This window comes from Impatiens glandulifera, chromosome 6 (assembly GCF_907164915.1).
Source record: "Impatiens glandulifera chromosome 6, dImpGla2.1, whole genome shotgun sequence".
NCBI classification, from domain to species: Eukaryota; Viridiplantae; Streptophyta; class Magnoliopsida; order Ericales; family Balsaminaceae; genus Impatiens; species Impatiens glandulifera.
In genome coordinates this window covers 23735478-23807566 of record NC_061867.1, presented here as the reverse complement: position 1 = coordinate 23807566, position 72089 = coordinate 23735478, and the positions used below count along the sequence as shown (strand labels likewise).

The 72089-nt window shown below is 35.0% G+C and overlaps 5 protein-coding genes and 1 long non-coding RNA gene across 8 annotated transcripts; 3 read left to right on the top strand and 3 right to left on the bottom strand.

The window, feature by feature from the left end:
• The first annotated feature begins 17734 nt into the window (after positions 1-17734).
• Positions 17735-20601, top strand: LOC124942867 (G-type lectin S-receptor-like serine/threonine-protein kinase SD2-5). 2 transcript variants are annotated; one of them, XM_047483436.1, is made up of 2 exons: positions 17735-17810; positions 17885-20601. In XM_047483436.1, exon 2 carries the CDS (start codon positions 17917-17919, stop codon positions 20485-20487), a length of 2571 nt encoding a protein of 856 aa, XP_047339392.1. In that variant the 5' UTR covers positions 17735-17810; positions 17885-17916; the 3' UTR covers positions 20488-20601. The 2 variants fall into 2 exon arrangements, with proteins under 2 accessions (XP_047339392.1, XP_047339393.1); XM_047483437.1 differs by having other exon boundaries at positions 17752-17886; positions 17918-20601.
• Positions 20602-36855: 16254 nt separating this feature from the next.
• LOC124943387 (secreted RxLR effector protein 161-like) lies at positions 36856-37323 on the bottom strand. The gene has a single exon (XM_047483899.1). It carries the CDS (start codon positions 37321-37323, stop codon positions 36856-36858), a length of 468 nt encoding a protein of 155 aa, XP_047339855.1.
• Positions 37324-52761: 15438 nt separating this feature from the next.
• On the top strand, positions 52762-55479 carry LOC124943386 (G-type lectin S-receptor-like serine/threonine-protein kinase SD2-5). The gene has a single exon (XM_047483897.1). It carries the CDS (start codon positions 52762-52764, stop codon positions 55321-55323), a length of 2562 nt encoding a protein of 853 aa, XP_047339853.1. The 3' UTR covers positions 55324-55479.
• Positions 55480-56275: 796 nt separating this feature from the next.
• Positions 56276-59124, top strand: LOC124941705 (G-type lectin S-receptor-like serine/threonine-protein kinase SD2-5). Its single transcript, XM_047482053.1, has one exon. The coding sequence runs from the start codon at positions 56426-56428 to the stop codon at positions 58943-58945; it is 2520 nt and encodes an 839-aa protein (XP_047338009.1). The 5' UTR covers positions 56276-56425; the 3' UTR covers positions 58946-59124.
• Positions 59125-59237: 113 nt separating this feature from the next.
• Positions 59238-63026, bottom strand: LOC124941706. Of its 2 annotated transcripts, none has more exons than XM_047482055.1 (8): positions 62605-62799; positions 62378-62504; positions 62236-62279; positions 62031-62141; positions 61850-61942; positions 61667-61773; positions 61533-61585; positions 59238-59348 (listed from the first exon to the last, which is right to left on the bottom strand). In XM_047482055.1, exons 1-8 carry the CDS (start codon positions 62706-62708, stop codon positions 59304-59306), a joined length of 684 nt encoding a protein of 227 aa, XP_047338011.1. In that variant the 5' UTR covers positions 62709-62799; the 3' UTR covers positions 59238-59303. The 2 variants fall into 2 exon arrangements, with proteins under 2 accessions (XP_047338011.1, XP_047338010.1); XM_047482054.1 differs by lacking the exon at positions 59238-59348 and adding an exon at positions 62912-63026 and having other exon boundaries at positions 61017-61585; positions 62605-62727.
• Positions 59781-60876, bottom strand: LOC124941707. The gene is made up of 2 exons (XR_007099643.1): positions 60341-60876; positions 59781-60249 (listed from the first exon to the last, which is right to left on the bottom strand). It is a non-coding gene; the product is annotated as an uncharacterized LOC124941707 (long non-coding RNA).
• Positions 63027-72089: the final 9063 nt, after the last annotated feature.

Sequence of the window (72089 nt, the reverse complement as noted above, 5' to 3'; positions counted from 1 at the left end):
CTCTTCAACCGACAATGAGGCACAAAGTGACTCAAAACCGGAAGAAGAAATCAAATATGTAAGTCCAACTGACTCGGAAAAATGGCTTCATCCTGAGAGAAGGAAAGCCAACCGGCCAAAAGGTAAACAAACCAATCCACGACCACATAGAATAAACCAAAAGCTACCACAAAATAATGCACTCTTAGGACAACAGAAAGATGTCAAGCCAAGCACAAGAAAACTAGTTAGAACCATAACCGGGAAAGTTATCCAACTTATTAAAGTCTGAATAACCAAGGGACTAATCAATTGTGGACCCAAGTAAATGTGGGTACGAAATAGTTGTAAATATGTGTATTTTATAGGTTATGAAGGAACGGTTAAGAAACTCTGAGTGATACCTGGACAGCGGTTGCTCTAGACACATGACTGGAAACAACAACCTTCTGACCGACATCAAAATAGAAACCAGTGCAATGATAGTCTTTGGTGACAACTCAAGAGGTAGAACTGTGGGCAAGGGTAAGATTGTCCATGGTAATTTAACAATTAACAATGTACTTTTAGTTGAAAATCTACATTTTAACCTGTTAAGTATCAGTCAGATGTGTGATGCTGGATATACTGTAGAATTTCTTAGACATGCATGATTAGTTAAAAACTCTTAGGGTAGCACACTACTAACCGGAAATAAGTTAGGAAATATATACAAGGTAGACTGAAAAAATGAAGTGGAGCATCATGTTTGCATGGTAGCTAAAACTGATCAAACCTGGCTATGGCATAAAATGTTAAATCATCTAAACCTTAAAACCTTAAACTATATCTGCAATAAAAAGTTAGTTGAAGGAATTCCTGATATAATATTTAATAGGGATAAGGTGTGCTCAGCATGTCAAATGGGTAAACAAACTAAATAAATCTTTAAGAGTAAGGGACACATTCAGTCTAACCGATGTTTAGATCTTCTTCACATGGATTTATTTGGACCGATTAAGGTCACCAGCCTAGGTGGTATGCATTACACTATGGTTGTTATTGATAATTATTCTAGATATACATGGGTCACATTTTTGGCATCTAAAATGAAACCGCATCCAATTTAATTACACTGCTTAAGCGTTTATAAAATGAAAAATCAACACGTATAAATAGCATTAGGAGTGATAGAGAAACCGAATTTACAAACAGTACTCTAAATGCATTTCTTGAGGAATCCGGCATTAAACACGAGTTGTCCAGTGCTAGAACTCCTCAACAGCACGGCTTGGCCGAGAGAAGAAACTGAACCCTCAAGGAAGCCGCAAGGTCTATGATAGCCGACTCAGGTGTTGCTCAAAAATTTTGGGCTGAAGCTATCAGTACTGCATGCTATACACAAAACAGGTCTTTGATTAACAAATTTCACAATAAAACACCGTACGAAGTATATTTTGATAGAATTCCTAACATTCGGTATCTTAAAATTTTCGGTTGTAAATGTTACATTCACATTAATGGCAAAAACTACTTATCCGCTTTTGATGCAAAATCTGATATTGGGAGAATGTTAGGATACTCAGCGGTTAGTAAAGCATATAAAGTATACAATACTAGAACTTTAACCGTGGAAGAATCTCTTCATGTTGTATTCGATGAATCGGTTGAAAGTAACACTGCATCATCCTTTGATCTACACAACATATTGGAAAACCATAATATCTATTCTGATAGTGAAGATGAGATTCCGGTTTACAGACGGTTTGTCCATGACCAAATGGGTGTTGTTGAAACCCATCCGGAACAAGCTGCCACACAGCAGGAAGCTGACACCTCGGTTCAAACTGAGGAAATCGGTCGGTCTAACACTATTATTCAGCCTACCAATATGTCTAGCCTTAATCAAACAAACGGTAATTTGGTAGACACTCATGACCGAATTTCAAAAGGAACACAAATCATCCTCTTGAGCTTATTATAGGTGACCCTTCAAAACCCATCCAAACTAGGCGACAAAAACTAGAGGAATACTTTAATTCCGCTTTCACATCCCAGATTGAGCTGAAAAAGGTGGATGAAGCATTGGTGAATCCGAATTGGATCTTAGCAATGCAAGAAGAGTTAAACCAGTTTGAGAGTAATAAAGTCTGGTATCTAGTTCCCAGACCGAAAGATCAACCGGTCATAGGAACAAGATGGGTATTCAGAAATAAAATCAATGAAGACGGTTTGGTTACGAGGAACAAAGCTAGATTAGTGGCACAAGGATACACACAGGAAGAAGGCATTGATTTTGAAGAATTATTTGCTCATGTAGCTAGAATTGAAGCGATTAGAATTTTTCTAGCCATTGATGCTTTCAAAAATTTTAAGGTTTTCCAAATGGATGTTAAAAGTGCATTTTTAAATGGTGACCTACGTAAAGAAGTATACGTTGAACAACCACCCGGTTTTAAAAATGCTGAACTGACTAATCATGTATATCATCTAAATAAAGCCCTTTACAGTTTAAAACAAGCTCCTAGAGCTTGGTATGATACATTAACCGCATTTCTGATACATCATGACTTCACCATAGGTATAGTAGATAAAACCCTATTTAAATTTGAGAAAAAGGGACACATTCTACTTGTTCAAATATATGTAGATGATATTATTTTTGGATCAACCGATCCTAAGCTGTGTGATAAATTCTCAACCCTGATGACTAACAAATTTGAAATGAATATGATGGGAGAATTAAGCTTCTTCCTAGGTCTTCATGTTAGACAATTCAAAGGAGGAACTTTCATCAATCATTCCAAGTATACAAAGGAACTTCTAAAGAAATTTGGGATGGACACATGTTCCTCTGCCGCCACTCCAATGAGCTCATCAATCAAGCTGGATAAAGATGATGACGGTCAGGGAGTAGACCTGACAGCCTATCGTGGAATCATCGGTTCACTTCTGTACCTCACAGCAAGTAGACCGAACATATTATTTGCGGTCGGAGTGTGTGGAAGATTCCAGGGAACCCCTGAAGTCTCATTATACAGCTGCTAAACGAATCCTGAAATATCTAAAGGGAACTCCTGAAGTCGAATTATGGTATCCAAAGGACTCAAGTTTTAACCTAACAAGCTATTCTGACGCAGACTATGCAGGATGTAAAGTTGATAGAAAAGTACCAGCGGAACATGCCAATTCTTAGGTGATCGGCTTGTTTCATGGCACAGAAAGAAGCAAACGTCGGTTGCTACATCAACCGCAGAGGCTAAATATCTGGCAGCCGGAAGTTGTTGTTCACAACTCCTATGGATTCAACAACAACTAAAGGACTTTGGTGTCACCGCTGAAGAGTCTCCAATTTTCTGCGACAACACAAGTGCCATAGCAATCACATACAATCCGATTTTACACTCTAGAACCAAGCACATCGACATAAGGCACCATTTCATCCGGGAACATGTCATGCAGAAGCACATCCGGTTGGAATACGTATCAACTGATCAACAAGTAGCCGATATCTTCACAAAGCCCTTTCAGGAAGCTAAGTTTTCTTTCTTCAGAAACATCCTCGGTCTAACCGATATAAATCAACTCATTTATTAAAACCTTTAACCTCTAAAAGGAAAAATCGTTTCGGACAGACAAAACCGACAGTTCTTTCTAAAATGTCGGAAACCGAATTTACCATCGTATTTATTGAAGAACCGCTTTATCTATCGGTTATAGTAAACCGACCAGTTACTTAGTACCTACACTAATTAACTACATTGGGACCAATGACTGAAAACCAACCGGTTTGATTATAATATATTTTGGAATATTTGGTTTTCCAACAAAAATGGAACAACTGTCTGTGTTTTGACGTATCTGTTCTAAAAAGATACCTTTTCAAAACAAAGCAGTCATGCCTCAAAAGACGTGAAGATATGATATCTTTTACTGTCCAGGCCTATGACACACATCCTTAGGCTGTAAACATACCTAATTCATGCAAGATGTTTTATCCTATGGTTAATACACTAAATTACCTGCTACCCCCTGGATAATACTATTCACCTATATCATCCTTCAATTAATATATAAGTTAGATGAATATCAAACAAATATTCACACCCTCAACCTATCATCTTACTAAGGCAAAAATGTCACAGTTCCAGAACATTCTTCAAGTTGATTTTGACTCAGCACAAGGGACAAAACACTACGAAATCTTCAAAATGATCAAGTCTTTGGAAAGTATCGGTCTTCGGTCTTTCCTAGATGAAAAACATATCATATTTCCTGAAACCGTGACCGAATTCTTTCACAATGCCAGAGTTTTTCGCGGCACTCCATTTTTCGAAAATCTTATCAAGTCAAAGATAAGAGGAAAAATTTTCGACTTCACCGAGCGAGACTTCGCTCGATGCTTCGACCTTCCCATGGAAGGTCTTACAGACTTGTCCGTTTCGGATGAACAAAAAGCCGAAATATCTTTGGAATTTTCCCGCTCCAACTCTTCGGTCGTGATCACGGTGCACGATCATCGTTGAAGGCCGAATATCAGCTCATCAACGACATCATTGGTAAGACCATCCTGGGAAAGGATGTCACCAACACCTACTATACCACGATCTTCGACATTATAACCGCCATAACAACCGATACTCCGGTAAACTGGTCTAGGTTGTTGTTTGACAACCTAATCTGGATGATGAATACCCGACACACCGGTTTTATTCCTCAAATAAGCTCTCTCCTCATTGAACTCGGGGTTCCACTCTATCTAGGAAAAGGGCTGAACCAATCCCAGGTTTTGACCAGGGATTCCGCGGATTCCTTCTATGAGCGGTTTGAGAAAGCATGGAGGAAAAAGCAGAGAAACATCACCTCCTCCGGCCATTAAAGAATCACTCCTTTGGACAACCGGAAATTTTGCTTCACGCACCGGTTGTATTTCTATCTTAATCGGTTATGTTTCCTTTTGGTCTACTGTAATCCACCTTTTTCTTAATGAAATTCTAGTACTTTTGAATTCTAACTGCATGGGAAATTACACAAACTTAGTTGGTTCTCAACTAGATTCTCATCCTCGGTCTCCGTAACCGGTCAAAAGTACCATTTCCCAAGACGTTTTGAAAACATAAATATTCTAAAGCATTAATGAGACAAAACAGAATCTTAACATTACATGCTCTTACGTTACCTCTCATTTCAAATCTATTTAAGATGCCTCTCATTCTCATTCTTATACACTCCAAGACAACATTCTACATCTCTAAGCAAATCTGAAAAATATCTCATCCCATCCTCCGAAACAATTTGTGTATCGACTTTGATTCAGCGCTATCCCTTGATTACGTTGAAATAAGGGAAGTACTCTTTGAATCTTCGATTGATACTGGCCTCCACGGATTCCGACAGGAATCTGGACCTATCTTTCTTCCAGAAGTACTGGAGTTTTTCTCCAATGCATTTTTATATAACAGTGCTATCGTCTCCACTGTAAAAACCAGTTTTATCGTTCTCCTGGAAAACTTATTCGCCGGGATGTTCAACCTCCCAATCGAGGGGTTTTCGGACTTTCCACCACGGGTGAGCAGTACATTTGATGATTACGCTGAAATGTTCTCCACCTCCGACACACCGGTTCAAAACCACGGCCTTAAAGCCCACTTTGCTCCCTACATTCAAACCTTGCATGAGATCGTCAACCGGTCGATCCTCTGCCAGACCCCCTATCAAAACTACTCCAGAAAATCCTTTGACATGATGACCTATATCGTCAGCTCAACCCCCATCAACTGGGCATCGGTCATCTTTAACAACCTGAAGACTATGGTCGAAACGAAGAAACGGTTCGGCTATGCTCCTCATTTAAGCCGGGTCATTCGAGCTTTCGTTCCAAACCTTGGACCGGGTACACCGGTGAATCCTTCAAATGTTCTCACCAAAGAAGCGGTGGAAGACAAAATTTTTAGGATGATTACTCTTTAATTTTCACTTTGTATGTGTATTTCAAAACGATCTTCATATCGGTTTCTATCATTATCATATCTGTTTCATCCTTAATCAAATATCGGTTTAAAATTACAAGGTTCAAATATCGGTTTAAATTCTTCACCGGTTAAATTGCTTACCGCTTCATTATTTATCGGTTAAAATCGCTTACCGCTTTAATCACTTCCCGCCAAAAGGCCTCCCGCCAAAAGGTTGCCGCCCAAAAGTCTACCGCCAACTCGTTTTGGAGGGAAACTTGGCGCCTTTTCTTGATGTGACGGCTCGCGTCGGTTCACATTCCAGGCCGCTGCCTATAAATAACATCATTCGCATTTTTACTTTCCTCTTCCGCGAATCTACATTCTCTCTCTAGCAATCAATTAATCTTCAAGCTTTCAATCTTTCCATTTTCAATCTTTCTATTCGAAATGGTTCATGATTCTGCACTCTTCAACCACATTTTCCAAGTGGACTTCGAAGAAATTCGAACCAACGGTTCGACGGAGGCTAAACAAGTGCTGGAACTCATATCTGCCTCGGGTCTGGAACATTTTCTAAATGGACCGTTTGTGATTTATCAAGACGCGGTCACGGAATTCTTCCAAACCGCCGTACTCAATGAAGAAACTATATTCGCAACGGTCGGTGTAAAACCGTTTAAGATTACAAAAGAATCGGTTGCTGAAGCTCTCCGCCTACCAACAGAAGGGAGTGACTTCACCGTGGACACGGACGATGACGAACTTCTTGCGGTTCGCTGTGCTATATCGGATACTGACCAACCGATTGTGGTGTCTGGTAAGAAAACAGACCTGAAACCGGAATACAGGCCACTTTGCGAGATTATCTCAAAGTCGGTCCAAGAAAAAGGAGGCAACTACGATAGCCTAACAAGTTCGAAGATTCAGATGTTGGCTGGTATAGTTAGAGGTATTCAAATCAACTAGGCCAATGTCGTTTTCTCCAACCTTTGTAAAATGGTGAATCCTACTTCAAAACGCTCTCAGGGATATGCCGTTCTGCTCGGCAAGCAGATGCGTCATTCAAATATCGAAACCGGCCCAGGTGTTCTTATACCTCAAAGCAAAATAATAAAGTCTACCCATTTTTTGGGCACAATGGTTCGACCGAACAGAGCGAAGGCCTCAACCGCTAAACCCACTTGTCCTAGGAAATCGCAGCCTAGGAAGAAGAAGGCTCCGGAGGTAGAACAATCCAGAAGCAATGCGGTTCCCCATACATCCGGATCAGCAGATATTCAAGCCGATATTCCTAATCCGGAGGACTCTGCATCTAGTTCTAGCCGTACCAACACCAACGACACCGAGAAGAATCGGTCAAACAAAGGAAAAGGGAAGGTCGTTGATGAGAAAAATCCGGCCACAAACCTTAATGATGAAACCGGTTCAGTCAGACAATCGGAGGTACACAAAACCGCAGACAACAACATCAAACAACTAGGAGATGGACTTGTCTCCCAAATAATAGAGAGATCTTCAAGTAGGCTCATGAAATATTTACTATCAGTGGGCTCTTCTACGAGAGGAAGTCAATTTTTCCGACATGTTACTGGAGTGTCCCGCTCCTCGGAAATGGGAAAAACTGTTGGAAATGGAGAGGTCGGTGTTCGAACTTACGAAACCAAGAGCGTTGTCACCGCTCTTAGAAGAGGAAGGATGGTTGAAACGCACGCCCGGTTAAAAGAACTCACTGACCACATCCTTCATCTCCATGAACAGAATGTCCCTCCAGAGGACAAAAACCAACTTGATGTAATAGTGCTGGAGGCATTAAAGGCTAAGGAACAAGAACTGACCGATGAGATGACGCGGTTGGAATCAGAAGACGATCATCAAGAAGCTTCGCATTTTTCAAGATCGCATCCTGAAGATGATGACAGATCCAAATCCAATGGTGGTCCTAATCTAGAAGAGGCCGAGAATGCCCCTCCTCCACCGGAATCCACGGTCAACAGAATTGAAACCGAAACGGGTAATCCGCTCACCGATCGGCCCAGGTCTCCACAAGCCGATAAATCGTCGGCGCCTGTATTGACTGAGGACCACGTCAAGTGATACATCGAGGAGTTTTGTCAAGATGCCATCATCCCGTGGCATACTAAAATGAAAGAAAGGGCGAAGAAATCACACTGGTTGGTTAAGTCTACCGGTGAAATGCTCAACTCTGCGATCCAACGGCTTACAACCGTTGATGAGAATTACGCCCTAACCGACCAGCTGATCAACTCCACGACACATATAACTACAACTCTGGAGGACGGTCCTTCTCAAACCGAACAACGGCTCGGTTCAACGGATCAAAGATTAACAACCCTTGAAGAGGGTCACAATCATACCGTTCAACAACTTACGTCAACTGATCAAAGGTTGGCATCTCTTGAAGAGGGTCATTATCAATCTGGTATCTAGGACGATTCAATACTCCAAAGAATGATAACGCTTGAAGAAAAGCATGCCCTGACCGAAGCATCACTTCAAGCGGTCTCCGAACAGCTTGCGGAAATGGTTGCGGCCAAGGTAGCGGCCGACGAATCGCTTGAGAAAGCAAATGAGACTGCGGCCCAACAACTTCAAGAAGTTGAAAACGAGAACATGCGGATACTGAAGGAAAGGGAACAGACGGATGCGAGCCTGGCCCAGCACGTTCAGGTAGTAGAAAATGCTGCACCGGAACAAGCGGTACAAGAAAATGAGGATGCGGCTCGGTTAATCCAACAACAGTTGATAGAAGAAGAAATAGAAGAAAGAAATCAACAATCAAATATGGCTGCTCTCTCAACCGGACCGGTAACTAGAAGGAGAAAGGCCACCAAGAAGACAGCGGCTAAACGGTCTCAACAGTTGTTGGCTGACATTGCTAAACCGACCAATGCTTCTCCAATCAACCCAGTTTCACCAGAAGTTATAGAGGTTGATCACGAAGCTTTACCGCTGAGGAAGAGAGTGCGGTGCATTAATGTGCTTCCACTCAGATCGGTCCCTTCACAAGCTTCACCAACAACCGATACCTCGGGCGGTCAAGCATCCACCTCTGGACTTGGCATCGATCCGTGCAATCAGGGAAAGGGAGTAATGGCTGAATATCTCAAGAGATATATGCCTAAGGACGACAAGAATATGGAATATACTTTCAATTATCTGTTCTTTATGTCAATTTTATAATATTTCTTATTTATATATATATATATATATAAAGTATTTTTGGAAACCAGCCTACATTTTATTCCTTACATGGTTTTGAATATTTTAAATAAAATAATCAAAAAGGGAGAAATTGATAAGATAAAATTTTTTCTTTAAAGACAATTTTTCTCAAATTTTTCCAAAATTAATTTTTTATAAAGACAATTTTTCTCAAAATTTTCCAAAATTTTTCTAATTTTTTTTCTCAAATTCGGCCAAACAAACTTTTAAAACAACCGTCCTACTTCTTACTTCTTACATGATTTTGAATATTTTAAATAAAATAATCAAAAAGGGAAAAATTGTTAGATAAATTAGACCGGTTAAAATAAGAACTTAATAAAAAAATTTCTTGTGCAGGAACGGTCAATAATCTGAACGGTCAAGAATCTAACCGGTCAAGAATCAAACCGGTTAGAAGAAGAAGCAAAGTATGTATCCAAAACCGGAAAGTTATCCGGTTAACCTGAAGCTATGAACAACCGGTAGACATCCTAAACCGAAATGCAGTATCCAACCGGAAAACCGATGAAGAAACTACTTAGAGAAAGAAGTCAAGATTATCAAACTAAGTACAATCTACAAATTGGTGCAAATGAACACTTTGAGTATCTGCGGAATATGATACCAAAGAAACAGACTGTGACATTGCCATATCCATACAAGTCTCATGATACTCTGAAGGCTGCAGAAGATTGCCTAAAGAAACAGTTACCATTTTGGTATAAGTCAAAGGTGCAGTCTTCTAGATACAGGCAACCGACAGTTGCCATATTAAGTAAAAGACAAATGAAGTCGGTCTGCTCCATGCCTTGGAAGCTTAAACCGCAATTAATGCAATGTTGAACCTCTACTCAACCAATCAGATTCAAGGATTACCCTAAAGGTATCCGTTGAAGAAATGTGACTGTTGGCACATTTCACCTATAAAAGAATGAGCTGAAGAGGAGTAAATGTAGTTCTAAGTTCTAACAATCAAGAGACACAACAATTAAGAGTTCCAACAACCAAGAAGTTACAAGTTGTGTTTATCTCTCTACAAGATTAAAAGTTTAAGTGTGCATTTGAAGTGTGATTACAATTTCTGTGAAAATTGTAAGAGTGTTTATAGAGCAGTAAATAAGACTCGATCGTGTATTGTGTTTGTGTATTCCTTAGTGAATATCCTTCTCGCGGTTTCGAGAAGAAGGGGTGACGTAGGAGTTTTATCTCCGAACATCCATAAAAACATGTGTCTTGTTCTTTACTTTCTGCCGGTTTTGCTTTCTAACCGACTCACACTATTATAACCGAATTACATTATTCTAACCGATTCACTAGATCTCAAACCGACCTCCTAATCTCCAAACCGATATTCTCCAAAACCTATCTCTATTCATCCTGTGTGTGTGTTGCTTCAGTCTGAAACAAACCACTTCTGCACTTGAACTCGGTTCAAGGGTTTGTGACAGCTTGTGTAATATTGAAACCCGGTGTTAATCTCTAACCGGATTAAACACCAACCGTTGAGTGTTGTCAGAAAGAGTAAACCAGCCAGACCCCGGTCCGCCATCGGCGATCTAGATCCTAACACACTCAACTCCATCAAACTCAAGAATATTTGGATACCAATGAACAGAAATCTGAAATGGAGTTGTGGATGGAGGCAGCAGGGAGTTCCAAGAGCGGGCATGTGTTTGAAATAGGCTATATGAGCCAAAAACAAGTATTTGAAAATGGACAATTCAACTCACAACTTTCTTTAGAGTTAAATACACTTAAAGAAACGGTTAGTACTTTATAAATTATAAATTCTGCGAAAGATAAAGAGAATACACTACAAAAAGAAGAAGTTAAGAGATGTAACGTAGAGTATATAGAACAACAAGAGAGAATTAAACTGTTAGAGTACAACTATATTGATCTAGTTCAAGACAAAGTTGTTTTTCAAATTCAAGTGTAGTGTTTAAATGAAAATTTTGACACTATCTTAGCATTATGGACTAAGTTAGGGAAACAAACGATCACAAACATTCTCACTCGGGATGGTTGATGAAGAAGGATATTAATTCAATCTTTAATTTGGTAAATATGCTTATAATTAAAATGCAATTCATATTCTATTATCATAATGCTATTAATGTTAGTTATAATAATAAAAATTTAAGTATGGTTAATTATATGTTTAATTAATTAATAGGTATATTTAAGTAGGTTGAATTATAGGTTAGTATTTTATGAAATTTATTTAGTAAGTTTTTAAGTGATTTAGTTTTATGTTCAATATATGATTTTTATAATGTTATCAAGTGATTTAGTTTCATTTTAATATTGTCTAATAAATAGGTTAGTGTTTTATGAATTTTATTTAATAAGTTACAAGTAATTTAGTTTTATGTTAAATATATGAGTTCTCTTAATGTTGTCAAGTGATTTAAATTCATGTTTGTCTTATCAAGTAATTTAGTTTTATGATCAATTATAAGTTGTATAATGTTGTCAAATGCTATTGGAGAATGCACCATGATAGGTGAGATGTATCTTGGGCTTCAAAAGTGGTAATAGAGAACATATTTCTCTAACAACAAATTATTTTTTATATTTATCATGATATACACAATTATTTTTGTGTTATAATCAATAAAAATATTTGCCCCCACATTCGTGTTGGTATCCTTTTTAAATCACACACATTTGTATGATTTAAATCAATGATTTTCTAATCAAGAAATTGTCACACAGTTCTTTTACAGATTTCTTTTGTTATACTTATCATACAATGAATAAGATAACTATATCATAAATATTTAATTGAATAAAATATCATTTCTATACAAGAGATTAGAATGTTTATTCATATATAAATCATTCTTCACATAATCTCTGCATAAGAAATTAAAAATATTTAATTAATTAAAATATTTATTTCAACACTTAATTTCTATAAAAGAAATTAGAATATTTAATCAAATAAATAATCACCATATCATATGATTTCTACAAAAGAAATCATAATGTTTCAAGCATATTTGACCGAAGTCGCTTAAACATTTATTTCCGGTTGCACGTTTGCATCCCGTAATATCGGCACGTTTGCCACATTATTCTCAAATTCAAACAAGACTTTGCTTGTAATTATTTGATTTCAAAATTATCAAATTAAGTAAGTCTTAATGATGCAATTGAACAATGTATATCAAATATAATATATTAAACCAAAATTAATATATCCATATATATGATATTATATATTATTGCTTCTTTCATTTTAGTCACCACAATGACAAAACAACTATAATATATATAGTCAATAACATAGAAACGTAATCAGATAAATAATATGTCATATATATTATTAAATAAATATATATACAACTTCATTTATCATTAAAAATACCGTTTAAAAAATACATGATAATTAATTAAAATATTAATTATTACACTTAATTAGAATGTTTCATTTATCTTTAATCAAATATAAAACTAACTAATTATATAAATAAATATGCATGTCATCAATTATTTGTTTCTTAATTAATTAGGTGACCTTTAATATTCTATAACAAATCTTTGTCAATCAAAGAACACATGTGACAAATTTTAAAATGATCTATTAAAATAAAAATAGATAGAAAATAAATCTTAATTTATATATATATATATATATAAATTTCTAGATAATCATACTTATTATGAAAGAACATGAATCATCATATTATTAGCTAATATGCATGATATATATATATAAATAATCACTTAGAAATATAATCAAATAAAACATAACTACAAATGTACCTCATGTCTTAATCGAAGTAATTACATTATCGTGTTATGAACAATAATCCACGTGACAAATCTAGGTAAATCATTCTCACCGAGATAATTCTTGCGAAAATATTTCGACTTACATAATTGTCTCTGTCAATGCATAATTTGAATAAGTTCTAACACAAACAACTTATTTAATCTTAAGAAATTAAAATTTCTATACTCAATTTATTTCATAATTTCTACATAAGAAATTATAATGATTTCAACATTCATAATTAATGTCATTTAGACAAATCATGTTTTTTTTTATATAAGAAATCATTATCGACCTCATTCATCTCCAACATATAGAGTCATTTTAAAAGTCTGATTTCTACCAAGAAATTATTGGCTATCCATTCATCTCATAATTTCTACACAAGAAATTCGAATGGTTTCAACATCAATGACTAAAGTCATTTTAACTAGTCTGATTTCTATCAAGAAATTATTGACTATCCATTTATCTCAAAATTTCTACACAAGAAATTGGAATGGTTTCAACATAAATGACTAGTGTCATTTTATAACACATCAGATTTCTTATGAAAGAAATCATTGGCTCCATTCATTTAATAATTTCTATAAAAGAAATTTGAATGGTTCCATCATAAATGACTAGTGTCATTTTATAACACATCAGATTTCTATACAAGAAATTTGAATGGTTCAATCAAAGAAATCATCGGCTAAATGGGATTCAAACTAGGGACCTTTCGCCTCCTCACACCCTTGCGTCTGAACTTTGAACCACTGTGTCAATGCGCCCTTTTATTGTTGTATTACTGTTTACGACCTTTTGTCTTCTCTTTAGAGAAACTTATTTTTCTCTTATTTTTGACTTAAACTCTGTCAAACAAAATTGATAACTTAGTATCATAATCAAACGGTAAATATATAAGACAATTTATATGTACATATATAAATAGACTATGTTTCGTTAATAATCAACATATCACATTCTTATTAATCATCACGCTTAATTAATTTAAGAATATATATATATTATAATTAATTATTTTAAAACTGAAACAATATGTTTCAATTATAATTAATTTTAACACCATAAATTTTATAAAAATTGAAAGCTAACATATTAGTTACTTTCTTATTTTCATTCATTATTATTAATAATTTTAATGACCAAACAAATCTGTAAATAAGACTAGAACAAATTAAATTATTGTGTTCTAGATTATTTTCTATATAACATTTGTATAATGAATATACAAATCAATATTTCTTGAGAAAATTTTTATATCAAAATATATTAGCTTATAAAAACTAAGCTTTAACAACATAAGAATATATATGTGTTAATAATCAAACATATTTATATGCAATAAAGACTTATCTTTATTTGTTGATTCCTTAAGATGAATCTTTTTCATTTTTTCAAAATGAACATCATCTCTTTCGCAACACCGCGACTCGTATTTCTGAAACATCAAAGACAAAAAAAATATATATTCGATGGCGCAAGCTCTTAAATAGCTTAGCACAAAGAAACTATTTTAAGATTGTTAGATATATTGTCTTGAAATAACAGAAAAATATATATACATACGATGTTACAAATAAATAAAATAAAATAAGATATACGAAGAACAATATCACCGTATTTGATGGTTGATTCGAAGCATGTGTTAGACACATTTCCCTTAAAACAGTTCCATCGTCTCCCCATGTGCTAGAGCTTATCACATATGGCTGTCTCCCAGGGTACAACGAATCTAGTAGTGATTCAGCACCGAAATCACTACACAACGAGCTTGATAAAGTACCTGAACTATCACCGGGTTTTAACGGAAAAATCGAACGAAGAACTCGAAGAACACTCACAAAACAAGAAGAAGACTCTTGGAATTCTAGAGTGAGAAAGAATGAAAAATGAAGAAGTTATTTTTTATTAGAGATGAGAGGTCTTATATTGTTGAAAGTTAAACCATTAAATAAAATCATCATTTGATCCAACGGTTGGCATTGTCTGCCTCTTCAATACCTTAACGTGTTTCTCTTCATTATAGAGTAATTGTTTGCCAAAACAATTAAGGCATTTACAATTCAATACTAACATTACATGGTTTTCCAATTTGTTAATAATAATATAAATTATCATAACAAATAATAATAATAATAACTAACTCATGTAAGTTACACTACAAATTAACAACATTTTGTTAATTGGTCATCAAGGCATTTTAGATCAATTAATTTAAATTAATTGATTTAAATTATACATTTGGATCAAATTTCACCTTTTAATTCACGTTTGAATTTCATGTGAATTTGATTTGATTTTATTATCCATATTCTAATTTCCATTCATTAATGGAATTTATAGAACTAGTTTAAAAATTCCAACATTTTGGACTAATATGTTTTGTTTATAAAATTGTGAAAATACAGTTAGACACTTAATAAGTTAGAGTTATTCCCTCTTTTAGTTTAGCGACAATAAGAGGTGAATATTAACCCTAAGTTTCTGGGTTTAAACCTGTCAGACAGCAAATTATGCGCTTGATTAAATGTGTTTGTGTACTACATACTTAATTCGTTCTCCTTTTTTTTTCTTCTAATAAGCTAGAGTTATATTTTAAACATTAAATTAGTTTGAGTTAAAATATGTATAGCTTTATATTTAGGAAAAGAAGGAATATCCCTTTACATAAATTTTCAGCTTAACTGTTTTGATAATCAATACAGCAACTCCTATTTTTTTTTATAGCAATCTATTGCTTAGGGTTAATTCTTTTTCATTTTTTTTTATTTCGTTTGAATCTCAATATTGTTAAAGCTCAGAAGTTGATTTCCAATAGTCACGCAAATATTATTAGAACAAATGAGAATAATCCCACAAATAATTCTCAAAAGTATATATATATATATATATATATATAATATATATTATGAACATATGCATTATTGGATAGTGTTACAATTTGTTCGATAAATTATTTTCTTATTACTTTTGTTTGGGAGAAATTTTTAGAGTTTAAATTCCAACAGCTTGGCTATTAATGGTGAAATTTTTTCAGACGACTGCATACCAAAATATGTATTATAGTTGTTGTGGAATGTGCCTGATGAATGTTAAATTGGCATCTCAACCTTTTTATATTGTCGGGTTAGTATATGGAGTATCTTGTAGACTAAGAAAAAGATTCATTAGATTATGCACTATCGATTGCACTTCAAAATTCAGAATTTTTGGTTGGACGGTATCAACGAAATTGAATCATAACTCTCACTTCTTTTCTTATTGAATTAATCGATCAACTTACTATCGAATATTTATTTTTGAATTTGATAATTTTCACAAAGAATTTTGCTAGATTTGACTTTATTTATTTAAGTCGTTGGACAGTTGCAGAAAATTTTGCGATTGTTGAGACAAATCTTAGCTTTTGGGTAACAATTCCGATTATTTTCTAATCTACTATCTAGCTGAAAATAAATCGTTGTACCTTCAATTATCGTAGTTATCTCATGCATGTCATTCATAATACTATTATTATATTATTATAAGAAAAGTTATATTCATTCTAAAAAATGAGTGGAGTCAGTCGAAAGTTTATCATCCTTTTCGAAAATTTATGCTCTATCATATGTATTAAGTGACATGTTTTGTTTTAATTTTCACATTTTGCAACATTTCTCTTATTTTATGCCTGTATTATTGCGTACTTAGACCATCTCCAACCCCAAAACCCATTTTCAAACTTAAAATGCAGAAAGTGTCCCATCAAACAGTAATTTATCTCCAACCCAAAAATTCATTTTCAAACTCAAAAGAATATTTTTGGAATATTCCTTTTTACACAATTTTTTTCAATACTACCTATATATTTATCAATTTTACAAATTAAACCCTAATATTTTTCAAACTCATAAAAATATGATAAAATTAATTATAAATTAATAATTTACACATAAAAAATAAATTAAACATCATTAAATAAACAAGCACAAATTACATTACACAAACAATAACATTATATCAAAACAAACAGTAATAAAAAAACAAACTAAATTTTATTAAATAAACTCAATTACACTGTACAAATATAAAAAAATTATATCAAAACAAACATTATTAAAAATTATTTTGTTATTTTTTAGTTTTTTTATCAATGTTATTCATTATTATAAATTTATGATATATAAAAAAAATATTAATAAAAAAAGAGAAGATAAAAATTAAAAAAAAAACATATCAATATCAATAAGGATATAAAATATTAAAATATATAAAATTAACTTATAAATATAGTTAGAGGGTTCATTTTGTATTTGTAAAAAAAAATTGAATATGTGAATAATGCATACGCAAATTTGCGTTTTCATGGGGGAGAGAAAATGAGTATAAACTCATTTTGAGTTTTGATTTGGGTGTGGTTTAGAGAATAAAAACTCATTTTAGGGGTCATCTTGCAGTTGAGTTGGAATTGCTCTTAAACATTTTCATTATTTAATAAAAACTATAGTCTACATGAACAATAAATAACTTCAAAATTTGGTACTTCAAGTAACTCCTCTAAAATCAAACATTTTTTTAAATGCTTTGATGGACAACTGCCCAACATTTTTTTACTTTGAAATTTTGTTATTATCTTATTAACTTAGTGGAAGGACTCTACAAGTGTATCACTAATGTGAATGGAGCTTTAAAGTAAGAGTAGCAATTATTGTCATCAAGAATCAACTTCAAATTCCCCACCACCCATTGTTATTATGGGGCCCATCCCAACTGCATGTATGAATTAGGATAAGCTCCAAGAGTTTCAGGACCTTTGAACAGTCAACTTTGATAAGAATAATGCACTTCTTCATTCCTTAATGGCTGGATGACTAGCTAGCTAACATTCTATCCAATTTGGTTGTAAGGTAAGGTACTGAAAGTTTTTATTTGATATTTAAGAATTGTTTATATTCTGTTGTCAATTTATCAACAAATTCAGGTATCCCTTCGGACCCTTCCTATATATATGTTATGAACATGGATCACAAGATTCACCAGCTACAACCAAGTACTATTTTCATGATTCTCTTCCTCTTATCTTCACCATCATATCTCATCTCTTTGAAGATTGATCAGCCACCATCTGAATATGTCTTTCCCTCCATAAATACAACTACTTCTACATCATGGATGATCAACCAGCTACCTTCAGTGTTGTTAAATAGTACAACATATGGATTCGACCTCTTTAAATCCATTCTTCTCAAAAACTCAAGTTCCAGTGGCTCGCAGTTCATTAGTGGTTTCACTTGTAACTTTTTCAACACTTCATGCTTCTTTGGTATAATAATCATCCTCCAAAACAACATCTTTAATGATGACTTTAGTGATAATGTTATATATAATGATCCAGTGATGATTTGGTCTGCAAATCGGAATGATCCATTGCAAGGGAATGCTACATTAAAGTTCACTTCAAAAGGTGATCTAATCTTGGCAAATGCAGACGACAAATTGGTTTGGTCCACAAACAACACAGGTAAATCTGTTTTAGGATTCAAGTTAACTGAAACAGGAAACCTTATACTCTTTGGAGATGACCATTCCATTGTTTGGCAATCTTTTGACCATCCCACTGACACCTTAGTTAGAGGCCAGATTTTGTTGCCAGGACAGAAGCTAATAGCCAGCCAATCTGAAGATAGTTTGAACCAAGGATTGTATTCGCTCACCCGTGACAAGCAGGGAAGTTTGGTCGCCTACATAGAGTCTAATCCTCCTCAGATTTACTTTAATTCATCCACCATTATTCTGGAAGGAGAAACTAACGACTGGTTTATGAGCATCCTAGAACAAAATGCTTCAACCAACCTCACTTATCAATTCTCGAAGCTAGAAGCCAACGGGCACTTCAACTTTTACAAGCTTGGACAGTATGAACCCAAGATATTGAATGATCCACTTAAAGATCAAATTCGTGATTGTGATCATCCTATGGCGTGCGGAAGATATGGCTTATGTTCAGGATCAAAACAGTGTAGCTGTCCAGAAAAGGTGAAAGATGGATCACTTATCTTAAGGCCAATAGACTATAGAAAACCAAACATTAGTTGCACCATTATCACCAACATATCATGTGCTGATTCTCAATATCATAGTCTTGTGGAGCTTAGGAATACAACTTATTTTAACTTCCTCCAACGCCAAAGAAATATGAATGTGAGCTTACAAGATTGCAAATTGGCTTGTTTGAGAAATTGCTCATGCAAAGCATTAGTGTATTCGCAATACTACTACTCCCACAACGGTGATTATGCTGATGATAATAAGTATTTGGGGAAAGTTTACCCATGTTTATTAATTAATGAAGTGTTCTCTCTTAAGGCCATAGATGTGGATTCCCAGAGCATACAAATCTCGTTGTTTCTTAAAGTACAGGAACAAGTTTCTTCCCCAAAAAAAAGTTCAAGGAGAGCAACAAGTATTACTGCATCTATTATTGCTGTAACTATCATTTCTATTTGTCTTCTCCTCGGTTTCTTCTTTCTCGTGTATAATAGAAGGAAAATGGTCAAAAGCGCAATTGAAAATCATCTTCCTCAACTATCAGGATTGCCAACTAGATTCTCATATGATCAACTCAAATCCATTACTTGCAACTTTAGTACAAAACTCGGAGAAGGAGGATTTGGCTCAGTATTTGAAGGGACTTTAAGTAATGGCGTCAAAGTGGCAGTGAAATTCCTAGATGGATTCGACAAACTAAAGAAGTCTTTCTTGGCAGAGGTCGAGACTATTGGAAACATTCATCATGTGAATTTGGTGAAGTTAATTGGATATTGTGCTGAAGAGTCTCATACACTTCTTATCTACGAGTACATGTCGAATAGATCTTTGGACAAATGGATTTTCTACAAGAACCAAGAAGTCAGACTTAGCTGGGAATTGAGGAAGAAGATTATCATCGACATAGCAAAAGGATTGGCATATCTTCATGAAGATTGTAGACAGAAAATACTGCACTTGGACATTAAGCCTCAGAACATACTTTTAGATGAGAACTTCAATGCGAAAATCTCTGATTTTGGATTGGCAAAACTTGTGGAGAAAGATCATAGCCAAATCATAACAACATTAAGAGGGACTCCGGGTTATATTGCTCCAGAATGGCTAAGCCTAAATATTACAGAAAAGGTAGATGTCTATAGCTTTGGTGTGGTGGTCATGGAAATCTTGTGTGGCAGACCAAACTTAGACAGATCTCAAATTGAGGACAATAAGCATCTCTTGGGCATGTTTAAACAGATGGGTGAAGAGGAGCGACTTCAAGATTTAATCGATAAAGATGATTTGGAAATGCAATCAAATATTGAGGAAGTTGTCAAGATAATAAAGTTAGCTGCATGGTGCTTGCAAAGTGACTTCTCTAGGAGGCCTTCAATGACAAATGTGGTTAAGGTCTTGGAATGCGTCATTGAAGTCGAAAACAACTTGGATTACAATTTCACAAATCCTCCCATTCGAAACGTGCCAACAAACCCTGATGTCAAGGTTAGTGTAACTACACCAATGTTTCCTTCCATCTTATCAGGACCAAGGTAAAAGAACTTATGTATTTTACCTTTCATATCCAAGAAGAACTTATGTATCACACTTATTACAAATATTTATGAACTAGATAAGGTAAAATGGTTGATGCAGTTTTGATTTTTGATTATTTTGTTTCATATATAAGCACATATTGAAAGGTATTAGCTTAATTAGTGAACTACTGCAATAAACAAACTCTCGCATGTCATTCCAGTCATATGCTCATTTAAAGTTTACTAGCACAAAAATGACACCACCATATCAAGGGATTTTTTATCTACTGTGAAAAAAATATTTTTCTAGCACTTCTATGGTGACTATTTAAACATTTGTCCCACAGATAATTAATATAATATACATTATCAAATTCAGGATTTAGTGGCATCTTTTAAATAATTTTAGTCTAGACTAGATGATAGGTAACTAACACATTTAATTATTTAGACATTTTCAATTCGATTAATGTTGTTTTTGGACTAACTAACAAAAAACAATTTATTAATTAGCTTCTTTAGTAACGAATGTGGGAATATGCATTATTATAAAATAAAATTCAAGCAACTAAGTGACATTATCCAAACTAAAATAAATTAGACATTGTATTTCCAAATAGAAAACAAGAAGGAAAAGCTTCAAATTCGTTATTGTTAGGTAGATTTTCTATCACCAAAGCAGATGTAAACAGCATCCACATATGATGCAGATATTCGTCGGGACTAGTAGCAGTGGCAGACCCAGAAATATTTGTTCGGGGGCCAAATATATAATAACGTAGCATTTTTTGGCTATCAAATAAATGCATTTTTTAATTAAAATTTTACTCGATAATTACATAAAAATACTAATAAGCACAATTACTAAATTATTCTTGTCCATGAGTCGGTACAAAAGAAGACAAATATCTTCATTACGTTGACAATACCAATCAATCAATTCAAGAAAATTTCCTTTATTTGATGAACTACTTGATTCATCATGTCCTCGAAAAGGTAATCCTTGCCTCAATAGAAAGCGTGTTACATCAAATATTGTCGTTAAACATGTGTGATAATTTATTTATATATTACGACCATGTGTACGTAAAACGTTTCTCACGTTATGTCTTTGATCTTAAAATGATTCAAATTGAATTCTAGCTTCATTATGTCAACTATTTGAAGTTCTCATATGACGATTGAATCTTTCTAATGCTCTTTTCCAATTTTTGTATTCATCTCCTATAAATGTATCATCTACGTTTTCTCTATTTAAAGGTTTGAAAAGATAACACCAAAAACAAAATGATGCATCTTTTGATATGCTATATTCTAACCATGTATATTTGATCAGTAACATTAGACTCATTAGTAGGCTCATTAATTGATTGAGAAGACTCATGTTGGTCATGTGATGTAGAAGTACAAATTCGTTTATAGAACATCTTCATTATTCTATATCCTACATAAAATAAATTATTAAAAATAAATATGTGTCACAACCACTAAATAAAATCAAACAAATACATTTATTTGTTGAAATAATTTAAAATTAATTTAAAATTAAGAAATATAAAATAATATTTTACCCTTATATTTATATAAATGGTTATTTTACCCTTATATTTATAAGTAATTTGTATTATTAATTATATTAAAATTAATAAAATATGTTAGATAAAATTAGACTGGTTCAAATAAAACTAACTTAAATAAACCTTCCATGCAGGAACAACGAACCGGACCGGACAAACAAAAGGACCGGCTAAGAAAACTAGCCGGTCAAGTTAGTAAACCGACCAAGAATACTTGGAACGTGACCGCACAAAGAAAGGATCAGTCAAAGCTTAAAACCGGAATCATCAAACAGCCGATCAGCCACAAGGCAGAGGAATAACCGGAAGAAGACCGGTTACATCACTCATACCGAAAGCCATTCGGTTAAGTCAAATGACCGACCAGTACAAGAAGACAATTCGGGTATCTGCTAAGAATGATACCAAAGGAACAGACTGAACACTTCCATATCCATACAAGTCTGAGGAAAGTCTACAGGCTGCAGAAGACAGTCCTGCCGGATCTTTCCACTTCGGGATAAGTCAGAAAGGAGATCTTCCAAGTACAGACAACTGTCCAACAGACAGTGCCTACATTGAGTAAAAGACAAACCCAGCAGGTCTGTCTTACATACCGGAAGAACAGACTGCCAGGTCTGAGGTTGACTGTCAGGTCTGGAAAGGCGACCGCAGATCTAAATCTCTGAATCACTGAACATCTGCAACCCTGCTCAACCAATCAGATTCAAGGCAGTGAAATATGACCGTTGGCATATTTCACCTATAAAGGGGGCAGTTGAAGAAGAGTAAATGCGGGACAAGTGTAACATAGCAAGCATTCAATTTACAAGTGAAAACAGTGTGCTCGTTCTAGAAAGCCTAGTGTGAAAGTTGAAGTGTTTAACTTACAATTCCGGTACAAATTGTAAGAGTGTTATCGAGCAGGAAATAAGTCTCGATCGGATTGTATTTATATTCCTTAGTGAATATCCTTCTCGCGGTTTCGAGAGGAAGGGGTGACGTAGGAGTTTTATCTCCGAACATCCATAACATCGGTCTTGTTATTTACTTTCTGTCGGCTCCACTGTCTAACCGACTTACATTAAACTTAACTACACCGCTCTAAACTGACTCTATATTATCCATACCAAACCACCAGGTTACCGAAAGAGACCCACCATTTTTCAAACCTCCATCATCCGAAACCGACCTTGTCCATTATACAAGTGTGCTGCTTCAACCTGAAAGCAAACCTCTTCCGCGCTTGAACCTAGTTCAAGGATTTGTGATAGGTTGTGTAGTATTGAAACCCCGGTGTTAATCTCTAACCGGATTAACCACCACCCTTCGAGTGAGAACCGCTAACCGATCTAACCCCCTGTCCTCCAGCGGCTACCTAGATCCTAACAATTGGTATCAGAGAGCCTGCGCCTTCCAACAACCGGCCAGGATGCAACGGGAGACATAGACATTAAGACTTTTGAGGCGGCTTGCCAGATACTCTCGGCAACTAAGGAGCCGATAAAAGTATCCGGCAGCAAATCAACGTTGAAACCGGAGTATATTCCAATTTTTGATATCTTCGCAACGGCGATTCTGGCAAGGGGAGGAAACTATAGCAGTCTAACAAGGGACAAAATCAGGATGCTGATCGGCCTGATAGAGGGAACAAAGGTTAACTGGGCAAAAGTAGTGTTCCACAACTTAATGGAAATGGTGAAAACGGATTCAAACCGGTCATGGGGATACGCCGTTCCTCTCGGTAAGATCTTCCTTCACCACAATCTCAACATCGGTCCCGGCGTCATCGTCGCAAATAGAAGCCTCGTCAGATCGAAACAATTCTTAGAAAGGAAGCAGCCGGCCCCCGGTTCCACAGGTGGCCGAAAGAAGAAAGCCGACAAGAAAGCGGCCCCGGCAAAAGAAAAGGCCGAAAGCAAAGGAAAAGAGAAAGTAACTTTCTCGGAACCACCGCAGCCAACGGAGGAGGAAGGGTCGGCTTCATCATCTGAAAGAACCGATACAGAAAAGACCGACGACGAAAGATCGGCCAACGAAGAAGAGCACTCGGGTCGATGTGCCGATGAAGCCGGTCCTAACGCAAACCCTGAGACCACAGAGGGTGGTGAAGATGTCGGTGATGAAGGCGGCGACAAAGATAATGAGGAGGCCGAAGAAGCAGAGGCCGATAGGATATCTCTGAAACTCCTTCAGGACGTCAAAAAGCGAGCCGAGTCGATTGAGGAGTTATACCTCGAATGGCACGAGCACCGGTTCGGCAAACCGTGTAGGCAAATCCTACCGGGCTACACAGACTTGGAATGCATCCAAAGACTGAAGGAAGTGGAGGACTTGATCATGAATCTCACAAAATCCAACACACTTGAAGAGGTATTACATCGAACCTACCTCTTAAAACCACAGGTACAACTACGGAAGCTAACCACACGCATCCGGAAGATCACGGAGGAGTTCGAAGAGGTGGGACCGGAAGACACCTTAACACCGCGGGTGTTAGAAAGGCTTGAAAAAGCCAAATGAGACCTCATTTAAGAAATTGACCTGATGGAGGCAATATACAGTCAAAGGGAAATACCGGTCTATACTGCTCCCCGGATCGAAACATGTCCGGATCACTGTCCAACACCTCCAAGGGAGAATGCGGAATCAAAAGAATCCGATGAAAGGGCGGATCCTAATCTCACCGGGCAATCCCCTCCTCCACTACCGGAAGTCTCCGAATCAGACTTCACAAAGGAATGGGTTGAGGGCCGTCTTCAAAGGTTTGAAGACTCAACAGCAGAACGGATTGATAGCCGTATTCAAGAGTTTGAAGACTCCGCGGTTCAGCCATTCAAGGAGAGATTCCAAAGAATCGTTTGCTCGGCACTCAAGCTCGCCGACACCACAAGGTATCTCTTGAACAAAAATCAATACCGACTCTCAGAAATCGACGAAGATCTACAGGAAGAGGCGGCTCTGCGCAGTAAATATTTTAAGCGAACCGTAATTTTGGAGGATACGACTTCCGAGTTAAAGGAAGACTTTGGCCGGCTTGAAAGAGAGGCCGATCAACGATTGGCGGAGGTGGCTGAGGACCTGGTCGGCACAACACTCGGACGGGTCTCCGAACTTGAGAAGAAAAATGAGGGTCTCGAGGCCGAACTCAAGGCGCTTTCCGAACAAGTTGCCGAACTACTGAGGGCTAAGATGAATGCGGATGCCGCGGCTGTAGCGGCTGATGCTCAAGCAGCTAAGAGGGTCCAGGATGAGCTGGACGCCGAAGCAAGTAAAGAAAAGGAGGTACCGCGACCGTCGCAACTTACCGAAGAAGAAGAGGAAGCCGAGCGGATTCGAAGGTCAGAGGCCAAGTTCCCGGGACTTACAAAGAAAGCAGTCGCTCAAGCTGCGAAGGATGCTGAGCGGTTGGAAAGGGAAAAACGGAGGCTGGAAGGCTTCGCAAAAGAAAACAAGAAGAAAAAGGCGGTTTCCTCCGTTTCAGCGCCGACAAAGCGAAAGAGGGAACCCTCGAAGAAAGTTCAAATAGCCGACCTGCTCAATGAGGTCACTGAAACGGTCATTACGAGTATACCGCAGCAGGCTGCTCAAGTCGAAGAGGAAGTTGAAGAACAACTGCAGCCCCGGTCTACAAGACAACGAGTTTCCGAACCGGCCAGTCGACCGCCACCGGAGAAGAAAAAGCGGAGCATATATGACTTCTCGGACTCGGAATAGGAGCTCTCTTTCCTTTACTTGTCTTAATATTTTTATATATATATTATGTTATTTTCGGTTATCTATCATATATATAAAGCTATTTTTGAAACCGGCCATCTTTTGCATCTTTACTTAGTTTTGATAATTTTAAATAAAATAATCAAAAAAGGGAGAAATTGATAAGATAAAAGATAAAGACTCTATCTTATATATAAAGCTATTTTTGAAACCGGCCATTTTTTGCATCTTTACTTAGTTTTGATCATTTTAAATAAAATAATCAAAAAGGGAGAAATTGATAAGATAAAAGATAAAGACTCTTCCAAAAATTTTCTCAAAATTTTTCGAAAAATTCTCCTAAGTCAGTTTCAAAAATCCGGACAAACAAAACAACCGGCCTACGGTTGCAAACTTACATAGTTTTGATAATTTTAAATAAAATAATCAAAAAGGGAGAAATTGTTAGATAAAATTAGACTGGTTCAAATAAACCTAACTTAAATAAACCTTCCATGCAGGAACAACGAACCGGACCGGACAAACAAAAGGACCGGCTAAGAAAACTAGCCGGTCAAGTTAGTAAACCGACCAAGAATACTTGGAACGTGACCGCACAAAGAAAGGATCGGCCAAAGCTTAAAACCGGAATCATCAAACACCTGATCAGCCACAAGGCAGAGGAATAACCGGAAGAAGACCGGTTACATCACTCATACCGAAAGCCATTCGGTTAAGTCAAATGACCGACCAGTACAAGAAGACAATTCGGGTATCTGCTGAGAATGATACCAAAGGAACAGACTGAACACTTCCATATCCATACAAGTTTGAGGAAAGTCTGCAGGCTGCAGAAGACAGTCCTGCCGGATCTTTCCACTTCGGGATAAGTCAGAAAGGAGATCTTCCAAATACAGACAACTGTCCAACAAACAGTGCCTACATTGAGTAAAAGACAAACCCAGCAGGTCTATCTTACATACCGGAAGAACAGACTGCCAGGTCTGAGGTTGACTGTCAGGTCTGGAAAGGCGACCGCAGATCTAAATCTCTGAATCACTGAACATCTGCAACCCTGCTCAACCAATCAGATTCAAGGCAGTGAAATATGACCGTTGGCATATTTCACCTATAAAAGGGGCAGTTGAAGAAGAGTAAATGCGGGACAAGTGTGACATAGCAAGCATTCAATTTACAAGTGAAAACAGTGTGCTCGTTCTAGAAAGCCTGGTGTGAAAGTTGAAGTGTTTAACTTACAATTCCGGTACAAATTGTAAAAGTGTTATCGAGCAGGAAATAAGTCTCGATCGGATTGAATTTATATTCCTTAGTGAATATCCTTCTCGCGGTTTCGAGAGGAAGGGGTGACGTAGGAGTTTTATCTCCGAACATCCATAACATCGGTCTTGTTATTTACTTTCTGCCGGCTCCACTGTCTAACCGACTTACATTAAACTTAACTACACCGCTCTAAACTGACTCTATATTATCCATACCAAACCACCAGGTTACCGAAACCGACCCACCATTTTTCAAACCTCCATCATCCGAAACCGACCTTGTCCATTATACAAGTGTGCTGCTTCAACCTGAAAGCAAACCTCTTCCGCGCTTGAACCTAGTTCAAGGATTTGTGACAGATTGTGTAGTATTGAAACCCCGGTGTTAATCTCTAACCGGATTAACCACCACCCTTCGAGTGAGAACCGCTAACCGGTCCAACCCCCGGTCCTCCAGCGGCTACCTAGATCCTAACAAAATATATATATATATATATATATATATATATATATATATATATAAATTATAATATAAATCTAGTTTTAAAATAAATAATAATATTATATGATTTTCATTATTTTATATATAATTCTTTATATTTTAACTTATATAAATAAATTTTATTTATATATTAACTAAAATTTATGTATTATTATAAATATTGTATTTTAGAAAATATTTTTTTGTATAAAATAAAATATTAATAATAATTACTTTAATAAAATTATATTTGAAATTAGAATACTATAATTATGAATTAGTTTTTTTATTAGTTTTTATAAAAGGAAGGGTTAATTTATTATAAATATTAGAAAATAGTGTTTGTATAAAATAAAAATTTTATAAAAAGAAGTGCGAAGTTATAATATAGTAGAGTCAGGTTTGATCACCTGACCTCTACTATATTTTTCAACTCCAAAACCACTCAGACAAAGCCTTATTTGATAAACATATATATATATAATATAATAAAAGTTTTACCCTGGTTGGGGGAGGCCCCCCCCCCCCCTTGTAGGTCCGCCACTGACTAGGAGTGCCATCGACTAGGCTGTGTTGTCGAGACCGACTCGAAACCGAGAACCACGAAGAAGACGACATCAATGAGGATATTCCAGCACATGTGTGTGAGGAGATCGCATCGAAGTCAAAATTCCATGGTCCACCCACAAAAAAAAAGCTATGAGAATTAATGGATCAATCACATAAAGAAAATGATTTATTTTATAAAAATACGATAAGATAACAAATGAAGCTCGAGGGTGAAACGATGAGCTTCATAGTGGAGTTAATTATGTTAGTCGAAATGGAACAATGTTCGCAAAGAGAGCTTCGATCCATTTTGATCTTGAGTCCTCTCACCGCGAGCTTTTGAGTCATAAGTCTCTTCTTTGTCACTTGAGATGGCAGATTTTGATTGTGTTTTTTTTCTAGTTCCCTTGACTAACAAATAATGTCCTAACTTAGTTTGTATTGTTTTTGATATGTGTTCCTTCATAACCTTAGTTAGATAGACCTAAATGGTAGGATCACAAATTATCCTCTTAAGCCTAAAATTTGTTGGTAACAAGAGGGAAAAATATATTTCTTCTTATTCATCTAAAGTGGATTTTTGCCGCTCTTTATAGGAAAACATAAACTCATAATATGTTTGACTCTTCAAATGATAAAATAAATTATTATGCATATTGAATAGGTCTCCCACCTGAATCTTTTTGTTATCTCACTCATCCCTAAATCATTATTATTACTTTAGGAATATTAAACATCAAAAACCAAAAAAATCTTATTAATTTAAGTTTATTCAACAAATTTCACCCTTAAACTTAAATATTCTTCTCATCATTCATTTCAATCATTCTTTTACAACTCTCCAGTTCAACCTTTCCTTCTCTAACTTGTCCTCGGATAAAATGAAATCGGACGTCGATATGCTTGCTCCTTCTGTGATTAATCAGGTTTTTGTCAACTCGATCGCCAACTTGTTATCAACTCCAATCATAGTCTTTTCATCTCTGATCACTCTCAAATGTCTTAATAAATTTAAAAGTCAGACTGCATGACACACGCTCCAAGAGGTCGCCACATACTCTGCCTCATAGGTCGATAGAGTTACAATAGGCTACTTCTTTGATAGCCAAGTAAAGTCGTATTTTTCGAGTAGGAATACATTACCCAAAGTATTTTTCCGGTCATCAACATCACCACACCAATCACTATCCGAGTAACCCACTAATCACTAGTCATCTGATTTTGAATAGAAAATACCAAGTGAAAGGGTTTCTCGAACATATCTCAAAATTCTCTTCAAGGCCTTCCAATGTGTATAGCTTGGATCCTTCATGAATCTACTTGCTATCACAACACTCAACATTAGGTCGGGTCTCTTGTTTGTAAGATACCTTATACTTTAATTAAGCTTCAATATTTCCCATCATCTGTTCGTTCTCCTCTATCAAACTTTTAGAGTTTAGTGCCTAGTTCCATTAGAGTAGAAATCGGTTTGCAATCTTTTATTTTAAACTTCTTTAAAATTTCAAGCACGTACCTCTCTTGGGATATAAAAATCACGTCATCTAGCTGATAGGCCAAGAAAATATTTCATCAGAGCTAAGTCTGTCATCTCGAACTCCTTCTTCATTACCTCCTTAAACTCTTTAATCTATTTTGTATTGTTTTCGGTGAATATGAGGTCGTCAACATAGAGAGCGACTATCATCATATCATTTTATGATTTCTTTGTGTATAAGGAATGCTCGTACTGACATTCTAGTACCCGTTTTTCTTAAAATACTCGTCAATTCTCTCATTCCAAGCACGAGGAGCCTACTTCAGCCCGTAAAGGGCTTTTCTCAATCTTAGCACCTTATTCTCATCACCTCTCTTCATATACCCGAGTGGTTGCTCAACATACACCTGTTAGGATTTGTATCTCCCAAATTCGACCAGCTTGAAACAATCTGTAAAAATGCAAGAAAGAATAACAGAAGAACACACAGATTTATAGTGGTTCACTCAAATTGAGCTACATCCACTTCAGTCACCACCAGATTTCACTATGAAGAAGAAGGAATATAGAGTTTTTGCGTCACACTTTATCTCTCTAGAATTGTTTTTCTTCTTTGTAAACCTTAATAATCACATATTTATAGGGTAAACATTCAGGTAATAACCTAAATAATTCTTGGCCAGGCCCAAGCCCAAAACAAATACAAACCCAATAAACTCTAATTAACAATTGTAGAGTTTATTATAAGTGTAGGCTCCATAACTCAACAATCTCCCACTTGGAGACTAACTTCATCATCTCTCGATCGGTGGTGACTTCCCATCTGGTGTCTTAACGAAGAAGACCAACTGAAGTTTCACACAACTTCAGTTTCTCATTTTTCACAGCTTTCGTCAACATATCAGTTGGATTCTCATTCATGGGAATCTTAACAAGAGCTAATACTCCATCTTATAAAGCTGACCGAATAAAATGATAACGAACATGTATATGCTTCATCCTGCCATGATAAACAGGATTCTTTACCAAATGAATGGCACTATGACTGTCGCATCGCAATACACTTCCCTCGTAGTCTTGACCCAATTCTCGCAAAAGGGTTGTAACCACATCATCTCTTTAGTAGCCTCTGTCACAGCAACATACTCTGCCTCACAACTAGAAAGAGCAACAATATTCTGCAATTTTGAAACCCAACTGATTGCAGTACCTCCCAGAGTATAAATGTACCCTATTGTGCTCTTCCTACTATCAACATCACCACCATTGCCAGCATCAACATATCCTTTCAAACTCATATTAGACTCTCAAAAACATAAAGCGAAACCCGTACTTCCTCTTAAGTATCGTAGTATACACTTTACTGCTTCCCAATGTTGTCTACCCGGGTTGCTCATGAACCTGCTAACAACTCCCACTACATGTGCTATGTCTGGTCTTGTGCAAACCATTGCATACATAATACAACCAATGGTAGAGGCATACGAAACAGTGGCCATGTAATTTTTTTCTTCTTCTTTTGAAGGCGACTAATCTTTAGATAATCTGAAGTGACTAGCTAAGGGGGTAGTAACTGGTTTTGCATCAGACAAGTTGAACCTGCTAAGAACTTTCTTCACATATTTTTCTTGTGAAAGCTTGAGAACTTCTTCATCCATGAAAATTCTCATCCCAAGGATTTGTTTAAAAGCACCCAAATTCTTCATTGCAAACTTTTCAGACAACTCTTTCTTGAGCTTGTTAATCTCATACAAACTTTCTCCAGCAATCAACATGTCATCAACATAGAGGAGCAGAATAATGTACGATTTATCAAACCTCTTAATATAGCAGCAATGATCAGCTTCACACCTTAGAAAATTGTTACTTTTCATGAAGCTATCGAACTTCTTGTACCATTGCTTTGGAGCTTATTTCAAACCATACAGACTTTTCTAAAGCTTACACACAAGCTCATCTTTTCCTTTGATTTCAAATCCTTCTGGTTGTCGCATGTAAATATTTTCATCTAAATCACCATGAAGAAAAGTAGTTTTGACATCCATTTATTGAAGATGAAGGTCTTCTTTCACAACCAAACTCAAAATAGTTCTGATTGTCATCAATTTAACTACTGGAGAGAAGATCTCATTGTAGTCAATACCTTCTTTCTGCTGAAATCCTTTCACAACCAACCTTGCCTTGTACCTCATGGTTTTATCATGTTCTTCTTTAATCCTGAAGATCCATTTGTTGTGAAGTGTTTTCTTTCCCTTTTGTAGCTCAGTGAGCTCCTAAGTCTGATTCAACGTAAAAAAGTCCATCTCATTTTTCATTGTAGACTCCCACTTAATCGATTCATCAGATTGTATTGCTTTCTCGTAGAATTCAGGTTCACCTCTATCTGTCAACAAGATATAGTTTAGAGATGGAGACCACCTCTTAACTAGTTTTCAATTCCTTGACAATCTTCTCAACTATATAACTGGTGTTTGCTGATTTACCTCTAGGGCCACGTTCTCAACGATTTATCTTCAACAAAACATTGTTCTTCGTCGACAGTCGGTATATATTCATCTAAAAATTCTCTCAAATCGACGGTACCAGTCTCTTCAAATTGGAATCACCATCTGATGTCTTCCCAACACAATCTTTGTAGAGAACATGTTCATTGAAGATAACATTTCTGCTACGAATGATCTTCCGATTTTGATTATCCCAGAAACGATAACCAAACTCGACATCACCATAACCAATAAAAAAACATTTATTAGACTTTGGATCAAGCTTGCTTCTATCACATTCATTAATATGAACATATGATAAACAATCAAACACTTTCAAATAAGAAAGGTTTACCTTTTTATTGCTCTAGACTTTTTCAGGAATTCTGAATTCAAGAGGAACAGAGGGTCCCCTATTTATCAAATAGGCAACAGTATTAATAGCTTCTGCCCAAAAGGTTTTAGGCAGCCCTGCATGCAATCTCATGCTTCTAGCATGCTCATTCAATGTTCGATTCATTCGTTCAGCTACTCCATTCTCTTGAGGCGTTTGGGGAACAGTCTTCACCATACTGATCACATTCACAGCACAATACTCTTTGAAATCTGAATTAATATATTCACCTCCGTTATCGGATCTCAAGCACTTAACTTTTTGATTTGTTTCATTTTCAACCAAAGCCTTTCATTTCTTGAAAATAACAAATACTTCAGACTTGTGCTTCATAAAATATACCCATACCTTTCTTGTTGAATCATCTATAAACGTCACGTAGTATTGTGATCCTCCAATAGAAGAAACAGGTGCAGGTCCCCACACATCAATGTGTACCAACTCTAGCCTTTCTTTCTTGAGCTCCTTCCCAATCTTTAAGAAACTCGCCCGTTTCTGTTTTCCAATAATACACTTTTCACATAACTGATGTTCAACAGACTTCAGTTCTGGAATCTGTCCATTCTTCAAAAGAATTTTCATTCTTTTTTCGCTCATATTGCCCAACCTGCAATGCCACATCTCACTATTCTTCGAGTCATCAACTACAGTAGCAACTGTTTCTCTGCAAGTTGAAGTCGTGTATAACGTTCCAGTTTTGTGACCTCGATCAACAACTATTGCTCTTTTAGTCACCTTCCATGCACCATTTCCACAACTGAAATTGTGACCTTCTTCATCAAGTTGTGTAACAGAAATCAGATTGCGCATTAAACCTAGAATGTGTCTCACTTTATTAATCTTCTAAACAGAACCATTTTCCATCTTCAATTTGATGTCCCTCATGCCAACAATATCCAGTGGCTCACCATCTGCAAGATATACTTTTTCACAGTTTCCAGTCACATAATTGTCCATTAATTCTTTGTGAGCAGTGGTGTGGAAAGACGCTCCTGAGTCCAAAACCCATGAATCTATCGGGCTATCAACAGACAAAAGTAATGCATCAGTGACAGATTCTGTAACAACGTTGACTGCATCATTTTATCATCACCGTTTCTCTTCAGTGCTTTGCAGTTCCTCTTTAAATGACCATGTTTACCATAATTCCAGCACTCAAATGTTTGCCCAGACTTAGACTGACTCCTCCTGCTCCTTGACATAGATCTACTCTTACCTCGGTTGAAATTTCTATCATTATCTCTACCCTAGTTTTCCACATTCAGAGCAGAACATTTGAATGTTTCACCATAATCAATTTTACGAACCTCTTCAGCAAGAATACGATCTATAACTTCAACAAATTTCAGTTTAGCATTTCCAACTGAATTACTAATTGCTGCCCTCATAGGTTCCCAGCAATTTGGTAAAGATGCTAACAAAATCAGGACACTAACTTCATCCCCAAAATCAATCTCAACAGATAGCAATTGATTCACAATTGTATTGAATTCATTCAAATGAGTAGTGATAGAAGTACCATCAACTATTCTTAAGTAAAACAGTCTTTTCATTAAGTGTACCTTCTTATTAGCAGATGATTTCTCATACATATCAGAAAGAGTTTTCATCAGACCCATGGTGGTCTTCTCCTTTGCTACATTGTGAGCAACCGTCTTGTCTAGCGTCAATCGGACAACTCCCAAAACTTGTCTATCAATGAGTTTCCATTCAGCTTCATCCATCTTCTCTAGTTTCTCACTCAAAGGAATATGAAGCTTCTTTCCATAGAGATAATCTTCAATCTGCATTCTCCAGAAGGCATAATTTGTCCCATCAAATCTTTCAATCCCATGTCCTATACTATTTTCACTTGCCATTGTTTCTAATGCTCAGATCTAGCCTAGATGCTCTAATACCAGTTGTTAGGATTTGTATCTCCCAAAGCCGACCAACTTGAAACAATCTGTAAAAATGCAAGAAAGAAGAACACAAGAAGACACAGATTTATAGTGGTTCACTCAAATTGAGCTACATCCACTTCAGCCACCACTAGATTTCACTATGAAGAAGAAAAAGGAATGCAGAGTTTTTGCCTCACACTTTATCTCTCTAGAATTATTTTTCTTCTTTGTAAACCCTTAATAATCACAGATTTATACAGGAAACATTCAGGTAATAACCTAAATAATTATTAGTTAGGCCCAAGCCCAAAACCAAATACAAACCCAATAAACTTTAATTAACACTTGTAGAGTTTATTATAAGTGTAGGCTCCATAACTCAACAACACCTTCTCCTTCAACACTCCACTTAGAAAGGCTGACTTCACATCCATCTATAGAATCGTCCATTTTTTCTAAGTAGCTAATGAGATTGGAAGTCAGATTGACTCCATTCTCGTGACAGGAGCAAAAACTTCATCATAATCAATTCCCTCCTTTTGACTATAGTCTTTCATTACAAGTGGAGCCTTATAACGCTCAATCTCTCCCTCAACATTCATCTTTTTTTTTGTACACCCATTTTTTCTCTAATTGGTCGAGCTCCTTTAGGAAGGTTGGTCAGCTCTCAGTTTTGTTGCGTTAAATTTCCCCCCAACTTCTTCATCCATAATTGATCTCCATTTCTCGTCTTGTACAACTTTCTCAAAATTCAAATCATCTGAGTCAGCCATTAGACATACAATGTGGATTTCATTTGTAGTATCATATATCTCCCGCAAACTTCTCATATTGGGATGTAGAGACTCGAATTCATCTTCTGAAAGCGTGGTGGTTGTTGATATTAGAGACATAACAACCTCTAAACTTTTTTCTTCCTCAATCGGGTTACTCTAGTTCCATTCCATTAATTTCTTCATGTGAAAACCTCCACTCACCACCAATTTCTTGTTAACAGGATCAAATAATTTATATGCCTTATATTTTTCATCATACCCGATAAATATGTAATTCTTGCTCTGATCTTCTAATTGTGTCATGTGTTGCTTTAGTATTTGCCCATAGGCCACACTACCGAACACCTTGAGATGAAAGATACTCGGTTTCATACTACTCCAAATCTTTTGATGCGTCTTCTCTCCTAGATTTGCACATGGACATCTATTTTGCACATAGACTGTTCATTACATTGCCTCTGCCCAAAAGTTTTTAGGCATATTCTTCCCTTTCAACATAGATCGAACCATAACAATAATAGTTCAGTTCTTTCGTTCCATTACATCATTTTGCTATGGAGAATATGGAGCAGTCAAGAAATGCTTAATTCCATAGTATTTGTTGAACTCAATAGAAATGAACTCACCTCCTCAATCAGGTCAAACTACTTTGATAAATTTATCTGTTTCTTTCTCCACCATCACTTTAAATTTCTTGAAGGTTTCAAACACTTTTGACTTCTCCTTCAAAAAATAAACCCATGTCTTTCTCGAAAAATCATCAATTGAAGAGAGAAAGTATCTCTTACCATTGAATGATTCTGGAGTTATCGACCCACAAAAATCAGTATGGATCAGTCCGAGTTGCTTTTTTGCTCTATATTTAGAACTTCTTGGGAAAGAAGTCCTCGCTTGCTTCCCGATCACACATTTTCACAAAACCTCTTTTCGAATATAATGTTAGTCAGTCCAAGCATCATCTCCTTTTTCACTAGCTCGTTCAACCCCTGAATTGAAGATGACCGAACCGATAATGCCACTTCATGGCCTCATCCTCCAGATCAAGTTACATACATTTATTTTGAACTATTTTAAGTTCAAATTTGTACATACGATTTTTCTTCATTTCTACTGGAAATGATCCTCCCAAGCTTATCCTTCAATTATAGTTCTCGGTCCTTCATTAGAGCCAAGTACCCTTTTTCATTAACTGTCTCATTCTTAGTATGTTGCTTTTAAGATTAGATACGTAGTATGTAAAGAAGTCACAATCAAGACCTCGATGATTGAACAGTGAAGAAATATATTAGAAAGTAAATAGAAACTCTAGATAATGAAACAAAATAAAATGAGATTCTGTCTATTAAACTTGTTAGAATAAGAACACGATTAGAAAACTTAAATAAAGTAAAGCATAACTAAGTGATATGAAGAGTCTCATTTACTAGATAAGACCAAAGAGACTTGGACAATCCAAGAGGCTCTTGAATAACAAAAAAACACTTTAATTATTATTATTACTTTAATTTCTAACACTCTCCCTTAAAGTGATGTCTAATGAACTAGTCCCAACTTAGATCGTAGATCTTCGAAAGGACCTTTAGGAAGTGCTTTTGGGAAGATATCAGCAACACTGTCTTCACTTCTTACTGCAACCATCTCAATGATTCCCTCTAGTACTTTTTCACGAATAAAGTGATGCTCCAACTCAATGTGTTTTGTCCTCGCATGAAACACGGGATTTGAAGTCAATTTAATATAACTCAAATTATCTCCATTTATAGGAACTAACTGATCAAACTTGACATGAAAATCCTCCCAGAGTCTACAAAGTCATATGCACTCATGTGCTGCGTGAGTTGATGCTTTATATTCTGCTTCTTTTGTAGACAAGGATATTGATCCTTGTTTCCTACTACTCCAAGATATGCTAGTGTTTCCACAAAGAAAAACAAGCCCAGATGTGGACCTTCGATCGTCTAGATCTCCAGCAAAGTCAGCATCTGCATATCCTTGCAAGACAAATTTCGCATCTTTCTCATATAGTAGACCAATATCTAGTGAGGTATTAATATACTTCAAAATTTTCTTCGCTTCTTCGAGGTGTGGTTTCGTTGGCACCTGCATGTATCTACTTACCACTCCAACTTCATAAGCAATGTCAGGCCTTGTTATAGTCAGGTAAATTAGACTTCCCACAAGAGCACGATAAGGACGAGGATCTAGTAGACATGTTTCTTCGTCTTGACTGAGTATAGGATTTACGTCGAGAGGAGTATAGTTCTTTTTTCCATCAGTCATACCAAATCTTTCTACCAACTTCTTTGCGTAGTTGATTTGCGATACAAATAAACTTTTATCAAAGTTTTTGATTTGTAGACAAGGAAAGTTCCAAGTTCACCAAGCTTCTTCATCTCAAAGCGAAGCGATAACTCATCTTGTAGATGAGGAACCTCATCTAAGTTACTGCCCATCAAGATTATATCATCCACATAAAGAAGCACCACCACCATCTGTCATTGACTCTTCTTTATAAATAGACTTGAGTCGGATTTTGAAGCCTTGTACCCACAAAATTGATGATATTCGGCAATCTTTCCATACCAAGAACGCAGGGCTTGCTTTAATCCATATAGTGTCTTCTTAAGTCTATAGACCAACTATGGACCATCAGTCTTCTCGAATGTTGTTCCATATATATTGGACGATCAAGTTCACCGTAGAGAAATGCATTCTTGACATCCAATTGCTGCATCTTCCATCGAGAACTTGCTACTAAGGCCAACACAATGTGAATTGACGTCATCTTCGCAACTGGGCTGAATGTCTCCTCGTAATCTTCTCCATACTTCTATGAGAATCCTCGAGTGACCAATCTAGCATTGTATCGATTTATGGTTCCATCAGCCTTTCGCTTGATTCGATACACTCACTTACATGTGACTGCTCGAGTATCAGGAGGCTTCAGAACGACGTCCTATGTCTCATTCATCTTGAGAGCATGCATTTCCTCCTCCATTCCTGCCACCCATTCCTTGACATTCTTTGCTTCATTATAAGAAGTGGGTTCCTCGTCGTCTATTGCGTTTGCCAAGAAACAAGAGAAGGTTGTTACAAAATTATCATCCCTGAATCAAATAAGGCCTTACAATGTTCCTTTTTGGTCGAGATTCCCCATTCTGTTGTTGACTTGATTCTTCCTAATGTGGACTTCCTGGTAACCTTTCACCTTTTGCTCCTTCATCGTCTGAAGTATCTTGAGCTAAGTCAGGGCTCCCCCTGTAACTATTAACACTACTATAGGAGCTTCCCATAGACGTGGGAAAGGGAAGATTAGTCTGAACAGTTTCTTCAACATCCTTCATGTAGTACGAAGAAATTTCGTCAAAAACAACATCTCTCGACACAATGCATTTGTGGGTTGATGGATCTATACACCGCCACCCTTTCCTTCTCTAGTCATAGCCAACGAACATGCATTTGAATGTCTTTGCATCCAATTTGCTCCTTCTCGAGTCTGAAATATGGACATAACAAGTAGATCCAAAAACTCGAAAATGCTTAACATTTGGCTTAAAACCAAAAAGCATCTCGAATGGAGATTTGAAATCATTTGGGTTAAGCAGAACTCGATTGATAATATGAGCAACACAACTCATGCCTTCTGCCCATAATTGCTTTGGTATATTCTTCATATGTAGCCAAGACTTACAAGTCTTTGTAAGGTGTCGAATCTTCCTTTCGGCTATCCAATTCTGTTGTGGGGTCTCAGGACAGGAGAGTTATCTTTTTATTCCATTTTGCCTACAAAACAGTTCAAACTATTTTTAGCAAAATTCCCCACCATTATCTATCCGCAATACTCGAATTTTCCTTTCTTGTTCTCCTTCTACCGTCTCCTTGAACTCAAAAAATTTATAGAACACTTCAGACTTCTCTTTCACAAAGTACACCCAAGTGAACCGGGAAAAATTATCCACGAATAGCAACATATATTTACTTCCCGAGTATGAGGCAGTTCAAGTTAGTCCCATCAAGTCACTATGAACTCGATCCAAAGGACCCTTATTTCTCGATACAGAGTTGTTGAATGGAAGTCGATGAGCCTTCCCATATTGACATCCTTCACACACATTACCCTCCTCAATTCTCAGATCTTCAGGTAGACCTTCGAGAAGTTTATTTCGAGACATAACACTGAGCTTAGTCATATTGACATGCCCAAGCCTTGCATGCCATAGAAAAGAGGTGCTTTTGTCGTTCATCTTTTCTATGTACAAATTTGAAGCTGAAAGGACAAAGAGATCATTTACCCGAGTTCTAGTATGAACCACATCCGCCTTGATTTCTTTCACGTTCCTTAAGAACTTAACATCATGTGGACCGAACAACACCAGATTTCCAGCATCTACAGCATTTACAACAGAGAATAGATTCTTTCGGATTCCTAGAACATGGTAGACATTCTTCAAGGTAATAGATTCTCCTTTGTCATTATCAATGCGACCAATCCTTCCTTTTAAACTTCGTGAACCAAGTTATCTACCGTGATAATGCCACCGCCCCCATTATGAACTCGACTCGACGAGAACACAAAATCATCTCCAGTAACGTGATGTCCACACCTTAAATCAACGATCCACCTTTGATTGATTTCTTGTTTACCATGAGACGCCTCTGTTTTCTTTCCTTCGAATTCATCACATAAACATGAAAAGCCTTGTCCCAGTCCTCCTAAACACGCTGGTTAAACTTTTCTCCGAGATTTGAACTAACAAAATTTCCATTCAAATTTACTCGACAATCTCTCTTAAAGTGTCCAGTCTTGCCGCACCTAAAACACTTAAGGGAATTTTTTGGAATATTTGAAGAATCCTGATTTGTTTATTCCTTCTTCGACTTTCCCTTTTTCCAGCTCGATTTCTTCACGAACAACGCACTATTCGACTCCTCCTCTATACTCGTTCCAGCCATTTGTGCGGCCAATGACTCTTCAGATGACAAGAGATTTTCAAACTCCTCGAGTGAAGGTTGTTGAGTCCAACCTTGAATCGAGGTGATGAATGGTGTATATTCGGGTCAAAGTCCTCGAACAATATGCCTCTTTGTTCGAGCCTCTAAGATTTTCTCATTTAGGTTCAATAAAAAAAATTTCTGAGCATATATTCTTTACCTTAAGAAATAATTATGAGACAGATCTGATTTGTTTTGCGGTTGCCAACTCATTTTCAAGCATCTGAAGACGAGCCTCATTCTTCTTGTTGAAAAGACGATCAAGCGTTTCCTAGATCTCACAAGCAGATCCACAATAGATGATGTGCTCAAACAGATTGTGGGAGATTGACCTCTTAAACACAAATTTTGTCTTCGTGTTGAGTCTCTTCCGCTTCTTCGATTCTTCTACATTTTCAACAACATCCTCAGGAACTACATCATCATCGTCTACAACGATGTTCCACAAATTTTCCCCAACCAGGTACGATTTCATACAGGTTTTCCATATCCGGTAGTTTGACTGGTTTAACAACACCAAACCGAGTCCAACTACACGACCACCACTTTCCATATCGAATAACAACAATATCTTCTTCAACAATATTACCAAAGCTCTGATACCATGTAACAAAGTCACAATCAAGATCTCGATGATCGAATAGTGAAAAAATATATTAGAAAGTGAATAGAAACTCTAGATAATGAAACAAACTGAAATGAGATTATGTCTATTGAACTTGTTAGAATAAGAACACGATTACAAAACTTAAATAAAGTAAAGCATAACTAAGAGACATGAAGAGTCTTATTTACTAGATAAGACCAAGAGACTTGGACAATCCAAGAGGCTCTTGAATAACAAAAAAACACTTTAATTATTATTATTATTACTTTAATTTCCAACATAGTAAACATCTTTGAACTCTCCGATTCCCCTATTTTTTGTTATTATTTGATCGTCCTCGACCTTTGACGATTACTTTTGAAGCATCGTCGAAAGAAATTGACCCGGACTCCACCTTTGAGAGTATTTTGAATAAACTCTCGTCACCATACATGTGGTTACTTGCGTCAATGTCCAAGTACCAAAACGAGTTATTATAACAGCTCATTTTGATCTCGGTTTCTGGAATTTTTGTCACCAACAATAATTCTTCATCTTTTTTCTCAACAAAAAAGTTTATTGGTTACTCTTTTTTCTTCTCGGATCTATAATTTTTGGAAATATGACTCAACTTTCCGTAGTTATATCATTTTATCGAGTAACAATCCTTAGAAACATGCACATACTTTCCATAGTTATAACACTCAATATAGTTGTTTGTGTTTGTCCGGCCACCCCAAACTTGACCTCGGTCATGCTAGTTCTGTTGTTCGACTTGTTCACTTCTTCGTCATCCTCTTCCTCTATCACCTAGGAATTTGTCTCTTCCTCTACCTTTAGTACTCTGAGCATAGAGTAAATTCTCCTCTTTTATTGTTGCTTTCGCTTGGAGAGCCTATTCAAAGGACTCCCCCTTCTTATTTTTTCTTTTTTCTGATAATTAGTTGTTGATAGATATTTGGATTTCTCTATTACGCACACGATATTTTTGTAATAGTTGTAATTGAAAATAATAATATAATAATAATATATATTTGGCTAAGTGCATGAGTGACACTTGGACTATTCTAAAAGAGAGAGAGAATTGGCAAATGGGTTTGAGATTATAGGTAAATGACAAATATCATTAACTATTAACATTTCAATGCATGTAGTCCTAAATCAAGAAATCATTTATTTTTACTCTTTAGCTACATAGAGAGAGAGAATCAGGGCTTGTAGATTTGGGTTTGGTTGAAGTGAAGAAAGAGAACTAAGAGCTTATATGAAATTAGGTAAGGAAATCTATCTTCTACAATTTTAGTTTTTAAATATATATATATATAAGTATTTTGGGTATAAGATGTTAGTTTTCATCAAATAGATTTTATGGTAAATAGATTTATTGTTAAATGGGTTTATAAATTTATGGATCAAGAATGCATGCAGGTACTAATGAAGAAATAATGGTTTATGAAACTTGATTTTAAATAGTCTTTGAGGAAAACATTGGTTTATGAAGGATGATTCTGAAATGATTTTGTGAAAATGATGATTTGGGGATAAACTGTTTTTAAACAGTTTAATATTGCTTTTATTTCGACATTGAAATGGAAATTGGTATATCTGGACTTAAAAGATTTAACTTCTAAACTATTTTGAAGATATGGTTATTTTTATTACTCTAGACTTGATTTTGTACTTGTTATCTAATAATGAACTATTTGTGCCTCGAGTGCCACTTATATCGGTTATACATCAACGCAAGAATTTTATGTCTTGGTTGATAGCTAATGTGTCAATACAAGACCCTAGTCTTGATTGATGGCTAATGCGTCTATACAAGACTTTCATGTCTTAATAGATGGCTTATTATTAAGTTGTTATGATATTAGAGTCACTATCTTGATCCCAGAGCCATTATAAGTATATATATATATATGGTGTTGTGATAAATAATTTCTACATCTATTTAAAATTGGTTTTCTATCAAGTTATATATGATTTTTGATCCAGCTATAGAAGGGTTTGATTTTCTTACTGAGCCTGTCTAACTCATCCTTAATGGATTCTTTTCAGATAAGAACAACGACTAGTCAAAGGAATTAATAGACGGAAGACTATAGTAGTATAGACTAGCCGGTAAAGAGTATGGATGTATAGAAAGTATGTAATATGTAAGGAAAGTTTTTAGTAAGAATGGGAGTCATCATCTATTTTGAACTAAAGATGAATTGACCATAATAGTTGTAATGGAAGACGGATTTTGATAAGTTTTGTGTTTCTTTTATTAGTAAGAATGGTTAAAAAGTTCTTTTGTTTAGCCTAGCATGTTATATTTGGGTAATGACATGCGGCGTCTGCACGCCTCATGCCTTGGTTCGGGGTGTGACAATTTTCGAAACTATTTGTCAATGACCTCATAATATTTTCAACAACTCAATTTGATGAAAGACTCCCACCATTCCGATTCAACTTGTTCACCACGGTCTCCATCCGAGTAATGAACTCAGATACGTTTTTAGACTCTTTCATCCTCATATTTTCCATATCGCCCCTTAGGGTTTGAATTCTGAATTGCTTCACCCGTTCGTCTCTTTTGTTTGCTATTTCAAGTGTATCTCATACTACTTTGGAAGATTTTGTAACGGTTATCTTCTCAAAGCTAAATTCGTCGACAACTCGGCATAGTAGATACAGAGTCGCCCTGTCTTTTGCTCGAACGACCTTCAACGTGTTCATCTGGGCATTTGAATACCCATATGTGTTCGTCGGTTCCTCATACACAGTCTTAACCACATCTCAGTTATCTTGGGAGCCAAAAAGGGCCTTCATCTACACCTTCTAGTTGTCGTAGTTGACGCCTTTTTTCAACTTGAGTAGCGGAATGTCATTGGTTAGACCTTCCATATCTCTTGAGTGCTTACACTCAACAAATACCTCACAAAGCTATTGATCACTCATTTTTCTCTCTTAGACAGCGCACACTACGACGTTCTTTTTTTAAGCTGGCAGATTCTCTCACGCTCACCTCACACACAATGACTCTGATACCAATTTGTTGGTAATAAGATGATAAAATATATTTCTTCTTATTTATCTCAAGTGGAATCTAACAACTCTTTATAGGAAGGAAAGCATAAACTCTTCATATGCTTGCCTCTTTAAATGACAAATTAAATTATTGTGCATATTGAATAGGTCTCTCACACAAATCTCTTGGCCCACTCACCCTAAATCATTATTATTACACTAGGAATATTAAATAAAAAAATAAAAATAAAAACATATTAATTTAAGTTTATTCAATAAATTCCCCCTTAAACTTAAATATTCTTCCCATCTCTCATTCCAATCAGTCTTTTACAACACTCAAGCAGTTTGGTCAGTAGTGGCTTGGTGAATATATCAGAGACTTGAGCGCGACTTTCAACATGCTTCATCTCAACCTTTCCTTCTCTAATTTGTTCTTAGATGAAATGAAATTGGACGTCAATGTGTTTGCTCCTTCCGTGATTAACTAGGTTCTTTGTCAACTCGATCGTCAACTGGTTATCAACTCGGATGATAGTCCTTTCATCTCGGATCACTCCCAAATGCCTTAGTAAATTTTAAAGTCAGAGTACATGACACACGCTCCAAGAGGTCACCACATACTCTGCATCACAGATTGATAGAGTTACAACAGTCTGCTTCTATGATAGCCAAGTAAAAGTCGTATTCCCGAGTATGAATACAGAACCCAGAGTACTTTCTGGTCATCAACGTCACCACACCAATCACTATCCGAGTAACCCACTAATCGCTAGTCATCTGATTTTGAATAGAAAAGACCAAGTGAAAAGGTCCTCAAACATATCTCAAAATCCTCTTCAAGGTCTTCCAATGTGTATAGTTTGGATCCTCCATGAATCTTCTTGCTATCCCAACACACAAAATTAGGTCGGGTCTCGTGCTTGTAAGATACCTTAGATTTCTGATTAAGCTTCGATATTTCCCAACATCAGCTCGTTCTCCTCCGTCAAACTAGTGACTAGTTCCATTGGAGTAGAAACCGGGTTGCAGTCTTCTATTTTAAACTTCTTTAAAATTTGAAGCACGTATCTCTCTTAGGATATAAAAATCCCATCATTCGATTGCTTCACTTCTAGGCCAAGAAAATATTTTATCAGACCTAAGTTTGTCATCTTGAACTCCTTCTCCATTACCTCCTTAAACTCCTTAATCAGTTTTGTGTTACTTCCGGTGAATATGAGGTCGTCGACATAGAGAGTGACTATTGTTGTATCATTTTCTGATTTCTTTGTGTACAAGGCATGCTCATAAAGACATTTGTTTGTACCCGTTTTTCTTAAAATACTCGTTAATTCTCTCATTCCAAGCACGAGGAGCCTGCTTCAGCCCGTTGAGGACTTTTCTCAATCTCGGCACCTTCTTCTCATCACCTCTCTTCATATCTCTGGTTTGTGATCATCGATTGATGATGAAAACTATTGTTGAACACGTATTCTTTATCTTCAACTTCTTGATCTTCAACGTTTTCATGCTCTGAAATCATGAAATCGTTTGTAATTCTTTGAGTTAGGGTTTATAATTCAAATAAGAAAAGAAATTCTTGAAGATTGAAAATAAAATCACGAAAGAAGATTTCCCTTTTATACATGGATAAAATTACAATATTCCATAAACTTTATATTAATACACAAAAATACATTAAACTTTTTAAACACTATTTTATAATTATTACCATATTTTTAAGAAATAGGTGTAATATATCCTAAGCTTTCTATCGGTTCGAAATCTCTTTTGCAAGATGTTTATTGAGGGACTTATATATAAAAGTTTATTATCAAAATATACATTTAATATTTGGACTAATATGTTTTGTTTATAAGATTGTGCAGATACATTTAGACACCTAATAAGCTAGAGTTATATTTTAAACATTAAATTAGTTTGAGTTATATAATAGATGCACTCTATTAGTTTAAGAACTAAAATATGTATAGTTTTATAATTAGCCAAAAAAAAAAGGGAATATCCCGTTCTACATGAATTTTCAGCTTAACTGATTTTGATAATCAATAATACAGCAACCCCAGAGAAGAATGCAGCTTAATGTCACGGCCCATTGGTATGGGGTGCACATGGCAAGCCCACAAGGTGCATTTTCTAGAATATTCCGGATTTTTGTGGTCATTTATGGAACTCTCTAGAATCCTCTAGGAGTTCCTGGGTTTTGGTCGGTCATGGAACTCTCTAGATTTCTCTAGGAGTTCCCTTTTGGTAAGTGAGGTCATTGAACTCTCTAGAATTCTCTAGGAGTTCCTCTTTTATAAATAGGGTCATGGAACTTTCTAGAAATCTCTAGGAAGTTCCTTTTGTATGTAAGGTGGGAGAACTCTCTAGAATTCTCTAGGAGTTCTCATGTATAGGTGCTAGTAGAATTCTCTAGAAACCTCTAGGAATTCTTAGGATTAGTTTAATAAAAGAAGAGTCTAGAAATGTCTAGGACAAGGAAGATCTAGAATGATCTTCCCACATTTATATAAACAAGTCTAGGTCATATGAATCAACTGAACTCAACACTTGTAATACCTCACTCTTGTAAGCAATAAACAAGATATTCTCCAAGCTCTTTCTCTCTCAAATTGTTCCATCTTCTTGCATATTTTAAGAGGCTGACTAGCTAGTATTGTGGCAATCTAGCCTAGTGTCGCACGGGACGAGGTGATATTCGGCGACCGAGTTTCTGCCCGTGACAAGTGGTATCAGAGCGAAAGTGTTATCGCACCCACGTTTGTGCTTCCGCATTTGAAAGAAGAGATGGATTCAAGTTCCAAAGTCACGAAGGTTTCGACCGGCGAACAGAAGGACAAGAGGTCCAAGAGGGACAAGTCCGTTGAGAGGAATGCTGCCATGGAAGCGCGGGTGACCCGGCTTGAGGAAAGCCTGAGCGAGCATCAAGAAGCTCTCGAGGAGTTCAGCACGGTGGCCGACAAAGTGGCGGAGTTGGATGAGGCTGGTGAAAAGTTGGAGAACGAGGTGATGGGGGTCATTAACAATATGAACCGGAGCATTCGTGACGAAGTGCTGGGATCGGTTCGAGGGGAGGTTAATGATATCCGCCATGAAGTGCTCGAGACAATCCGGGGAGAAGTCCATGCGAGGATCGACGCTCTCCGAAGGGAGATAATGGGGAGGTTTGACGCTATGGATAGGCGGATTGGGAGGAATGGAGGGGAACATAGAGGTGCGGCACCTCAACGAATGGATGTTCCTAAGCCAACTCCATTCAAAGGCTCGAGGAGTGCAAGGGAAGTGGAGGACTTCCTTTGGAACATGGAGAGGTACTTTCGGGCATCAAACATACTAGATGATCGTGGCAAGTTGGAGACAGCACCTTTCTTCTTGCAAGAGATGGCACTACTGTGGTGGAGGAGGCGAGAAGTAGATATTGAACGAGGTACGTTGCGAATGGAGACGTGGGAGGACTTCAAGACCGAGTTCAAGCGCCAATTCTTCCCAGAGAACGCCGAGTTCGAGGCTAGGAAAAGGTTGAATCAACTTGTGCACAACAGGAGCATCAAGGAGTATGTGAAGGAGTTCCAAGAGTTGATGCTCGAGTTACCTAGTCTAACGGAACAGGAGGCCCTGTTCGCGTTTGTGAATGGCCTTAAGACTTGGGCGCAGTTGGAGCTGCAAAGGGCCAAGGTGCGGGACGTCTCCGAGGCAATCGCGGTTGCAGAAAGACTATTAGAGCTCAAAGTGTCTGTGGATAGGCCGAAGATCCTCAGGGACGAGGAGGAAAATCGTGGGGGAGACCGCCCACGTGACCAGGAGAAAGGTGGGGGAGACCGCCCACCTAAGAAGGGGCATGCACATAACAACTCTGTGGGGAAAACCGACGACTCGGGTAAGCCAAGAGTGTGTCAAATTTGTGGTGCCCATAATCACATAAAGTTTATGTGCCCGTTCAAGGGGGAAAAGGTTGCAGCAATGAAAGGACACGAGTCTTCCGAGGAAGAGGAAGGGACTCGGGTGGGATCCTTGAGACTGCTCAACGCTGCGAAGACTAGTGTTGCGAAGCCGGTCAAGGAAACAAGGAGTGGCTCTTTGTTCGTGGAAGCTTGGATCGGGGGAATACGCATTAAGGCACTAGTGGATACAGGGGCTACACACAACTTCATGCGAGAAGGAGTAGCCAAGACGTTGGGTCTGCGGATCAGTCCAACAAGAGGGACGGTGAAGTCCTTCGATGTAGCCAAGCCGGTGGCCGGGGAGGCTAGGAAAGTGCACACCAGGATCGGAGATTGGTATGGGACAGTCTCGTTTACCTTGGTCCCAATGGAAGACTACGACGTAGTGTTGGGATTACAATGGTGCGATCATGTACGCGCTTGCATAATGCCTTATTCCAATTCCTTAATCATTGTGGATCACGGGAAGTCTAGTGTGATCCCAACAAGGAGAGAATCCGAGGGAATAGGCATGTTCTCGGCAATGCGATTCAGCCGAGGTCGCAAATGTGGTAAAGGGGCTTTTACCACTTTTGCTAAGGTGGATGATGGGGACGGTTCTAAGGGGAAAGGACAAGTACCCAAGGAAGTCCAAAGGAGGTGCAAGGTCTTCGAGAGGCTCAAAGATAAAGGCACGAAACCATCAGATCCACAAAGTTTGGCCACAGACAACGTGGGCCAAAGTCAGTCCGCTTTCACTCGCGTCAAGTCCATGGGAAAGGATGCAGGGCGTGCAGTCGAGAAAGGAGACGGTAGAAGGGGGAAGTTGCCCTCACAACAGTTGAAGTCTCTGCGGTCTGTGCTCAAGGGGCTTGTGCGCAGATTCGAGGGACCGTTTTCGATCGAGAGACGTGTGGGAAACGTCTCATATCGGTTGGAGCTGGCAGCCATAAGTGCACCTGATGCCGTGACGTGTAAAGGGAAGGAAGAGCACTTAGGGGACGCCGGGAAGAAGATCACCATGCATCGTTCGAAGGTCGTGCCGAGGTCGGCCACGACTTAGGTGGGGGAGAATGTCACGGCCCATTGGTATGGGGTGCACATGGCAAGCCCACAAGGTGCATTTTCTAGAATATTCCGGATTTTTGTGGTCATTTATGGAACTCTCTAGAATCCTCTAGGAGTTCCTGGGTTTTGGTCGGTCATGGAACTCTCTAGATTTCTCTAGGAGTTCCCTTTTGGTAAGTGAGGTCATTGAACTCTCTAGAATTCTCTAGGAGTTCCTCTTTTATAAATAGGGTCATGGAACTTTCTAGAAATCTCTAGGAAGTTCCTTTTGTATGTAAGGTGGGAGAACTCTCTAGAATTCTCTAGGAGTTCTCATGTATAGGTGCTAGTAGAATTCTCTAGAAACCTCTAGGAATTCTTAGGATTAGTTTAATAAAAGAAGAGTCTAGAAATGTCTAGGACAAGGAAGATCTAGAATGATCTTCCCACATTTATATAAACAAGTCTAGGTCATATGAATCAACTGAACTCAACACTTGTAATACCTCACTCTTGTAAGCAATAAACAAGATATTCTCCAAGCTCTTTCTCTCTCAAATTGTTCCATCTTCTTGCATATTTTAAGAGGCTGACTAGCTAGTATTGTGGCAATCTAGCCTAGTGTCGCACGGGACGAGGTGATATTCGGCGACCGAGTTTCTGCCCGTGACATTAAGCTGAGGTAGGCTTAAGCCTCATCCTATTTAATATATATATATAGGAGTTATTTTTTTTTTTATAGGAGTAGTCGTTAGTAGTAGACGCAAGAAGACTGTCTATAATTTAGGTAACTAGTAGTTTTTGTTGATATAATTTCATTAGAGAGAGAAAACGAGGGCAAGAAGACGAGCAATGCTTTGACTAGTTGTCACAGACTGCCTATAATTTACTATTTTTGTTTTACTTTTTTGTTCTTAATTTTATAATTTTCTCCTTTTTTAAATATATATATATATAACTTATTAAATTTAATATTTAAATTTAAATTCTTAAATAAAGTTTAAGTTTAAATTTTAAAAGCCAATTTGAAGAAAATATTAAGATATTATTTGAGATGTTTATTTTTATTTTTATTAGATTAAGATGAATTTTAAAGAAAATTGTTTAAATAATTTATTTTTTCATATAAAATATGTTTTGTTGGTTAATGAATTGATAAATATTTTTATTTTTATAAAAATTATGTATATTGAGAAACAAAATTAATTTTTATCTCATAATTTCTTATAATTATTAGTTATAAATATATAACTTACTTATTTATAAATTTAAAAGTGTTACAAGTTTTTTTTATCTTTCATATATTATTATTATTATGTTATAGTGCTCATATATTATTATTATTATGTTATAGTGCATGAGTTTGAACTTCGACAATTCTTTACGTGAGGTATATACCTTCATGTATTATAAAAGTTTAAGTCTTATACGACAAAATTTTAATGAATGTTATAATAGTTACCTACTAGTTAATGTGAACAATTTTATATTCAACTATCTTAATTTTTTTTTTTCATTTTTTAAAGTCAATTTCGATGTTTTGTTTTTCATTTTGTTTTTCAAGCCCACTCTAAATATAATTCTTGGATCCGTCCATAAGCATTCCCTAATTTTTTTTAACACAATCTATCTAATTTTTTTGGCAATCTATTGCTTCGGGTTCATTCTTTTTAGTTTGTCTTCTTTTCTTTAGTTCAAATCTCAACATTGTTAAAGTTCAAAGTTTGATTTCAAAAACACAAATATTATTAGAATATATGAGAACAATCATACAAATAATTCTCAAAAAAATATACACAAATAACAGCATACATATATATAAATTAAGAACATAAAAATTGTTATAGAAATCGAATAATAGCACCTGTTTAGCAATTCAGAAATAAACAAGCTACAACAAGGCCTAATAATTCTTTTTCCATTTTGTGTAATCAAATAGACAGCCAAAACAATTGAGCATCAAACAATCAAACAATCAAAAAACAGAGAGCATGACACCAAAATTTTACGTGGAAAACCCAAATTAGGTAAAAACCACGGGACGCTTCGGTTACTTAAATCATCCACTATATCAAATGGGTATACAATGTAGTTTAATACAAGTCTAGAGGTAATCTAACAAAAGTTATCAATTGACCTCATCCTAACTTGTCATTCACATACATTATCATCATCATTAAAGATGGCTAACCAAATGGAGAAGATATAAAGGAAATCAGAAGAAGAACCTGCTGCTTCAATGGAGGAATTGTTGCTTCAATGGAGGAAGAACTGCTGGAAGAGAGAGAGAAAAACCAATCTAAAAAACTGCTGTATTTTTTTTTTTCCTTAATTAAATATGCCCTAATGGGCTTTATTAATTTGTTAGGCCCAGCTGCCAAATGAGCTGACCCAACAAAAATTTTGGGATATTGTACGTTCGTTAGATTGTTTTGTATGACTTTTATTGTAAGAAAATTTAGGAGTCTAAGATCCGCTACAACATCTTGTTCATTCTTTAGATGAAGCATTATTAATGGTGACGACTTTGCATAAAAAATACTATGTATTATGGCCGTTGTCTTATGTTTCTTTATGATTTTTTTACACTGCCGGTGTGGTTAGCATATAGAGTCTCTTGTGGACTATGACATTGATTCATTAGGTGGCCTAAGTCCTAAGTTGTTGCTAAAAAGTTTGAATTGAAACGACTTATATAATAAACTTTAATTTTAAGTAATCATTACGATTATTTTCCAGTAGATTATAAATTTAGAAGAAAAATCCGTTGTAATTTAAAATATAGTAGTCGACCGATACATGTCATTTATAATGATATTATTATAAAGTTGTCTGAGTTTCGTTTTGAAAAGTCATTCGAGAGCTTATCGTCTTTCTCGAAAATTTATGCGCTCAATAAAATGTTAAGTGACATGTTTTTGTTTTAACACTCTTATTTTATGACTTTATTATTGTATGCTTAAACATTTCTCCGATTTGATTAATAATTTATATTTCGTACCTCTGTCAAATCTCCCTGTCTCTTGATCAAGCTTGTGTAGGCTTAAATATAAGGTAAAAAATGAATAATCTCATCCAACTTTAGAACTCATTATCGATTAACTTTACACCATCAAAAACTTCTCGATAACCTTCGATTCGACCACTACGATACGAGCCTTGCAATTAAGCTTTTGGGTGGTCATAGAAAATGATAGTATAAATGACTATGAAAAAGCGGATCATTTTTTTATGGAAAAAATGAATGTGAATCAATTATATATTTAATAAAAAAAATCAAATTATATTAATGGGTCAAATCATCTACTCCAAAAATGTGAATCAATTATATATTGAATAAAAGAATCAAATTATATTAATCAAATCATGAAGAACTATTAATCAAACGAGAATAAAGATAGAATCTCATTATCCACAAAAGAAACCATCCAAAGATGTAGATTGTATGCATATGATTTTGCACTTCTTGGTAAATATTATATGTTTCATTTATTTCAAGTGGTTCATCATCTTTTATTATACCAATATCTATTTTTCAAAAAAGTAATATAACCAAGTTGAAGAATAATTTAACTTCAAATTTTGGTACTTCAAGTAACTGATCTAAACTTAAACATTTAATATTTCTTTTTTGGAAGTTCTTTGATGGGCAACTGCCCCAAATTGCACTCCAACATTTTATTGACATTGAAATTTCGTTATTATATCTTAATTAACTTAGTGGAAAGAACTGTACAAGGGTCCATTAACATTATTGTGAATGGAGCTATAAAGTAAGTAGGACAATTATTGTCATCAATAATCATCTTGAAATTTCCCCAACACCCATTGTTATTATGGGCCCCAACTGCATATATGAATTGGGATGAGCTCTTGAGACTTTCGGGACCTTTGAACAGTCAATTCTTACAAAAAAATAATGCATTTTTTCATTTCCTAAAGGCTGGCTGGCTGGCTTATTGTATTAATTGTTATCCAAAGGACCTACAGTTCAATGTGTCTGGTGGGAGATGATGGAAATTGCAGTGTTTAATGAACCAATTTGGTTGTAAGTTAAGGTATTGAAAGTTTTATTTGAGATTTAAGAATTGTTTATATTATGTTGTCATTTTATCAACAAATTCAGGTATCCCTTCCTATACATATGTTATGAACATGGATCACAAGATTCACCAGCTACAACCAAGTATTATTTTCATGATTCTCTTCCTTTTATCTTCACCATCATATCTCATCTCTTTGAAGATTGATCAGCCACCATCTGAATATGTCTTTCCCTCCATAAATACAACTACTTCTACATCATGGATGATCAACCAGCTACCTTCAGTGTGGTTAAATAGTACATCATATGGATTCGACTTCTTTAAATCCATTCTTCTCAAAAACTCAAGTTCCAGTGGCTCGCAGTTCATTAGTGGTTTCTCTTGTAACTTTTTCAACACTTCATGCTTCTTTGGTATAATAATCATCCTCCAAAACAACATCTTGGATGATGACTTTAGTGATAATGTTATATATAATGATCCAGTGATGATTTGGTCTGCGAATCGGAATTATCCATTGCAAGGGAATGCTACATTAAAATTCACTTCAAAAGGTGATCTAATCTTGGCAAATGCAGACGACAAATTGGTTTGGTCCACAAACACCACAGGTAATTCTGTTTTAGGATTCAAGTTAACTGAAACAGGAAACCTTATACTCTTTGGAGATGACCATTCCATTGTTTGGCAATCTTTTGACCATCCCACTGACACCTTAGTTAGAGGCCAGATTTTGTTGCCAGGACAGAAGCTAATAGCCAGCCAATCTACAGATAGTTTGAACGAAGGATTGTATTCGCTCACCCGTGAAAAACAGGGATGTTTGGTTGCCTACATAGAGTCTAATCCTCCTCAGGTTTACTTTAATTCATCCACAACTATTCAAGAATACAATACTGACAAGTGGTTTCAGAGCATCCTAGAACAAAATGCTTCAACCAACCTCACTTATCAATTCTCAAAGCTAGAAGCCAACGGGCACTTCAACTTTTACAATCTTGGGAAGTATGAACCCAAGATATTGAATGATCCACTTCAAGATCAAATCCGTGATTGTGATCATCCTATGGCGTGTGGAAGATATGGGTTATGTTCAGGATCAAACCAGTGTAGCTGTCCAGAAGAGGTGAAAAATGGATCACTTATCATAAGGCCATTAGACTATAGAAAACCAAACATTGGTTGCACCTTGAGCACCAACATATCTTGTGCTGATTCTCAATATCATAGTCTTGTGGAGCTTAAGAATACAACTTATTTTAACTTCTTCCAACGCCAAAACAATATGAATGTGAGCTTACAAGATTGCAAATTGGCTTGTTTGAGAAATTGCTCATGCAAAGCATTAGTTTATTCGCACTACTACTACTCCCACAATGGCGATTATTTTGATGATCAGTATTTCGGGAAAGTTTACCCGTGCTTATTAATTAATGAAGTGTTCTCGCTTAAGGCCATAGATGTGGATTCCCAAAGCATACACATCTCGCTGTTTCTTAAAGTACAGGAACAAGTTTCTTACCCACAAAAAAGTTTAAGGAGAGCAACAAGTACGGCTGCATCTATTATTGCTGGAACTATCATTACTATTTGTCTTCTCCTCAGTATCTTCTTTTTCGTGTATAAAAGAAGGAAAATGGTCAAAAAGGCAATTGAACATCATCTTCCTCAACTATCAGGATTGACGACTAGATTCTCATATGATCAACTCAAATCCATTACTTGCAACTTTAGTACAAAACTTGGGGAAGGAGGATTTGGCTCAGTATTTGAAGGGACTTTAAGTAATGGCATCAAAGTGGCAGTGAAATCCCTAGATGGATTCGACCAACTAAAGAAGTCTTTCTTGGCAGAGGTTGAGACTATTGGAAACATCCATCATGTGAATTTGGTGAAGTTAATTGGATATTGTGCCGAAGATTCTTATACACTTCTTATCTACGAGTACATGTCGAATGGATCTTTGGACAAATGGATTTTCTACAAGAACCAAGAGGTCAGACTTAACTGGGAATTGAGGAAAAAGATTATCATCGACATAGCAAAAGGATTGGCATATCTTCATGAAGATTGTAGACAAAAAATACTGCACTTGGACATTAAGCCTCAGAACATACTTTTAGATGAGAATTTCAACGCAAAAATATCCGATTTTGGATTGGCAAAACTTGTGGAGAAAGATCATAGCCAAATCATAACAGCATTAAGAGGGACTCCAGGTTATATTGCTCCAGAATGGCTAAGTCTAAACATTACAGAAAAGGTAGATGTCTATAGCTTTGGTGTGGTGGTCATGGAAATCTTGTGTGGCCGACCTAACTTAGACCGATCTCAAATTGAGGACAATAAGCATCTCTTGGGCATGTTTAAACGGATGGGAGAAGAAGGGCGACTTCAAGATCTAATCGATAAAGATGATTTGGAAATGCAATCAAATATTGAGGAAGTTGTCAAGATAATAAAGTTAGCTGCATGGTGCTTGCAAAGTGACTTCTCTAGGAGACCTCCAATGACAAATGTGGTTAAGGTCTTGGAATGCGTCATTGAAGTCGAAAACAACTTGGATTACAATTTCACAAATCCTCCCATTCGAAACGTGACAACAAACCCTGATGTCAAGGATAGTGCAACTACACCATTGTTTCCTTCCATCTTATCAGGACCAAGGTAAAACAATTTATGTATTTTACCTTTCATATCCAAGAAGAACTTATGTATCACACTTATTACAAAATATTTATGAACTAGATAAGGTAAAATGATTGATACAGTTTTGATTTTTGATTATTTTGTTTCATATATAAGCACAAATTGAAAGGTATTAGCTTAATTAGTGAACTTCTACTGCAATAAACAAACTCTCGCATGTCATTCCAGTCATATGCTCATTTAAAAGTTTACTAGCACAAAAACGACACCACCATATCAAGGGATTTTTTATCCACTGTGAAAAAATATTTTTCTAGCACTTCTATGGCGACTATTTAAACATTTGTCCCACAGATAATTAATATAATATACATTATCAAATTCACGATTTAGTGACGTCTTTTAAATAATTTTAGTCTAGGTAACTAACACATTTAATTATTTAGACATTTTCAATTCGATTAATGTTGTTTTTGGACTAACTGACAAAAAAACAATTTATTTAGCTTCTTTAGTAACGAATGTGGGAATATGCATTATTATAAAATAAAATTCAAGCAACTAAGTTGCATTATCCAAACTAAAATAAATTAAACTTTGTATTTCCAAATTCGTTATTGTTAGGGAGATTTTCTATCACCAAAGCAGATGTACAACAGTGTCCACATATGATGCAGATATTCGTCGGGCCTAGGAGTGACCATCGGCCAGGCTGTGTTGTCGAGACCGACTCAAAACCGAGAACCACCAGTCATTTTTTTACTTTGGATTACTACCGGTCAAGTACTATTTTTGTGACAAGAAGGTTTAAGCAATTAGATTATTGACAACCAAATCTTGACAACAAAACAAAAGGAATCCAACAAAGAAACATTGTTCACGTACTTATAAGTAGCACAATAGGACATAGTCAATGTAAAATGTTGGTAGGACCATAATTGTTATTGAACACAACTTAACAAATAGAAAGATAGACTTAAAAGGGTATGACCACTAATTATTATTGTCATATTATTTTGATCAATCCACACAAACTAAGCAGATGAAGGAAATCACCCAAACTTAAGCAGGTAAGTATTCGTTTCTTACTTGAATTATTAGTTCAAGACCTGCATATATATGTTATGATGGATCATCACCAGCCAAGTATTATTTTCATGATTCTCTTCCTACTACTGTTTTTGTCTTCTCCATCATATCTAATCTCTTTGAAGATTGATTGGCTACCATCTGAATATGTCATACCCTCAACGAATACAACTACTACATCATGGATGATCAACCAACTATCGACACCTCGGTTAGGAGGGCCAAGTGCCTTGTTTACACCCATTCTTCTCAGCAACTCAAGTTCCAGTGGCTCACAGTTCATTAGTGGTTTCTACTGTGACTATTACAACACTTTGTGTTTTTTTGGTATAATCATCTTCCAAAACAACAAGGTCAATCTCAAAGATATAGATATATATGACATAATGCTAGTTTGGTCAGCAAATCGTAATTATCCATTGCAAGGGAATTCTACGTTAAAGTTCACGCCGAAAGGAGATCTAGTCCTGGAAAATGCAGAAGGGAATTTGGTTTGGTCCACTAACACTACAGGTAAACCCGTTTTAGGCTTGAAGTTAACCGAAAGTGGGAACCTCGTGCTATTTGGCAATGATCATTCTGTCATTTGGCAATCTTTCGATTATCCCACCGACACCTTACTTAGGGGGCAGACATTGCTTCCAGGACAGAAACTAATAGCCAGCCTATCTACAGATACTTTGAACCAAGGATTGTGTTCGATCAACATTGTAAACCACACATTGTTTGCCTACCTAGAGTCTAATCCTCCTCAGGTTTACTTTTCCTCCACCATAAATCTAAAAAATGGAACTTTTGACTGGTTTTGGAACATCTTACAACAAAATCTTTCGACCGCCCTCGCTCATCAATTCTTGAAGCTAGATGCCAATTGTCATTTAAACATTTACGAATTTGGACAAATGAGACCTAAGATATTGATTGATTTACTTCCAATCTTAGATGATTGTGATTATCCTATGGCGTGTGGAAGATATGGCATATGTTCACAACCAAATCAGTGCAGTTGTCCTGAAGAGATGAAAGATGGAACCCGTATCTTAAGGTCATTAGACATTAGACAACCAAACCTTGGTTGCACCTTGCTCAACAACATATCATGTGGTGATTCTCAATATCACAATCTTGTGGAGCTTGAGAATACAACTTATTTTAACTTCTATCTGAATCAAGGACACGTAGACCTGGACTTAAAAGACTGCAAATTAATTTGCTTGAGAAATTGTTCATGCAAAGCAATAGTTTATGCATACTACAATGGAGGTAGTAATATTAAATCATGTTTATTAATTAATGAAGTCTTCTCTCTTGAGGCTATTGACATGACCAACAACTTGTACACAAACATCTCAGTGTTTCTTAAAGTACAGGAATTTCCAACAAAGCAAAACCAAACACAAGATTCTTCCCCTCAAAATGGTTCGAGGAGTGTAACAACTATTGTTGCATCTATTGTTGGAATTATCATTTTTGTTTCTTTTCTCATTGGGTTTTACTTCCTTATGTATTATAGAAGGAGAATGGTCAAAAGTGAAATTGATCTTCAACTTCCTCAACTATCAGGATTGCCAACTAGATTCTCTTATGAGCATCTCAAATCCATTACTGGCAACTTTAGTAAAAAAATTGGGGAAGGAGGATTTGGCTCAGTATTTGAAGGGACTTTGAGTAATGGCATTAGAGTGGCGGTGAAATGCCTAAATGGGTTCGATCAACTAAAGAAGTCATTCTTTGCGGAGGTCGAGACAATTGGAAACATTCATCATGTGAATTTGGTAAAATTAATTGGATATTGTGTTGAAGAGTCTTATACACTTCTTGTCTACGAGTACATGTCGAATGGATCTTTGGACAAATGGATTTTCTACAAGCATAAAAAGGACGCGCTTAGCTGGGAATTGAGGAAGAAGATCATCGTAGACATAGCAAAAGGATTGGCATATCTTCATGAAGAATGTAGACAAAAAATACTGCACTTGGACATCAAGCCTCAGAACATACTTTTAGATGAGAATTTCAACGCAAAAATATCTGATTTTGGATTGGCAAAACTTGTCGAGAAGGACCATAGCCAAATCATAACAACGTTAAGAGGGACTCCAGGTTATATTGCTCCAGAATGGGTAAGTCTAAACATCACAGATAAAGTAGATGTCTACAGCTTTGGGGTGGTGGTCATGGAAATCTTGTGTGGCCGACCAAACTTAGACAGATCTCAAATTGAGGATAATAAGCATCTTCTAGGAATGTTTAGACAAAAGGGTGAGGAGGGGCGATTTCAAGATCTAATCAATAAAGATGATTTGGAAATGCAATCAAATATTGAGGAAGTTGTAGAGATAATAAAGTTAGCTGCATGGTGCTTGCAATGTGACTTCTCAAGGAGGCCTTCAATGACAAGTGTGGTTAAGGTCTTGGAATGTGCCATTGAAGTCGAAAAAAACTTGGATTACAATTTCACTAATCCTCCCATTGAAAAACTGGCAACAGACCCTAATCTCATGCTTAGTGCAACTACGCCCTTGCTTCCTTCCATCTTGTCAGGACCAAGGTAAGACAATTTATGCATTTTAGCTTTTATGTACAAAAAAGACAATTATATCAACTACTTCGAAATATTTCATGGACTAACAAGACAAACTCTTGAAAGGGAATGAATTGATGTACTCATGCACTTTCGTTCTTCAGTTCATATATAAGAATTTGTATGGTATGCAATATTTAATTGTCAAGAGCTACATAATCTGGTCCATAGCAGGACTAGAAGAATCTTATTTGGTAAGTTTAATGTAACTTGTTAAAATTCTTCTCCTAAAAATTGGTTTTCAGTATAAGATTTTTGCATCAATCATATCTTGAGATCTTGTAATTGCTTTCCTCTATCTCTTCACAAAGTCTTCCAAGTACAAAATACTAAAGAGCTATTAAAAACCTTGCACTTGGTATCCTCATTGATTGAACTTGTCAATGAACATATTTTAGAAGAGTATGTTATCTACAAGCATCACCTAATTTGAATAAAGACAATTAATCAAAGATTATTCTATAAATGAGTAAATTAATATTTGGTTGATATCATGATGTCATCACTAAATGATAACTTTAATCGTTTTTAACACTTTCATTTTAGCCTCTTGATTGAATGTTTCTGATTTGATTTCATTGCCCTGAAGCCATCCAGGACCAGCATAATTATTGAACTTCAACTCTTAAACTAAATAGTATATATAATAAGGGCAGAAGCAATAATCTATTGGTTTCAGAAGATAACATAAAAGGCGAGTGAAAATGAAGACGACCAGACCAGACCATTGTTAGAGGTGTTCTCTAATAGCAAATTATAAGCAAACTGGGAAAGCAAAGATGTCTTTCCTTTGCAAAAATAGGATCAACTTCAAGTAATTAAACTTTGCAGAACTGAAAAACAGTGTTATCAACTCCATTAATGAAATGTGTATGATATGATAAACAGATTGCACAGATATTTAGATATACAGAGAACTTTTACAATGAGGGAGGGCCGGAAAGAAGAAGCATCGGGAGATAAACAGAATAATTAGATGGAAATAAAAACCATGTCATGGGTATCGTAAGTGAACCATCAAAACCCATACTTCAAAGTTTCAATTTCATAGAGAAACTCACTCCCAACCAACCTCCAACCTCCAGGTATGCTTTTTCAACTAATAAGTTGAACGTCCAAGGAGTTGAAAACAATGAAAAACAAACAATACACCAATAAAATTGTCTTCCTCGTGCAATCATGCATGATAATGTTGCATTCTAGTTCTTCTTGATGTAAACTGTTAAACCATAACTCTATATGACAACCCGTGAAAGATTTATCCATTTTCTGCACCTTATGGTTAAGAAAATGAGGCCCATGTTATGTTCAATAACTCCAAATATATGCCAAGGTAATTTGCAGAAATCTGATTCATAAAAGATACCTCATTTCTAGTTAACAACAGTTCAAGTCTGCACTTTCTAGTATTTTTTTTCTTTATATTCTCAATTGAAAAGAATAAGAGAAATCTTAGAGGTGTATCTGATTCTAGTTTCCTTAAGAAGCATGTCTTTGTCTCTTGTAACAGGATGATTTACTGCAGCAACAATTTCTTGCTTTTTACATTTCCATGCAAAGAAAAGTAAAATTGTAAAGACAAAAACAAACAATGATCCAAAAATTATTTTTATACAACTTTGGGAAGTAAGAGTTCAGGACATTTCTGATATAGAAAATCACTAGAAAAAACAAATTTATTTTTTGCCCCAAATTTATGTAAATTCATTGAAACGGCCCAAATTCAAAATTGATGATATCATTAGAACATTTATATTGTTAATTTCATTTTGGTATATTGGTTGACGAATTTTCCAAAATTTACATTTTGGTTCACTTTCACCCATTTACAAATTTTATTTCATTTATATCACATTATTTATAGTTTATAATTTCTTATTTGTATATTAATATTTTATTATATGTGCAGTTTCAATACCTAAAAAGTAAAAACACCAAAATAATACATAAAATCTATATATACATATTGGTCCCATTTGGAGACAATTTTTGTTTATGTTTCTACATTTGGTATATCAGTTAACCGTAAAATGGTTCGACAAGTAAAAAGCCGAACTAAACCATTACGGTCGGTTCTTCAGTTAATTTGGTGGGTCACCCCTAAGTATGACTAATGCACAACTGGCCCAGGTTGACATTGGTGGCACAAACACGGTGGATTGTATGACACAATTGGTTAATGTATCTAATTCTATATTAGAAATAAGGATTCAATAAATTAGCAGTTAAGTATTGGGCTATTTAAAAAAAAACACACATAAAACCTCAGTTAATTATGGATATGGAATATATATATATATATATGGTCCATAACAAGATTAGTACTTGCCAAGTTGAAAGTAAACTTGTTAAATTTCTTCTCCTAAAAACAGGTTTTACATGGATTTGCAATTGCATTGAATCTAATTCAGGGGTATCAAAGGGAAAGATAAGAGTTCTGCATCATATCATACCTTTTGATCTTGTAACTAATCTTCCTCCTTCTCTTCACAAAGGCTTTCTAGAACAAGATACTGAAGAGCTATTGAAAACCTAGCAGTTGGTATCCTCTCTGATAGGGAACTTATTGAATGAATATATTTATGAAGAATAAATGATCCATAGCCATCACCTAAATAAACACAAAGACAATGATCCAAAGATTATACAACAAAATAAAGAAATTACTATTAGCTTTTAGATTATTGATAACCTTTAATCATAAAAATGGACGATATCCATCTTTTGTAGATGAATAGTAGTCTTGGGGAGTCTCCATGACATGTATCAGATAAAAGAAGTGTGCATGGCCCTATTTTACTATAGGAGGAAAGATAACTGTCAATTCCAATCAAATGCAGAAGCATTGATATTGCAGTGTACCAAGAATGCTCACTTGGCATGAGATATGGCACTTTGACACAGTGCAAGAACTCGAACCATCGCAAGGTCTCTTCCTCGGGGATTGCTATATTTTTCTCCACGGTTACTTCATATAAAAATTAAAAACAAGGAAAATTTTCAAACTGAAAGAACACAGAAAGGTCTCTCTGATATAGATTTTAAGAGGTTATCACCTTTCACCAAAAAAGTCACCAAAATCATCAACAACCACGGACAAAGGAAATTTATCATGGAGGTGAAATGCAGAGAAGTATTTCTTGATACCTTCATCATCTTCTACGTATCTTCAGCACAAGAAAAAACCATATAAGCAAAGATCAGGAACTTTAACCATCTTTTAACACTTTAGGTTTAGACTCTTGATTGAATGTTGCTAACTTGATTTCTACACGTTGAAATAGATCAGATGATGGGTCAATGCCCTGAAGCCAAGAAGAGTAGAATTTACTTCAGCTCTTCAAAGTAAATAGCATAATAACGACAGCAGCACTAAGTTACGGTTTCAGAAGAATGAGGATACCTGAGATAGATAAGGGGGATTGTTTTCCATTCTGCGGCGGCTGCAAATGAAGACAACCTTAGCATTGGTAGAGTTGTTCTCCAACAGTGAATTATAAGCAAACTGGAAAAGCAAAGATGTCTTTCCTCTGCAAAATGGAAATTCAACATCAAATAATTTAGCTTTACAGAACTGAGAAATGATGTTCACAAGCTCCATCAAATTCGGATATCCAGAGAGATGTATACGACGAGGGAGGGCCGGAAAGAAGAAGCATCCGGTGAGACTGGTCTTGATACGAATTGTCTTGACGAATTATGGGTGATGAAAATAAGAAGAACCTGTCCACCATTCTTCAGCTCTCTACAAAACTGTCAAGCAAATTCATTGAATGATTTAGGGCAACCAATTGACGATTAATCGAACTGATAGGTAATGAAGAAAAGTAAAAGGCAAAATGCATACATAAGCCGATGAACAATAAGGAGCAAAATGTTGTTCTCCAGGAAATGTAGAGTGAGAAAAGAAGATTAAATAGCCCTCTAAACTTATCACCTGGAATTTCCGTTGAGGTTCTGTCGCTTGACTCGGGTCACTTGCCACTCATCAACTGAACTAACCGCAAGCAGAAGCCGTCTTCATTTCAGAGTTTGCGAACGGGAAGAGAACCGGTATCCGATAACTTTTTTTTTAACTAATGTATTTAGTTAGGTGTATATAGGATTTGGGCCTATACAAATTTAAATTTTAGGCCCCTAAAATAATAATAATAAATTAATTATTTAATAAAAAAAAATTAATTAATATATTATAATACGAGACTAAAAAGAGATAAAAAATTATTTTTATAATATATATTTAATATTAAAGAAAAAAAAAAATAAAATAATATTATTAAATATAAAAAAATAGGGGCCCTATAAAAGTGGGAAGCCTTATGCAACTGCATTGATTGTCTTACCCTAGGTCGTCCCTAGGTGTATATTACGGGAAATTTGACGAAATGACCCCAAAGATGGGCAAATTTGACCTGGTGGTCGCCCATAAATTTAATTGTTTTCGTGGTTTTTTTTTTTTTTTTTGACAAATTTGTCTTTTTCCCGAAACACTAAGGGACTTAGCGTTTCGCGAAGTAGATTAGAGTTTAGTATAAATACTCTAATTTTTCTATTTCCTTCATTGACTTTCTCTCTCTTCTCTTGTTTTCTCTTTTGATGGCGGCTACGGCGACGGAGGCGGCGGCTACGGCGGCGGGGCTGCGGTCACTTCATACAGATTTACATTATCTTTATTTCAAACCCTAACCTAAATCGATTTATGTTTTTATTTACACGATCTTCATAAACTCTAACCCTAAACCTATTGCATGCAAGTGAAGGATTCTAAGGATTTGAAGGTCGGAGAAGATGTTCATTTCAAACATTTAACCTAATTCGAGTTATGTTCATGTTTCCATTATCTTCATTTCAAACCCTTCGATTTAACCTGTTATTATTTGGTTCATATTGGTTCATATTTGTTATTTGATTCATATTGGTTCATATTTGTGCATTTCGTTAAGTGGTTCATTTATGAGTTTTGCAGATAATCTCGGATCATATGGGTTTCCGTTTCAGGAAAGATTTGCTAAGGAGTTACCGTTTCGCTAAGTACTTTGCATTTCGTTAAGTGTCAAGATTTTTTGTTATTTATAGTTAATAATGAACTTCATTTGACAAAGTATCTACATCACTCATGGTTTTTTGAAAAGAAGTTATGTTAGCAAAACAAACCTTATCTTTTTACATTAATGGAAATATTTAGATTCTTCAGAAAAGGCCATTTAAGAATCCATCATTGAGCTCCAGATAAGAGAAGATGGTTTGACTTTGATTTCGTTAGTCATTAGCTAAAGAAATAAATATCAAACAATCTTCTCTTAGTTGGAGCTCAATGATGGATTCTTCAAAGGCCTTTTCTGAAAAATCTAAATGTTTTCAAATAAAATTAATAAGATTTTTTATGCTAACACATTTTCTCTTCAAAACCATGACTTTGTTGTTGATACCTTGTCAAACGAGATAGATTATCTATGAAACCAATAAAAAATTTTGTACTTCACAATTCGCTATGTACTTCGAGCTCCAGTTAAGAGATGATGGTTTGAATTCGATTTCGTTTGTTATTAACCAAAATATGCTTAATGACTAACGAAATCGAATTCAAACCATCTTCTCTTACCTGGAGCTCAATCAAATGCTTGAAGCACGACTTCGCGATTCGCTAAGTACATCGCGATTTGCTAAGTCCCTCGTGATTCGCTAAGTACCTCGCGATTCGCTAAGTGCTCACCGACTCGCTAAGGAAGTCGAAGAGGTGCGCGTACGCACATGCACTATACCTTATATTTATAAAAAATCATTTCGCTAAGTGTAACTGGGTTTATTGTGTAAAAAGAGAAAATATATATATATATATATATATATTATATATGATTTATTAGTATTATTATTGGATTTGGAAATGTGTTAGAAGATTCTTCTTTAAGTATGTTGTCATGTCAAATCATTTGTTATTCTTGAAATAAACTAATACATGTCAATGTGGATATACCCAACTTCTTTACGAGGTCTTGAGTTTGAAATTGTCAAACGACAAGTTATGTACATAGTTAAGTGTGTTTGTATACTATGTGCTTACCTTCCTTAATGTCACGTTATTTTAATATTATTAATAAACACCCTTTGTGGTCACATTTTTTTAGTATTATTAGCAAGTACCTCTTTTTTTTGCCATTTTTTTAAATATTATTAGCTGTTAGTAGTTTGTGTATTAAGTTAAGTTAATCATTTTATATATATATATATATATAATTATGCTTAATTTTGAAAGTGTTCGGATTGCCGGGTCGAGAGCTATGGTTAATTTGGATATATATGTGAAAGTAAATGAATACTTGGGTCGGATTGTGGGTTGACCCGCCCACAAACTTAAAACGTTTAAAAATAAAATAAAAAATGCTATATGTATGTTTAGAACTTGCAACACAACAAAACAAGTACAACCCTTTAACAAACTAGACTAAAAATACTTTATATTTTAAATTCAACACCAAATTTTATTAATGCAAGACATTTTAACAATATAAGTTCAACTTTTTAACTAATTAATCTATATATATAATGATGCTTAATTTTTAAATTGTCCGAATTGTCGGGTCGAGAGATGTGGTTAATTTGGATATATATGTGAGAATAAATTGATACTTGGGTCGGATTGTGGGTTGACCCGCCCATAAACTTAAAACGGTTAAAAATAAAAATGATATATGTATGTTTCAAACTTACAACCTAACAAATCAATTACAACATTTTAACCAACTAGGCTAACAACACTTTATATTTTAAATTCAACACCAAATTTGATAAACGTGGAACATTTTCATTTTAACAATATAAGTTCAATTTTTTAACTAACTAATATATATATATATATATATAATGATGCTTAATTTTTAAAGTGTCCGGATTGTCGGGTCGAGAGTTGTGGTTAATTTGGATATATATGTGAGCGCAAATTGATACTTGGGTCGGATTGTGGGCTGACCCGCTCATAAACTTAAAACGGTTAAAAATAAAATGAAAAATATTATATGTATATTTCGAACTTGAAACCTAACTAAACAAGTACAATCATTTAATCAAGTGTGATTTGCTGAGAGATAATTGGCTTATATCAATTAAAAGTAATTAAACAAATATGAATCAAATATTTGATTACCAAAGTGTGAGGTCACGATGCTAAATATTAAAAAATATGAATCAAATATTTGATTGACAAAGTGAAAGTGTAAGGTCAAGAGATGAGAGGTTCATTCAGAAAAAATATGTGATGAAACATATAAGAAGATAAGTTATTTTACTGAAGTGAATAAAATATGGAATGAGAGCGTTCTATTTTTATTTTAATATATTATTCGTGATTTATTAAGAATTTTAAACATTGAATACATATTATTATAATTTTTTTAAAATTTATTTTATTTTTATCCGTGGTATGGCACCAAAATTTTCATAATTTTAGTAATATATCTAGTTGTGGAAATATATATTTTAAATTTATAGTGTAATTGTATTTATTGTGTAAGAAAGAGAAAGAAAAAAATATATTATTAGTATTATTATAATAATTTTTTTTTTTTTAATAAATATATATAATTAACTGAATATTATATAAAATTATATATAAAAAGGAAAATAATAAACAAGAGTAAGAGAAAAGATGACACTTATAAAATCAATGTTTTAGATTATAATTTTAATGATAAAAAAAGAGAGAGTAAAAATTGTGTTTAAAGCATAATAATATATATATATATATATATATATATTGTGACAATTTATTAGTTAAAATTTCTATAAAAAATTTCAAAGTCTAATAATATAAAATTTAATTATGAAGTAATAAATGATACAAATTATAAAATATTTATTTGTATATAAATTTAGAAAATGATAAAAAAAAAAAATTAATTGAGAAAGAACTCAAGAATAGAGAATGATAAGAGAAGAAAAAATAAAAAAAAAAAGTAACATCGTTAGTTTATTTTGTTTAATATGAGATTTTTCTTAACAATTATATATATAATATATATAAATATTTTACAAAATTGGTACCTATAATTAAATTTCTAAATAAATAAGCTTTACTCTCAACCATTAAATTTGGTTAACTTTGATTTAAAAATATATATTTTATTTATATTATTTGTTTGTTTGAACTCAAAAAAATTAAAATTAAACGAACAAATATTATTAAATTTAATAATGTATACATAATTAAAAAATATTTCACAACATTAATTCACCTCAAACTACTTGTTTGTTTGGTTAAAGTATTCAAATCAAGGATTATTTGTTTGGTTAAAAGTATTTAAAGAATATATGAACAATTTAATATAATATTTTATCAATTATATTATATATTGTGACAATTTATTAGTTAAAATTTCTATAACAAATTTCAAAGTATAATAATAAAAATTTATTTATGAAGTAATAAATAATACAAATTATAAAATATTTATTTGTATATAAATTTAGAAAATGATAAAAAAAAATTAAATAAATTGAGAAAGAACTAAAAGAATAGCGAATGATAAGAAGAAGAAAAAATAAATGAAAAGTAACATCCTTAGTTTAATTTATTTGTTTAAATATGAGATTTTTCTTAACAATTATGTATATAATATATATAAATATTTTACAAAATTGATACCTATAATTAAATTTCTAAATAAATAAGCTCGCCTCTTAACCATTAAATTTTGTTGACTATAAACAAAGTTTATAAATTATTTAAAAATATATATTTAATCATATTATTTGTTTGTTTAGACTGAAAGTGAAACTAAGGTTAAATGAACAAATATTATTAAATTTAATAATATATACATAATTAAAAAAATATTTCATAACATTAATTCACTTCAAACTCAAATTGTTTGTTTCTTTGGTTAAAGTATTCAAATAAAGACTTGTTGACTTGTTTGTTTGGTTAAAGTATTTAAATAAAGACTTATTTGTTTGGTTAAAATTATTTAAAGAATTTTTGAATAATTTAATATAATATTTTATCAACTATATTATAAATTAAAATATTTTTTAAAAAAAGTCTTACAAATTAATGTGTTGATAACCTGTTGTATTTGGTGTTTTATTTCTTCTTTAGATAGATGATAATAAAATTGTAGTGTGTGATGAAGTTGAAAACTGTTTTTTAGTTTGTTATCTATAAATAATAAGTTATTTTATAAAGATTTGATTGAAATTATAAAAAATTAATAATAATAATAATAAATAAATTAAGAATATGAAATCATGAGCCGGTTTGGTCTTAAAATTTATGAAGTAAGACAGAGCGACAACTACAAAATATGACTGATCCAATTATTATATAAGGGCAAGTTTGATGTTAGGTTTAATAATTTATCTTATAAAAAATGTTTCTATCACATTTAATTTAAATATGAATCAAGATGCTGGAGGAAGTCTTTAGCTTAGGCTGTTTTATTTGGGTTTTAAACCAAATTTAACCAAAATCAATTTTTTAATTAATTACTTCTCAACAATCACATCACTCCTTTTATTAACTAAAATACTAAAATACTCTTTATTTTAAATTATTATTATATATTTTATTTATATATATCAATAACTTTTAAGTCCTTTTATCAAAATTAATTATTACCTTATCAAAATTATCACTAATCATTATTTTTTTCGCCTTCTATTTTATAAACCCCAATTCGAACAAGGCCTTAGTTACTGTATCGTATTCATTTATTAAGACAATCTTTATCTGCCTCCCACTATAACTAATATAGAAAGAGACTACACTTTCAACCTTGAGTTTACAGGTATGAAGTAGCTAGTAGTCGAATTGGTTGTCTGATTGGATAGAGACCTTTAAACCTCTATTTTACACCTATTAGGTATCAGGTAAAGACTCTCAAACCCAAAGAAAGTGGCAATACGGCGAAAGCTGCCTAGCTTCTTTCTTCACAGACAGCGTAGTGATAAGAAAATGCTAATGCCGTTGACTCAGATCCAAGACGGAAAGTGGTTGACAACTTCTATTTGAACTAGAGCTTCTTGTCCTTGGAGAAGGGATCGATCTCTGTAATAAGAAGAAGTCCTTGACTCAGAAGCACGAATCGCCCCCTAATCTAAGAAGCAAGAGAGACCTCAAATTTACAAAGACAAATTTCTTTTCACAATCCACATGGTCGTTTACCCCTCTGGCTCTATTCCTGCTTCCGGTGATGGTGATGCCGCGACTGCTTACCCACTCCCCGTCAAATGTTGCTCCAGAAATAAAATCATATAAAGTAACTCTCAAAAAAGAAATAAAGTTATAAAGAAATAATATATATATATATATACTATGAAAAATTATAAAATCACTCAGAAAAGGAAATGATAGATTCTGAATCGAACTACTGAAATTGTATTATGTGATTTTTCATTGAATAAAACTAATCGATTATTAAATCGATATCTATCATTGTAGTAAACTCTCTTTCAATCTGTCAAGAATTTTTCTTGCATCTTATTACGAACGAAGATATATTTTAAGGAGATTCATAACTAAGAATGATCGTTCTGTTGTTGCAATAGAAACAGAGAGCGTTAAAATAAAAGAATTAATGTGTCAATTAAGTGATAATGATATGCTTTTTAGTCTCTTATGATTAACATGAACGAAACAATCACAATAAATTTGTATTACATATTTAAATAAATTTCATTTAATTGATTGTATAACTATATTTTCGTCTACTTCTTATTTTATTTTTTTTAATTATTATTTGAATATACACATTTAAATAATAATAATTATATTTTTTTAAAATAAATTTTTAAGACTTTAAATAATTTGTAAGTTTACAAATGGTAAAACAATTGGAAGGAACTCTTGATATTTTTTTTACTGTAAAAATTCTTTAGAATAAAAATCTTTAAAAGATTAAAAATCTTAAATTTTACCTCTAATATTAAATGTAGCAAAAACTCATATCTAATACAAAACAAAAAAACAAAAGTGTAGCAAAAAAAGTCAAGTTCAAGCCCAAAATAATATTGAGCCATATAATTTTTTAAATTTGAAAAAAAAAAACCTAAATCAAACAAACTCTGAACCTATTTTTTTAACTAATAAGATTACCAAACGAACAAGCCTTCACCATTGTTTGATCCAAAAACCCATCATCAATTAACTAAATTATTTAATCAAATATGAAAATATTCATTTTTCTATTTTTAATATGAGAAATGATACAGACAGCTACTGGGAGAGCGATTCTCCCAGCGACTGTCTACGTGGCAGGCCACCACGTAGACACGTAGACCCAATAAATAAATAAAAAAATATCTAAAAACCCAAAAGCCCAGAAGCCCGCCGTTTCATCTTCCATTTGCCATTTTCATCTTCCCAAACATTTTAGGTTTTCTCTCTCTCTCAAGTTCATCTGCAATTCTAGCGATTTACAAACGCAATTGATTAACTCAACCATCTTCAACATCTTCCAAGACATTCACATATTTCTCTCTCTTTCTCAAATCCATCTGCTTTCGAATCCTAGCAATTTCCATCGTCTGCTCGCGTTCTTCAGAGAAAACCCTAACATTAATCATCAGAAAAAATCCATCGTTTGCTCGCGTTCTTCGTTCAACACAAAATGGTAACTTCTTCATCATTTTTTACTTTAGTACATTCGGTTATATAATCTAACTTGCGACATTTTTGTAATGTTTAGGAATCAAATAAACAAGTGGTTATATATGATGCTTCTAAGAAGAACGAAGCAAAAAAGACGAATACAATGATTGAGATGAAAACAGTGAAGAAGAAGAAGAACGAAGTGAAGAAGAAGAATAAACAGAATGAGGAAGAAGAACGAAGGTAACAAACGAACAACAGTTAACTGCATTGTCTAGTTGATTTTGTTAACTACATTATGTTTTATTTATGCAATTTCATGTTTATGAACTGTAATGAACTATAATAAACTCCAATGTCATGCTACATGAGCTGCAATGTCATGTTTCATGAATTGCAATGTAATGTTATATGAATTATTTTGTCATGTTATTTCTGTTAACTGTATTGTCCTATTAACTCTGTTAAATGCATTATGTAATGAACTGTAATGAACTCCAATGTCATGCTACATGAGCTGCAATGTCATGTTTCATGAATTGCAATGTAATGTTATATGAATTATTTTATCCTGTTATTTCTGTTAACTGTATTGTCCTATTAACTCTGTTAAATGCATTATGTTTCATTTATGCAATGTCATGCTTATGAACTGCAATGTCATGCTACATGATCTGCAATGTCATGTTTCACGAATTGCAATGTAATGTTACTTGAACTATTTTGTCATGTTAGGTGAACAACAATGTCATGTTATCTTAAATGCACTGTCCTGTTATTTTATTAATTGCATTGTCATGTTTTATGAACTGCAACGTCTCGTTAGGTGAATAACAATATCATTTAACTGAACTATCCTGTTATTTTTCTTAACTACATTGTCATGTTTCATTTCTGCAATGTCATGTTTCATGAATGAAATGTCATGTTACTTGAACTACTTTGTCATGTTACTTGAACTACTTTGTCATGTTAGTGAATAATAATGTCATGTTATTTTAACTTTATTGCCCTGTTATTTTATTTTAATTGTATTGTCTTGTAATTAAATTCATTTGTCATATTTTTTTGTAGTGTGAATAAAAAAAAGGAAAGCAGTTTCACCACCTCCACCTCCCGCATCTTCCATGAATAAAAAAAAGGAAAGCAATTTCTCCACATCCACCTCCCGCTTCTTTTATGAAGCTCCACATCCATTGTTCTTGAGTCGATACTTGATCATTCAATTGTTTCAACTATTCTAATGCAATGTCACGTTGTTTCAACTGAAATGTCATATTAAATGAATAATGAAAATGCAGAAACTAACCTTTTTTCGAGCCCTTGTAGCCGATTTCGTAATCTTTTCAATGACAGATTGTTTTCGTTTTGTTGTTGGTCTACCCCGAGCTCTTACTCTCACGGGAGAATGAATCGATTTTTCTGTTTGCGTAGTAGTTGTTGGCGGTGTGGTAGTTGTTGATGATGTTGAATCTAACATAAATTTTTCTTTCATTTCTTTCAACACTTCAGCCAAAACAGAAGTATTATCTTC

Excerpts from the sequence above, each read along its gene's own strand:
- LOC124942867 (XM_047483436.1), top strand. The coding sequence starts at position 17,917 with ATGAACATGGATCACAAGATTCACCAGCTACAACCAAGTACTATTTTC.
- LOC124943387 (XM_047483899.1), bottom strand. The coding sequence starts at position 37,323 with ATGACTGATGGAAAAAAGAACTATACTCCTCTCGACGTAAATCCTATA.
- LOC124943386 (XM_047483897.1), top strand. The coding sequence starts at position 52,762 with ATGGATCACAAGATTCACCAGCTACAACCAAGTATTATTTTCATGATT.
- LOC124941705 (XM_047482053.1), top strand. The coding sequence starts at position 56,426 with ATGATGGATCATCACCAGCCAAGTATTATTTTCATGATTCTCTTCCTA.
- LOC124941706 (XM_047482054.1), bottom strand. The coding sequence starts at position 62,708 with ATGGTGGACAGGTTCTTCTTATTTTCATCACCCATAATTCGTCAAGAC. Across the intron at positions 61,774-61,849 it reads AGTGCCATATCTCATGCCAA|TAAAATAGGGCCATGCACAC; the intron begins GTGAGCATTCTT and ends TTCCTCCTATAG. Across the intron at positions 61,586-61,666 it reads GTCCATTTTTATGATTAAAG|GTGATGGCTATGGATCATTT; the intron begins GTTATCAATAAT and ends GTGTTTATTTAG.